This window comes from Pararge aegeria, chromosome 4 (assembly GCF_905163445.1).
Source record: "Pararge aegeria chromosome 4, ilParAegt1.1, whole genome shotgun sequence".
NCBI lineage: Eukaryota > Metazoa > Arthropoda > Insecta > Lepidoptera > Nymphalidae > Pararge > Pararge aegeria.
In genome coordinates, this window is record NC_053183.1 from 16,742,817 (window position 1) to 16,814,905 (window position 72,089).

Consider the following 72,089-nt stretch of genomic DNA (forward strand, 5'->3'; position numbering starts at 1 on the left):
TATGTAAAACTCTCTGGTATGCCGGTTTTCTCACGATGTTTTCCTTCACCGCTGAATCCAGTGATATTTTAACGCACTTAACTTTGAAAAGTTAGCGGTGCGTGCTGGGATTCGAACTCGGCCCCCCAAAGTGAAGTCGAGCTCCTACCGAATGCGCTATCACCGCTTCGCTCTGTGCTGAGCTCTGATTAGTGATCAGGTTTTATTATTAAATTGAAAACAATGGCATATTACTTTAAATTACACTATTTTCTGTTACAGATGCTTGAAAACGGAGCGAAGAATTGAAAATGTACAACAAGATGGACCCACCTAACAGAATCTACCATATTTACGAAATAAGATGAAATGCGCACGAAAACAAAATGAAAACAGGGGAACATTCTGAAACTTCCAACAATGAATGAGCAGGAGTTCGGAACTTTATTCAGTGAAATCGATTATAACTGGGATGGGAATAATAACACAAACGATATAGGTGAACTGATTAATGGGATAGATGGGAATAGGACTGGGGAGGTGCAAACAGAGTTGGTTCATAACTGGTGGGCACTTATAGCCATAGTGCTGGTGGTTTGTACAGCAGCTGGTAATGTGTTGGTTTGCCTCGCGATATACTTGGAAAGGAGACTCCAGAATGTGACAAACTATTTTCTTATGTCGCTGGCGATAACTGACCTGCTTGTCGCAATATTGGTGATGCCAGTCGGTATACTGACTCTAGTGAGAGGTAAGTCATTATTTTTAATCCATTCTCAACTAGAAAAGTTTTGATAAAAGAAGTTAATTTATAATGGCTAGTGGCAATAGCATCAGTCATTTGTTCTGCTATTGGAAACATATAATATCTAAATTATATAATATAATAATCTCTTTATTTCAGGCAAAGCCCATATTAATATTTAAAACAACTAATTGTTGTTTTAAATATTAATATTATTAGTTTATTTACAAAATCGAATTAAAAATTAAAATTACAGTATAAATTGATTCAAATGGCACATCATAAATAAAAAATTAAAAAGACAAAATAAAAAATAAAAATAAAATAAAAAATTACAATGAATAATGATAATTATTAAATTAAAAAAAAAAAAAAAAAATCTAATACTTTTTGCTCCGTGTATGTAAACCCACCCAGTGCCTCTAGAACGGGTTATTTACATTCTGAACGTACATTTCCCGCTGAATATTCATAGTCCTAGTAAGAAAGAGGTGGCAAAATTTACGTTATAAGATTCATGTATGAAGTTCCACTGACATACAAAATAAAACCATAGAGGATCTTGATTTACTTCGTTATATATTACGCAATATATTACGGAACATCACAGAATGTTACGAATTATTTCTGGATGTACTAATACATAATGATCCTGACAGCGATTTCATTGATGCATTTGCTTTTTTTTAAATTAAAAGACTTGAGCTTAAATGTAAATAACTAAATCTAGGGCACTACACCCTACACTTTATTCGCCCTTGTTTTCATAGAGCCCATATTATTGGTGACGAAAATGTACACTGGAAGTGAACGCCTTGATATATCAACAACGAAACCGGACTTTCTAATACCTCGTTTGATCGTTAATGCGAGATAAAAACTAAATAAAAAGTATAAAGTGAGTCGTCTCTATCTATAAAAAGTGACAGTGTGGAATTGATCAATAACAATTCATAGTATAGTAATCTCTTTATTATTTTATAAACGACTGGTGGGAAAGTACCGGTGTGCCCGCAATATAAGTTCTTAGAAAACTAACCGCAGAACGTAATGACCTACTTTTCTGGTGATCTCAAGTCTATTGAAAAGGAGAGCATTAGTGAATAAAAGTAGCACAAATATAAAGTTTTATCTGAATCGATAAAAAGTTATGGGATTTCTTGTTATATTATTGTCAGTATTACTTAAGTTGTAATACCTGTAGTATTATAATATTAAATCAATGAGTAATACATACATGTAATTATTAATCTTAAAATATAATTAAACTTAAACAATAACGACATTCGTAGCCTAGTGGTCCTATGGTCTTTTTTTAATTTTTTTTATTCCTCTACATAACTTGTAGAGGAATAAAAAAAAATAAAAGAAGACCCCTTGACTGCAATCGTACCTGGTGGTGAGAGATGATGCAATCTAAAATGGTAGCAGGATAACCTGTTAGGCAGTATGGTAGTCATATCCCTACTCGGTTTCTACGCGACATCGCACCGGAAAACTAAATCGCTTAACAGCACGTCTTTGTCGGCAGGGTGGTAACTAGCCACGGCCAAAGCCTCCCACTGGACCAAACCAGAGAAAATTCAGTAATTCCCAAATCGCCTCTGCCGGGAATCGATCCCAGGACCCCCTGCTTAAATTCACAGCGCTCACTGTTGCGCCAGGGAGGTCGTAAAATTGTCTCATAATAAGTGCTAAGTTTCAAGTTCGATCCCCACCAGTGGAGATTTGGGAATTCATAATTTCTCACCGACAATGACGTACCGCTAAGCAATTTAGCGTTCCGGTAAGATATCGTGTAGAAGCTGATAAGGAGTATAGGTTTAATATAACTGTCATACCGAATAAAAATAAGACTTCCAAGTGAAAGTCACTTGTTTCGTTGTTCGTTGTTTCGTGCGTTCCGGTAAAATGCCGCGTAGAAACCACCACCTTAAAGGTTAGCCTGCAGACATCTTAGACATCATAAATTTTCTACCACGTGAGATAGCAGTCATGTGCTAACTTCCAGTGTATTAAAGAACAATATAAAAAAAAACACTAAACACGATATTGGATCCGTTCCATGATAATAGTAAAATGTTAACGATATTTCTGTATAAACATCTAAACGAGCTCGGAAACTCGAAAATATAAAACTGAATGTACTGCATTTAACGAGGTGCTACGAGATCCTTCTGTTTGCTACGAGATGCTTCGGTTTGCTACGACTCTTTGACGCATGATACTGTATAAAAGTCTTGCGTGGGGAAAACAAATCGATTTAAGATAAATATTCTTTACTGAATGCTCTTTTATCGTTCTACTAGTTGTTGCTACTGAAAATAGCTGGTACTGAAAATTTAGGGATGGAAGAATTCAAATTAAAAATTAATTTATTTAAAGAAGGCATAATTTATACTTGGTCTACCCGATACCCGATAAGACCCGTCTACTTAGTTAGAGATTTGTGTACAGTATAATTTATTGGTACCATTATAAAATGAAATATTCAAGCAATTCACTTTTCAATATCACGATCGTATTTCCATATCCTTTGGCGTCACTCCGAATCCTTTGACGTGCAATGAGATGCTAAGTAAATAGGTACCACAAAGTGTTATCGAAACGTGCACAAACAAATATTATGAATACATAAATTTATGAATAGTTCTAGATATATTAGTTTCAAGTAGGTTCGCAATCATTGCGTAAGTACTTACGCAAATCAATTTGGTCAAAGATATAAAAATTATAGTAAAGTTTTGAAAAGAATTCGAAAGCCTTCTTAATGTATATTCCCATAGACAAATAATGGAACTAAGTCATGGTAAAATATTTCTTTATACTAATAGGTCCGTAGATGGGATTTTTTATTTGTCTATATTATAAACAAAATTGATAAATTGGGAGATGATAGCGCTGAATTGTCACAGATAAAATAACAATATTTTGTTGGATAGGTTAAGTACAGTTTTTTAACTAAAGAATTATTTGTTATTTCTTAATGTTTTTAAACGCACCCTGAAAACCTGTTCTTATAAAAAAATAAGCATTAAATTTTTAAAGCTTTAAAGCATTTGTTTGCAGAAAATAACAAATAATTCTTTAGTTAAAAAAAAATACTTAACCTATCCAACAAAATATTGTTATTTTATCTGTGACAAATTAGTTTTTGGTGCCACTGTAGGGTAGATGACTATGAAAAGATTTGTTGGACGACTCATTTAATTTTGTGTCACAGCTGGCTATTAGGGTGACTTGATAAATGAGTGTTTTTGTAATAATACCTTTCAGTTATTTCAAGGTCGTGAGAATATATTCTGGTATACTGACTACATATCTGATTATATACCTTCTAGATAACTTCTAGGGATACCTATTAAGGTATTCCTGAAAAGTAATTGTGGTTGATACGTCCTTGGTTCAATTCCCGCCTCAGCAAAAACAAAAATGAAATAAAAATTACTATGACTCGAAGGAAATGACACATCATAAAAGAGTGTTCATTCATTCATTTACTTGGTTGGTCAATTTTTACCAAGGAAAAGAAACAAGCCGTATTGCGACTAAACTGAAAAGTTTTTACAATTTTGCGAGACTTAGGGGCAGATAGGACTTGAAAATGTCGCCCCATAAGCTATTCTATTATTACTGAAGTACTGGAACCATCTGGAGGGAGTGAAGCCTGGTAATTCGAATTAATGTCTTCTATGCCGAACGCGAACAGAAAGTCATTTAAATCAGCCGACCTATACAACGTTAGTCTAATGGCAAGAAAGTTTAGCTACGGATCACTGAGTCTTGGGTTCAAAAATAGTTACGTATTGGGGTTTTTCCTACTAGAAAAATGCCAGTACCAGCTTAGAGCTGCTTGCCAAAATAAGAAAAGTTGGCAGTATCAACCCCCGTTGTTCAGATAACATTTTGAACGTTCAGTAATTGTTATAACATAGTATTGATAACAGTTTTCAAACCCACTTCCTCGCATGGAGCAGCGTGGTGGGTCTATATCTAAAACTGTATATCCTAAGTCAGAGGAGGCCTTTGCCCAGCTGTGGAGCGGTAATTGGCTAAGAAGCCGAACCTGCATAAAAGGAATATTAATTAAGATATAATTTTAAATAGTTCTTTCTTTTTCATTCATTCACTGCTGAAACTTTCAGAAGAGTAGTTTGTAGGGTCAAGATCATCTCACCCCTTTATTCAAAGTTGTGTGGTGTGTTTTTTCGCGTTGTAAGATTTTTAAGGTGCTGTCAGATGAAGTTGTGACAAAACATTGTAAATGGGGCTATAGCTTCTCCACAAAGCGGGTAAGCGGCTTTTGACAATTATTAATTTATTAGTGTCGTTTATAGTTTTCTGCTATAGGCGAATATTAGACAAGGGGTTGTACTAAAAAAATGTTAATACTACTAAACAAACAGGATAGTTTAAATAAAATTTAACCACCAAATTAGTTACTGTAAACCAGAAATACGTAAATCATTTCTAAAAGCCGCCACTGTCTTGGCTAAAACTCGGGTATCCGGAAGTGGAACAGCTTCTCTTATCTTTGTTTTTTAATCTTTTGGATACCGGGAACTTCTTCAGAGCGGATTTTCTAATTTTCCGTTTATTTTAAAAGATGCTCTCTAGAATTCTTGCTATCACTATACAAATGTTTCGGAAAAGTAAACATTTTGTTCAATACGAGTATTGCACGTAAAAACTACTATTTTTCGTTATTCTATAGCCCTTGACTTCAATCTCACCTGGTGGTTACTTACGTGAGTTTACATTCCCGTTACCATTTTAGACTGCATCATTATGCAGTAGTAACATGCCTAACCTGTAATGACTATTGCAGAATGCAGTTATCTATACTTATAATAAAACTGTAACTGGAAGATTTCTGTACATTTAATAATTTTTGAAAATTTTGCTTTATAATCGATACTGAGTCCAAAACAGATTTTTATTTAATTTTCGTCTGTCTGGTATTAACGTTTATATTGCAACGCTCTTGGCACTATCCCGTTCTGTTGCTGCAAGTCCTATCTACAAAGGTTGCCTGTAGATTGCTTGCAGCAATAAGGCGGCCTTTGCATGTCTACATTGTTTTTTAAAGTAAACTTCTTACTGATTCTTTTTCTGTGTTTTTTACGTGCAATAAAGTGTTCCTTCTTCTTCTTTTTCCGGAGAAGAACTATCGACATGCTTATTCCTGCTGCTGAGCAGCTTTACTCATTAAATTACCAAACTTAACTTTCGCGTAACGTCCCTAACAGGTTAGACCGCTACCATCTTAGACTGCATCATCACTTACCACCAGATGAGTTTGCAGTTACAGTCTGTCTATTAGTGGAATTAAAAAAATATATAAATTTGAAACGTGTTCAGAGTTCTCAATGTGTTTCGAGTACCAATACTCCAGATAATTAATAGATAACGCAAAAGTGGATGTGACATTAGTGCTCATGAAAATTAACACTACTGAAGTAACCTACGGCTTTATCGTTGAACTGCTGAGTTCTATTACGCAGTATCCTTGAAAGCGACGTCATCGCATTACGTCACAGAATCCTCAGTAATTTATCACGTTCACCTCGGCAGGGTTTGGCGTTATATTAAATTAGTCCTACTACTTTTGCAAAGAGACATACAAAATAGCTGAGTATTCTCTAGGCCCTGATTATACTTATCACTGTGACATTGAAAATGTAAATTCCCCCGAATTAAATTATTTGTCACTATATTTTACCAGCAACAATACTACGTGTCAATGAAAACCGACATATTAGACATTATTTACTGTCTCTGAGACTTATCTGCGAAACCGAAACACTAATAGTTTTTGAGTAAACTACGGCCATAGATTTTACTGTAAGATCAAATACAGCCTAAAAATCATATGCAAAATAAAAATCAAGTGACTCCTGCCACTTTATTAGGTTCACTCTTTACGCACTTTATCACTATGCGCGATTCGGTATTTTATCTTTAATAGGGTTTGTCATCAGTAAACACTTAGAATGCTTTAATATATAACAAAGGCCACACAAGTCATACAATCGTGGAATTCAAACTACCGAGATTATTGTTGCAGTTTGTTAATTATAATTTTTCTCTTATATATATATATATTTTCATTATAACATAAATTATCCATTTGATAGCAGGCATTACTTTGCGGAATTCCATAATACAATATGAAATTGAGCTCAATTAGCTATACTCCGCGAAAAACAGGAGAATCTGCACGATGTAATTTATGATTTCTTAATTTTTTTTACTCCTCACCGAACAGATCTTTGGAAACGTACGCTCTAAGCTTCTTCAATTACCAATGTTATATGATATGGATATTTCGATCGTCTATATTCGTTTTTTCACGATGTTTCAACATGATTCGTTTGCAAATCAAAGCCACGGGCAAAAGGTAGTCTAGTGTAAAGCATTACAACAATATTAACTTGGTACATTTTTATTGGAACGATAAAAATCTTATGTAAAATTTATTCCACGCTTCAAGTTATGGCCCTAAAAGTAACGGCGCCCACAAAACTTCGCAAAAGGCTATTAAAAACTTCTTGATTACGAAATTGAAGTTAGCCAAAATTTTTATAACGTAAATTTCTGCCACACTTGGTTAAACTATTTCAAGCGATCACCCTGTATATTTAATTAAATTATTGGTAACCATTACTTAAAACAACTATCTACTTATACCGGAACATATGGGTGCAGTGTTGGTTCTTCAACATAAAAACACAGGAAGCCACTCGTATACTATAAAGAAATAAATAAATAAAATATGACAATACACACAAGCTGCTAAATTGTGGAATGCACTCCCATTGAACATAAGACAGTCGAAGTTATTGAGCATATTTAAAATTGCTGTTAAGGCTCATTATCACGCTAAGTAAAGACGACTATTATTATTTATTTATCTACTCAAACTCATATTTAAGTATTTATGGTATGTTAAAATATGTATTAGTATAGGTATTTATTTTTTATATTTATCAATAGTATTATTGTATTTGTGTAGTCTGGTTTATGTATTAGTATGTAGATATTTGTATGTATGTACTAAATAGTGTACCCCACCTATTCGTTTTTCTTTTTAATTTCCTAATCCTAAGGTTGCCTTGCAGAGGTCGCTACTTAGCGATAAGGCCGCCTTTTGTATCCTGCTTCATTCTTCATGTGTTTGTTTTTTTTTTGTCTCGTTTTTCTGAGTGGTGTACATTTAAAGAGTATAAATTAAATTAATTTAATCGTCATCTAGTAGTGTTTGTACAAAAACGCCACTATGTCAGTTCGTATACAGGATCAGACTACGAGACCAATCCAATTGCAGCGAGGCGTGCGACAGGGAGATGTTATCTCCCCGAAACTATTTACCGCTGCGTTGGAGGACGTCTTTAAGCTTCTGGAATGGAACGGACTTGGCATCAACATTAACGGCGAGTACATCACTCAACTTCGGTTTGCCGACGATGTAGTCATAATGGCAGAGACTCTGGGAGACCTAAATACGATGCTCGATGGCCTCAGCAGAGCTTCTCAACAGGTTGGCCTACGAATGAACATGAGCAAGACGAAGATTATGTCTAATGCTCATGTTCCGCTTCAACCAGTAATCGTTGAGAACACTGCACTCGAAATTGTTGACGAATACGTATACCTAGGACACACGATCCAGTTAGGTAGGTCCAATTTCGAGAAGGAGGTGAACCGCCGAATCCAACTCGGATGGGCAGCGTTCGGGAAACTCCGTGCCATCTTTTCGTCAGAAATCCCTCAGTGCCTGAAGACGAAAGTCTTCGAACAGTGCGTGTTGCCAGTGATGACCTATGGCTCTGAAACATGGTCGTTAACTATGGGCCTCATAAGAAGGCTTAGAGTCACTCAGCGGGCGATGGAGAGAGCTATGCTCGGAGTATCTCTACGCGATCGAATCAGAAATGTGGAGATTCGTAGAAGAACCAAAGTTACCGACATAGCTCAACGAGTCGCGAAGCTTAAGTGGCAATGGGCCGGGCACATAGTTCGGAGAAAGGATGGACGTTGGGGTCCCAAGGTGCTGGAATGGCAGCCCCGTACTGGTAAGCGCAGCGTTGGTCGACCCCCAACGAGGTGGACAGACGACATTAAGCGCGTCGCAGGTAGCCATTGGATCCAAGCGGCTCAGAATCGTGGAACTTGGAACTCCCTACAAAAGACCTATGTCCAGCAGTGGACGTCTATCGGTTAATGTGATGATGATGATAATGAGATGACTGATGAATATGTTTATGAATAATATACATATATACTTATAATATACAGCAAAATACCTAGAAACTGAAAAAGGTTCATGTTCATCACACAAACATTTTCCAGTAGTGGGAACCGACCCACAGACTTGACTCAGAAAGCAAGGTCGCTGCCCACAGCCGTCAAAGTGAGGGTCCTACGAGTATGTCCTGCAATGGACATACATTTTCCAAACGACACAATTTAATGATTATTTAATTCAATGATTCTTATAGGCTATCTAAACTTACAATAATTGAATCTGCGTATCTATATATATTATCTCTATGATATGTATATTCTATCTTCTATATTATTATATGTTTATTATTTAAATATACAATAATAAATTGCTTATCGTTAGTCTCTCTTAACTCATGAATGGCCTGACCGATTTGGCTAATTAAGGTCTTGAAATATTTATAGATGTCCAAGGAAGGTTTAAACGGTGACAAAGGAAAAATTGCAAGCGGAATACAATTTTATTAAATTATTTTATCATAATAATGTCGATCTGTCATTCTGACACCAAACAGCGGTAGTCAGCTTGTTAATATATAAAAATTAAAATTTTTAAGTTAATATATAAATCCTTTGTCATTCATATTATAATAGCAAGGAAGACAAAATTGTCCTCAGTGCATCTAAAAACAGGTAAAACCATATAAAATATAACGCATGTTGAAAATAATTAAAAAATTTACTATCATTCGAGTCATTGAATAATTCCAGGTATGGAAAAACTTTTAATTACAAAGCCATTTTCGAAAAAGTAACAAAGTGACCCATAAGTTGTGTCAATAAACCATCATAAATATCATATTATAAATGCTCTTACCCAAATAGGGTTTGAATATTTTTTAATTACTTACGGAATACGAGCAAAAATTAAAATGCTGCAGAAAAATTACTGCGACCGTAGCAACGGTGACATTTTCGGCTATTTTCGTAGCATAATATATTATTATACTTGCAAATAAACTGAACAAATAACTATACAGAAAACCTAGCTAGCACTAAAAAAATATAAACGCGAGCGTAGCTAAGTCAACATTTTTAGTTAACTTTTCAGATTATAATCTAACAAAATGTAGTAACGAGGGAGAAAATTATTACGTGTTTGTAGCCAGCTTTTTTTTTAGAATAGAATAGAATTTGTTCGATCAACGTGCCGTAATACTCCAATTAATGATTTGCGCAAAACTTTAATTTTTCTAAATTTTCCTACTGTGGCATGCATGCCAAAGGTTTGCCAGCCCTGAAATAGTCGATTCTTAAGAATTTAATTTCAAACCTTGCGATGAGATGCAATAAAGTAAAAAACTCATATCATTCTACTGATCTGTGTTTTATTTTACTTTGTTACAATTATTATATATAATGCTTATGCGTAATTGTAAAGTTTATTTATTTTTACTTTTAATATTTTTTTAATAATAAGGATTTTTTTAATAATAATGATGAGGAAGTAAGCTAAAAAGCTTCAACCAAAGTTTTTGATGAAGAAAGTAGATGGCTCACCTAATCTTAACTGGAAAGTTATAACTACTCACTATAATAATATAATTATATTATATTATATATATATTATATATATATATGATATATTATAATATAAATGTGAATGTAAGTTTGTTTGTTACGCTTTCACGCAAAAACTACTGAACCGATCCTCATGAAACTTTGTACACATATTCTTGGAAGTGTTAAAAGTAATATAGAATACTTTTTATCCCGACATTATGCTCGGTTCCTTTGGGAGAGGGGTTGAAAGTCTTTGACGATTTTACACCATAACTCCGATAAATTATAACTGATTTAAATAATTATGTTTGTACTATAGAGGTTATAATATGTGTTTAATTTTCCCCAAATTTGTGTAGATCTGAATGTGGTTGGAGATAGAGGACAGAACTTCTCATTTAAGGCTTAGCGATACTGAATACTACCTAGCCTACTTGAAATAAATGAATTTTGAATATGAATTTAATGTTTTTGTTGAAGCAAGTGATATTTTTATTACTTAAAATGCACATAGCTTAGAAAAGTTAGAGGTGCGTGCTGGGATGCAAAAGTGAAGTCATGCTCCTACCCAATCTGCTTCACCTGCTATGCTACGTTGCTAGCTCACAAACTTTTATCATTTTTCCCATTTTATGGTAAACGCTTAGAACATTAGGGGTAAAGAAATTACTGTCGACTGCTAAATATAATGAAGTGACTGCCGCCTGTTCGAGAAACACTACTAAAGTGGATTAGTTTTTGATGCTTCAATATTAATCGCGTACTTTCTGTACGTTCTTAATTCTGTGGCTGAGCGATAGAGGTCGTCAAATCCATTGCCACGGTTGACAGGAGGGGAAACTTAACAAATTATTCGACGAACTTTGTCGAATATAATTTGTATCTTTGTATCCAAAGACAGTATCAGTGATTAAGGTTTCGATCAAGTTGTAGTTTAACATTAGCGTGTTCGAAAGGTCACTGAGTTGTCATTTTTTGGACGATAAGAAAATTTAAAAAAGGGCGTTTGGGTGATGCTTCGCTCAAAAATCACAATAGCGTATTTCAAAACATGCTTTATTAGTCGAGAGTATTTTTGACTACTGACCACTAGGTCCTGGATTCGATTCCAATATAAATGAATCCTAGCTAGATCGATTTATCGCCCCCTGTTGAAACCCCCTGTATACTAATTTCATGAAAATCGTTGGAGCCGATTCCGAGATTCCAATTATGTATATTATGAAAATTAAGCTTAATTTTCTATACTCCGCGAACAGCAGGAGAACCTGCATTTATAACTTCTTCAGTCCGTATACTCCACACCAAACAGATCCCCAGCAATGTACCCTCTACGCACGTTTCGCTCCGAAAGCGGAGCATCCTCAGGAGATGTTGAGTTTACAATGAATAATTGTTGAGTGAAAAATTTGGCAAATTTTTCGCCTTTTATACCTTTCGTACCCCTACCTCCCTACCATTCCTTCTCTACTCGTATCTAAGCCCCTCCCATATATTTTTCGATAAAACACGAATAAAATGACATTTTCTAAAAATTAATCCTAGCTATCCTAGCTAGATCGATTTATCGCCCCGAAACCCCTTGTTTACTACATTTCATGAAAATTGTTGAAGCCGATTCCGAGATTCCAATTATATACATACAAGAGTTGCTCGTTTAAAGATATAAGACTAGCTGACCCGTGCAACTTCGTTGCACCAAATCGGTTATTACCGGAAAAGAATACACAAATAAAATGACATTTTCTAAAAATGAATCCTAGCTAGATCGATTTATCGCCCTCGAAACCCCTGTATAATAAATTTTATGAAAATCGTTGGAGCCGATTCCGAGATTCCAATTATATACAGGAATTGCTCAATTAAAGATATAAAATTATAATATTAATATTAGATTATTCTGTTGGCATAATGCTCCCTCACCAACTATCCTTTTATAAGGCTTAAAATTAAATCCACCTCTTTCATATGTTCATGTGTACGTCACACGAGTTATCCTCAATTTATGCCCAAAATAATCCGTCGATAAATAAACGAGCGTTAGTAAAAAATGAATTCGACCTATTTTCGGCGTTGGCGTAAAATTACACGGTCATTAGTTTCAGATTCCCGTATTCCCATTAACCTGTGATTAATAAGCTGCGGTGGGCGGTTTCCCAGAACTTTGGTTATATTTAGCTGATAAGCTAAGCTGTGATAATATTAACGCCTACACACCAATCCCAATTCGAGGATTATTATAATCTTACCAATTAGTTTTCAACAATCTTATACAGTTACCAGCAGCTGTTAGTTACTTATTTATTAAGTAGCAAAATAATATATTTTATATCAAAAAATATTTGACGGCCGATTGGCGCAGAACCCTGCTCTCTTAGCCAAGGCCGTGGGTTCGATTCGACAATGTTTGTGTGATGAACATGAATGTTTTTCAGTGTCGGGGTGTTTATCTATATATTAAAAGTATTTATGTATATTATTCATATAATTATTCATCAGTCATCTTAGTACCCATAACACAAGCTATGCTTACTTTGGGGCTTGAGGGCGATGTGTGTATTGTCGTAGTATATTTATTTATTTATATCATAATTTGCCATGTGGTGAAGGCAGAGCAGTATATAATTATACCAACCCGTCCTCTTTCAGTGGGAGATGTACGAGGCGACTAAGAGAACGGAGGACGGGTAGCAGCGTCCTCTATACTACTACTACTAACTACTGCGATCACGAACCCTTCCGCCCAGCGTTGTGATTATGGGCAAATATTCTCGCTGGGTGATGCCTTTAATCCAGTCGTGAACTGTTATTGGCTATTCATTGATGTAATTATTTTAAACAAACAAAAATACGTATTAAAACTCAGGACGTGTACTAGGATATCATATATCTAAAGAGATTCATTCTAGATGTACAGATTTAGACCCGTTAAAGTTTACGCAAGATAATCTATACTTATAATAATAAGTATAGATTATCTTGCGTAAGTATTTGACATAAACAAAATGTGCTTATAATTACATCAGCTACCTCGCCCGTTTCACCGGATGGGTAATTAGAATTACATATTATCTTACAACAGGTTTGCGACAGGCGTAAACATTGCGATAATTGCTGTCGAAAGTCACTTTTCCATACGAAACAATGACGTTAGACAGCAAATATTGCAAGATTTACACCTGTCGCAAGCGTGTCGTGTGATACGTAATCACCCTGCGGAAGTCAGCAATGCTGTTTGATGGCAGAAATAAGCAATCAATAAATCAATTTTTATTATGCTGGAATATGGTACATACAACATATTCCAGCAACATTAAATAGGTGTTAATTAATTTTTATAAGTGCATATCCTTGGAAGAGTTGCGTGCTTAAATTTGTCGTTAGTCATTTAACAAATTTTAATATTAAATCATAATATTAAATTAATAATATTATCGTCCCATTATCGGCCCACTACGGAGCACAGGGCTCCTCCCACAATAAAAAGGGGTTAAGGCCGTAGTCCACCACGCTGGCCCAGAGCGGATTGGTGGACTGCACATACCTTTGAGAACATTTTGTAGAACTCTCAGGTATGCAGGCTCCTCGCGGTCTATTCCTTCACCGTCGTATCGAGTGATATTTTTTATTACTTAAAATACATTATAAATAACAATAGTTAGTAAAAAAATATCGTAACTGTAGTACGAAGAAGCGATAGAACGGAAGGCGAGCTATGTCACAAAAGCTCTCCGGCAACAAAAAGATATTTGAGGATATATACCTAGAGTACAACTATTACAGCAAATGGTTATGCTATGGCACCAATAGACCGATCGAGTAGGTAGCATAGATGGAAATCGATATAAAATCGTTGCAGGCATCGCTACCTGAACGTACGGTATTACGTTGAGTTTTCACTATGAACACGCTACTCAATTTTGTATTGTATTCATTTTGTATTGCTCACTTGGAATCGATAGTAATTTATATTTTAATGGAAATAACAATTTGTAGTGGGAAATTAGATCACCTATGGAAACTTCAACAGCAATCATATTTTGGTTTTATATAGTTTAAATTTTATACGATTATTAGACAACAACTGATTTGTTTTACAAAATTGGAGAATGATGTTCTCAATTCCATTTATAATTTTTTGTTTTTGTTATTTTTTTTTTTTTTTTATAAATAAATAATTAAATATACTACGACAATACATACATCGCCATCTAGCCTCACAGTAAGCGTAGCTTGTGTTATGGGTACTAAAATGATATGACTATGACTGATGAATATATATATATTTTTTTATGAATAACATACATAAATGCTTAAACTAATGAAATCCAAGAAGCTTGATGGGTACTAGCATAAAATATAAGACAAGACAAATTACGAGTACAACTCAGTTGGTCTAGAGTTTAGTATTCTTATAAATGATGATTTTGTTGATGACCGAGTTTATTTTTATATGTATTATCTATATATTCTTAAGTATTAATGTATGATTGAGTATTTATTACTTTAAATTTATTTATTATATTTTTCTTACTAGTGCAATTTTGTTTATGTATTTATAAATAAAAAATAAAAATAAAATCATTTTATTTCAGGTCGGGGACCCATATACAAAATTTAACACAAAATAAATATACATATAAGACAGATTTTAAAAATAAACACAAAATAACTATAAGACCGATTTTAAAAATAAATAAATAAAGAGAAAAAAAAAACAATAATTAATTAAAATCTACAATTAAAAATTACAATAAATTAAATTTCAATTAAAAAATAAATTAAATTTCAATTAAAATTAAAATCCAACTATTTTATATCATTTCGTGTTTGGAATCTGGTGCACTTTTCGCCAATGTTTAATAAATACGCTGTCAGGGGATGCCTGAGCGACGACTCTAAGGAGCTTATTGTTGGAATTTACAACGACTTCCCAGAAACTCGCAATTCTCTTACGGAGCACAGCGTAGAAGTCGGGGACTCCGGCATCGGCAAACATGCCCGACCCACTGCAGTACCTCGCCTTTTTTAACAAAACGCGGAGCGCGTCGTTGTACTGGACTCTGAGGGTGTTAAAGGATCTTTTGGTGTAGTTGATCCATAACTGCGAAGTATAAAAACTTAAACAATAAGCTTTAAACAGAGTTATTTTAACATCCTCAGAGCACCGAGCGAATCTACGAGCGAGCATGTTACACCGAATGGCCAGCGACCTCCGCTCCCGTTCTATATCCAGATCGTCGCTCAAGGATCCCGACAGCATATGACCTAGATACTTAAACTGCTCTACAACCTGAACTGGTGTTCCATCCAAAAGTACGGGTGGAATCCTCTCCGGACCCTTACCAGCTCGAAAAACTACCATTTCCGATTTTCGAACATTATATTTTAAACCGTGGTTCCTCGCATACTCCTCACAGATGTGCAACAATTTTCGAATACCATTTATTGAGGGACTAAGTAACACCATATCATCAGCGTAACTTAAGTTGTTAAAACAGACTCCACCAAAATGGCATCCGATGCCAGTGCCACTTAGCCCCTCGATCAGGTTATTGACGTAGAGATTAAATAGATCCGGAGAGGTCAACCCACCTTGACGCACACCGCACGCCAATCTAAACTCACAAGATACTGAGTCACCCCAAAGTACCATGTTCTTTTGGTTTTCTTACCAGTATCTCATTAGCTGAACAATACTGCTATGTACGTTCGAGTCGCACATTTTTCTCCACAGTATTTTATAATTAACGAGATCAAACGCACGACTAAGATCTAAGAAACATGCGTATACGGAAGTATCGCGCTTCTTGTAATAATTCACAGCATGTTTAAGAGTCAAGATAGCAGAGTCTGTAGAAAGACCTGGACGAAAACCAAACTGAGCGTCATTTAACCTAAAATTACTCACCAGTTCAGGCTGCAGGAGCCGTTCAAACACCTTACCTGCAATTGTGCCCAACGAAATTGGTCTATAATTAGAAAGACTTGACATGTCCCCCGTTTTGTTTTTCGGTACAGGAGTTTATTAAGCTATTTAAATTTAGGCTTATAATAATTTTACACCACCTGTCCGCTCTCACTCATCTCAATATGTAGGGCCTGCAACGAGGACGTCGAGTCCATGGAGCATTTGCTTTGTGAATGCGACGGATACGCTAGAAAGCGGTTGGACCTCTCGGGAGTGGCCTATCCACAACCAGAGGATTACTGTGCCTCCAACCTAAAAGCTTCAATCAAACTCTTAGAGTGGATATTTAAAGCTATTTAGGGTGAGGGGATTCAAGGACGGAGCGAGCACAAAAGATCCTGGAGGGTCGAAGTGCATCCGCTGAAGCGGGCCTCATTACAAGATAGATAGATAGAAGCCGTAGTCTACGTCACTGGTCAAGTGTGGATTGGTTGACTTCACACGACCTTGAGGACATTATGAAGAACTCTCAGGTTGCAGGTTTCCTCAAACTGTTTTTCCTTCACCTTTTAAGGCAAGAGAAATTTAATTTGCTTGAAAAAAAAACGCACATATTCGAATAGTGCTGCGTGCCGGGGATCGAACTCGTTCTCCACGAAAGGAAAGTGGAAGCCTTACCCACAACGCTATCACCGCTTTTTACCACTTCACTAAAAGCTCTACCGCTACTAAAAGGTATCTTTATTTATTTATTTTATTTAGCTCTTTATTTGTACAAGAAGAATAGAAATAGAAAAACGGAAGTAAATTACAAAAGCTGGCCTTATCGCTCAGTAGCGACTCCACTACCTGGCAACCTTAGGATTAGGACAAGATGAGTGAGAGCGGACAGGTGGTGTAAAATTATTATAAAACTAAATTTAAATAGCTTAATATAAATACATAAACAAAATTGCACTAATAAGAAAAATATAATAAATAAATTTAAACTAATAAATACTCAATCATACATTAATACTTAAGAATATATAGATAATACATATTAAAATAAACTCGGTCATCAACAAAATCATCATTTATAAGAATACTAAACTCTAGACCAACTGAGTTATAATTTGTCTTGTCTTATATTTTATGCTAGTACCTATCAAGCTTCTTGGATTTCATTGGAAAATTACTAACAGAGATCAAAAGCGTCGAACTACTGTAATCTCTTCTTTATACTTTGCTATTTTTACAGAGTTATCTGTTGATAACAATTTTCCAATGAAATCCAATAAGTACCTAATTGTTACCGTAACGTTAAATTGGGACGGGCGCGGAGGCGAATGCGACCCTTAATCGAAATGGACTTCATTCAAAATTGAAATGAATTGAAAAATCCCTCCCGGGTCGTTACTTGGTCTATATTTAAAGAAAGGTCGCCTATAGGCAGAGGGGCTCTCCGATTTTTGATAGAAAGCAAAGAAAATTGAGCTTTACAATTTCACGAATGAAAAGCAATACAAATTACGAAAGGTCAAAGATAATAATACCTATTGATTACATAATATGTACTTAAGATTGGTGTAGGCAAATTAGGCGATCTAAGTCTTTTTTTAATATATAGACCATTTGACTGTATCTATCCGTATCTAGCCGGATGGTACCTAAATGGTGATGCGCGTTGTCTACCACACTGGCCAAGTACGGATTGGTAGACTTCACAAGCCGTTGAGAACATTATACAAACCTTTTTTTAATTAAACTGTTTATTTGTACACCACTAGACAGTTAGGAAAATAAAGGACGAATAGAGAGAAACACAAAGCCTAGAGTAGAATACAAAAAGCGGCCTTATCGCTTAAAAGCGATCTCTGCCAGGCAACCTTAGGATGGTCGGGAGGTTGGGAGGTTGGTCAACTGAGGGTGCAGTACAATAACGGGTTTACGATGCTGGGTTTTGCCGCGTGTTTGTTCAGAGTCAGGCATGTTTGCTCAAGAGCAAACTGACGATTTCTACGCCATTATCAGAAAAAAAGACGGCATCCTTGCTAACAATGCTGCGTCAAAACGCAGTTGGCTCTGACAATATAAATATGTGCTAAATAAATAAATATTTTAGCGGGTAAAGTGGATTAAATTATGTTTAACATCATTTAATCCACACTGTCCGCATTGTACAGAGATTTTAGTGTAACGAAACGTGTGATACATAAACAGTTTAGTTCGTTTATTTGTAATAATATTTAGCTACTAACTTAGTATGTAAGTTGTATACTAAAAAATGAACCGTGGTCGCAAAAAAATCTTCTTTATTTAAGTAGGTCCATAAGTGGCACTTTTGATGAGGCAAGGAGGAGTACACGGTAACTAAAACTAAAGCTACGAGGGCTTGACGCGTCCTGATCTAAGAAGAAGCCCACAACAAACAGAGCCGGGTGTTTTTTTTTGTTATCACCATCTCACATTGTCATTTAAAATTATTAGAAGAGTAATAAGGTTAGAGCAAAGAGACTCGAGCTTACGTAGTCCTTTATACTATAATACGGCTTTTATATAAGCTTACCCGATCAATAATGCACTAGATTTGCAGTCCCACACAATTACATATAGTGAAGTTTCAATTGATAGGACCAATTTAATTCCAGGAAAATAATCATTTCCTGCACATTTTTTAATAACCAATAGTAGTCGCGAACAACGGCTACTAGTAGTTGACAAATAAAATAAAAAACCTACAAGAATGAAAAAATATTGAAGTCATATTTGAAGAAAGACTGAAGATATTTGTGTTTCTAGCGTACTTAAAGCAAAATTATGAAATAAAAACTAGCTTGTTGAAAACTATCCAATTATTTCTTGTTCTTAAGTGACCACTTAAATTAGACCTTGCAGACGAAGTAAGCCTGATAAATACTCTAACAGAAATCAAAGAAAACTTGAGTAAAAGATCTCAGAGTTACTTTGCTAAATTAGTTAAATGTCTCTCAGAAATCTTTAGTAAATTATGCAATGGTAGGTACATCAAGGGCTGTAACTGAGTGCTAAGATAAATTGAAACAACCTGGACATCACGTGAACAAACTTTTATTACTCCTAATTTAATTTCATAGAGTTGAAGAAACGACAGGAAACTTCTTCAGAAAGTTTCGCGTTTCATTGAGAAACGAGTTTCGTTAATTACGTTGGATTGGTTTCGGTCGAATATAATATGTTGAATGAATTTGAAAACATCACCTCCACTTTTAACTTATAGATGCTCTCAAAATGCAGTATATTTTTGAAGTTAAACCATTCAAACCATTTTAGATAGAACCTTTGTTTTAAAATCTCTCACTGTTTGCTCGTTTCTGTAAATTTCCTGTCAAATCAAGAAAGGCTGACTAATGAAATACAATTTATACTAGTTCAGTAGGCAATGATCAATTTGAAAAAAAAAACAAATTGTAGAGCACGAATGCGTGCACTAGTGCTGTGGGAGCCTAGTGGTTCGGACTTATAATATAATAATCATACCTATCCCTATCCCTACTAATATTATAAATGTGATTGTAAGTTTGTTTGTTACGCTTTCACGCAAAAACGACTTAACCGATCCTCATGAAACTTTGTACATATATTCTTGGAAGTGTTAGAAGTAATATAGAATACTTTTTATCCCGACATTAAGCTCGGTTCCTTTGGGAGAAGGGATGAGTGTTTGACGATTTTACACCATAACTCTAATTATAACCGATTTAATTTAATATGTGTTTAATTTTGCCCAAACTGTGGTTGGAGATAGAGGACAGAACTCCTCAGCGGACAGCAGCAAATCCCTCATTTTCACATTAAAATACAAAATCGAACGCAGACGAAGTCGCGGGCAACAGCTAGTAATTAATAAATGTAATTATAGAATTTAGCGTGTATTCACCACCAATGATTGTAACGGCGCAGTATGTAACGGTGAAACTCTTAAGAGTTTATGTTTTACACAGTTTAAATGTGATAATTTTTTTTGTATTTTTCGATGAAATAACAAAACCCTACCTAATGGTAAGTGAAAAAATATCGCCAATAAACAGAGCTACACTTCACAGGGCATGCATGGATCACGTCCTGCAACCAGTGGCGTGCATAGCCCTTGGACCCAGGGTATGCACAAGGTGTTACAAAACTTTATTAGTCCTATCTGAAAGCTCTGTATGACCCTGAGGGTAGGGTATGCACTGCTTATTTGCATATATGCAATACACGCCACTGCCTGCAACATGCCGCCATGTGTCCATCAATTTGAAACGTGGATATTGAGTCTCATGTGTCTGCAATTATTCCGGCAAACTGCTGCTTAGCGGGAGAAATAACTCTACTACTACTAAACTCCCAAGTTGATTCTCGACAAGCAACTCTAAGTTTTCGGAGTTATGTGCGTTTTGGGCATAAAAATATAATTTCCATTAACGGTGACCAAACCTGCATGCCTGAGTCGTGACTTGTGAATTCTACCAATACGCACTGGCCAACGTGGTGGACTACGGCTTTAAAGCTTCTTATATATCACTTTTAAAGGAGACCGTGCCCAGTAGTGGGGTCGGTAATCATGATTTTGATTTTAGCACGGAACCCTCAGTGCTTGAGCAGGGTTCACACTTGGCCGGTTTTATATTCATTCTCTTGTGAAATATAAAAATTAAAGAGAAATTTTAATCATTCTGAGTCAGACAAAAGCCTTGTCTGTAATGAAACGTCTAGAAGGTTCTTCATTATGCTGTCCGATTGGGATTTTGCGGTCGAATACGTTTATTAGGATTTATTTGTCGTATATTTCGACTTTTTTCTCCTCATTGTGCTCTTAGATACATAATATTTTGCAATCAAAATATTATTAGAAACTTGCTCAGGAATTGGTACTAAATGTGCCATTTGTAAAAATAATATTTGAATAACAATGGAAACGTTTTTATATGATTTAAGTGTTTTAGTTTTTGAGACTAAACTCATCGCTATTTTTTTATTAGTGCGGTTCGAGCTTTTTGAAATAACGCAAATCAATTGATTGCCATGGTTAAGCAATGTTCACTAAAATCGGTAACTGAGTGGGTGACCATTTCTTTGAGTTCAAATTAGGCTATTTACTTCTTGTCTTAGCCACAGGGTGAGCACCCTGATAATAATCGTGTGTTCAGTAATAGATCAAATAGGATCTCATAAAACGTCTAGAAGCATTTGAAATGTGAGCCTATCCACGCCTGCTTAAAATCAGCTGGACTCAAAAGGTTAACAAAGGAAGTTTTGCGACGAGTTGGTTGTCTTCGCGAATTTTGGAAGACCGTCAAAAAGAAACAAGTTGCTTATCTAGGAGATGTGCTTAGGCATGACAGATACATGCCACTGCAACTGATAATGATGGGCAAAGTTGCTGAAAAGAGGCAAATCGGTCGCAAGCTGAACTCTTGGTTGCGCAACATAAGAGAAAGGATTGGGGGATTGCGAGTGCTACCCAACTGTTTACTATACTAGTATTTTTTACCCTCGACTTCTCTACCATCGAACCGTAAGTAATCAAAAGTGTGCACCGGTTCATAGTGTTGATATCACATCGACACGTAAGCACTTTGCTTCCCCGTTGCAAAAACACACACGATAAATTTGCAATGTAAAATCTGTTAAAAATAAAATATCACTAAAAAAAAAGTTCAGAGTATTTTTCGAATTAAGAATTGTATGAATTCTCCGACATCTATTTCGCAGCGGTGATAGTACTTGTAATCTTTTCTTGTATTCGTGTCAACAGCAGCACTTGCGGAGACGGAGTATCGAATAATATTAAAATCAGACAAGCTTAGGATTTACCATCAAAATATAAATCTAAATTTTCCATAATAACTGGAAGAATATGGATGGGAATGACTCGTGGCCATTTAAAGTTTAATAATCAGAAGAATATAGAGAATTCAAAAACAGTCCCTTGATATTAAATTGTATTTCTAACAAGACAAGTCAGATACTTATAAACTTCATAAAAAAACCACTCTGTAGAACTAAACTCCTTTTGAAAAGGGAAATGTCCGCTGTTTTTGTCAAGCTTACTATGTTAATAATTTTGTCCGCAGGATATTTTCCACTACCAGCCGTGTACTGCCTCACTTGGATCTGTCTGGACGTTCTGCTCTGCACAGCGTCTATCATGCATCTGTGTACCATCAGTGTTGATAGGTATGATAAATAATTTAAGAATTCACTGATTAATATTATCAGAGAAAACACCACTCATCGGTGTTCCGTCGTAGCTACGCCTTGATTACGTTAAAACATGCGATCGCTTAGACGGAAAAAACCTTCAAATATATTTATTGTTTGTATTAAAATATTGTACTTACATTTAAAATCTGTTTTGGACTCATATCGATTATAAAGCATCCCCCGGTAAATCTTCAAGATATATTAAATGTACAGAAATCTTCCAGTTACAGTTTTATTATAAGTATAGATGTTACGCTATAGTCGTAGTTTATTACGCTGGCTAAATTTGTACTATCAGGTACCACACCCCTATGAGAATATTCTGGAGAATTCTCAGGCGTGCAGGTTTCCTCACGGTATATTTCTTTTACCTAAAGGTAACTTGACTTATATTCAGGGTTAAATAAAAAAAACCAGATCTGTCCCTGGAGTTGTTTACATTAAAACTAACAACTCCCAACTTCTTGTTTTGTTCTACGACATTTTAAAATTCAGTATTTATACTTTTCTGAGACAGTGTTTTTGTTTAAAAAGACGTGTATACTAATTTACATTTTTGAAAACTTATTGACAAGTATTCATTAAACAAAACCCTTTAATAACCATACACAGACAATCTAACTGGGTTAATATAGAATTAATTCTGTGCAAAGAGCTGGTCTCCCTAGGGAAATTTAATACTGTCTTGAAAACTGAAGCCAATTTAATAAGCGAGTGTGGAAATGCGATATCCTGGGCTCCTTTACTTTAAGTGGAGAATATAATCGGGGCATTTGTAATTTACGATGTTAGGTTTAGCCTCTTATAAGATTTTTTATATTGCCGGTAAATTACACCGGAATAATAATATATTAAAGGTAATATAGCTAATATTGTTAATTATCATTGAAGTTAATTATTACAAAGATGTTTGCTAATAATAGTATTATGTCATACAAAATTTGTAATTTGTAACATAACTAAAAATTATGAGAAAACTGTGCTTCACATTGTTTTATCAACTTTTCTTTATGAAATTGGATAAGTGCGAACTATTTTTCCATAATATTAAGTAACAGGCTAAAATTAATAAGGGCGTGGAGAAAAAGACCATTTAACAATACAATTTCATGTAATTACAAGTAACAATTTCGGCAGTATTATTGACGTAAAATATTTAGGGTATGGTTCACCTACACACAAAATGATCAGCGCTATTGTTAACCAACCTTAAAAAGGAGGACGTTCTCAAATCGCCGGAATCTTTTTTTTGTTTATGTATGTTACCCGATTACTCGAAGACGCCTGAACCAAGTTAAAATTCTTTTTTTGTTTTAAAAAAATGATATTTAAATTCCGATTGGCAGTTCCAGAACTTAGTGCGTTAAAAAAAACTGTCACTAGTTTTTTTTTTTGCTTTATTATTATCAAAGACATTACGTACGACAAGTACGACGTACTTTGTAGGTACGTAGCTAAACTTTTTGCCCTCTCCCCTGATCGAATCCTGGCCTAGCAATAGGCTGTATTATTAATATTAGTAATATTTTCAGGTATCTCTCACTGCGATATCCAATGAGGTTCGGGCGAAACAAAACAAGAAAACGGGTGACCATCAAGATCGTTTTTGTATGGATACTCTCCACAGCTATGAGCCTTCCTTTGAGTCTAATGTATTCGAAGGTAAACTTTAAACTATAACTTTTTTTGTATTTCACTACAAGTTAGCCCTTGACTGCAATCTCACCCTCTAGCGATGATATTTATACCCCTAACGGTTTTCAAGCAATATCGGTTGGCGGCAAGTTTTTGTCGGCAGGATGATAATCAGGCCAAGAAAATTCTGATATAATAAATAACCTAGTTCATGCATATCTTTATAAAGTTATGAAATAGAAACCATTGCTTGTTACATTTTACCGAACAGTTTTAGCAACCAATAATACGCTGTAGAGGCGCTTTAGAACCTCTAAAATGCTCGCAGATGCACATACAAATGACTTTCTAGCCATAATGCATAACAAATGTAACAAAAAAAAGTACATCTATAACGTATAAACGGCTGCACCGATTTGCATAAGATATATTGTGTCTACTTCAATATTATCCTCGATGGTTCGAAAACACACTACGGCCACACACACATCCCCATCTAGACCTAAAGTAAGCGTAGCTTATGCTATGGGTACTAAGATGACTGATAAATATTTTTATTCATACTCGTATTATAGATAAACACTTACAATATACAGATAAACACACAGACTCTGAAAAACATTCATGTTCCTAACACAAACATTTTCCAGTTATGGGAATCGAACCCTTGGACTCAGAAAGCAGGGTCACTGAGCCAATCAGCCTTCCCAATTAGACCTGGTGGGTTGCGCTGTGTGTTTATTACAGTATTGTATTAGTGTACACACGTAAGACGTGAAACTTCTTTATGCCATCTTTTTTATTTCATTATTACAATTAATTGATTACTAGATTACAGTCGTGTTAATTAATAATTGATAGTTTTATTACAATTACTTACATTATCATCATCGTCATCACATAAACCCATAACTGACCCACTACAGAGCACGGGTCTCCAATACGCTGGCCCAGTGCGGATTGGTGGACTCCACACACCTTTGAGAACAAAATGTTGAATTCTTACGATGTTTTCCTTCACCGTTGAAGCAAATGATATTTAAATTACTTAAAATGTACATAACTTAGAAAAATTAGAGGTGCGTGCTGGGATTCGAACTCGGCCCCCCGAACGTGGATTCGCGCTCTTACCTTTATTTACATCCTAAAATTATTTACATTCAGAGATATTCACAATCAAAAACTAAATTTAAAAAAAAACATACTCACACCAACGTTATCTCAATCACACAATATTTCTAATACATACATCAGAAATAAATATGGCGCCTAACGAAAAATGTAACTCAGAAATGAAGATAGCGACAGAAAAGATGGCGCGTAACTGAAAAAAGTGACGCATAACTGAAAATGTAACGGTAATTTTTTTCCAACGCCGAAAATTCACTTCAAAATTATTATAAGGCTATTCCAGTAAAGTTCCTATTGAAAACATAATAAGGAACTTTTGTTATTGTGGCGTAACCAAAGTTTAACAATTTCGACCAAGAACCATTATTTTGTTATTTGTCTTCCGTTTCCTATCATAAATCCTTTGTTGAGAATAATATTTGTGATTTATTGTTAGTAGCAAGATAGTGATGTAAAAGAAAAATGGCGGTGTGCTCTATTTGCGTCAGCTTGATAATATTGCTAAAAGCCTCCGTCTGACACTATTAAGAGTAACTTGGAAAAATAAAATGTATAAACCTTTTTCCTGCGGCTTTTTATTTACTACCAGTTACCCGTAGCTTTCGCCACGCAGAATAATTTAGTTTTCCCGTTTCCTGCAGTATAATAAAACAAAAAAACTCCTTTCAAGCTTCTTTATTTACTAAACTAAAAAGTTATGTCTAATTCAATTCGGTTTTCTAAGTGCTCCCAAAAAACAACCCATCAGTTATTTAAAAATTATAAAATACCTTTTTTATTTTATTTATAACTAGTGTACCCGCGCGACTTCGCGAAAGTAGTCGCATGTTGTCGCAGACTGTTTTATAGAACTTTAAAGAAACAATTCCGATATACTTACTATATACAAGTATATCTGTCGTTTAGCGTAACGATTACCGTTCACGCATCGCACGCATTGGAATCTCTCAAAATGGATATTTTTTGTCGTAGTCTTAATAGATACTACCAATCCAAATAAAATCGAAATCGAAACAGCATTTTCTGAGATTAGCGCGTTTAACCAAACAATCTCAAAAGCTTGATAATATTTCAACTATGCCTATCTAAAAAACAACGTCATCCACTGTCTGTCTGTCTGTCTGTATGTCTGCCTGTCCGGGCATTACGTGAAAACTACAGAACGGATTTAAAATTTGATATAGTGGTAGCTGATATTCCTTGTCAACATATAGGATACTTTTTATCCCTACTACGATGATTATGATGTTTGCACCAGATCTTTTCTAGCTTCTCGATTGACCCATACGCGGACGAAGTCGCGAGGGTCCGCTAGTTTTTATAAAATTATAAAGGAGATTGTTTTTAAAAGAACTTTGCATAATATAATAAAACGTCTGAAATGATAATTCCGTCCGGCATCATTATTCACTGTGTCATTAACAAACTGAATTAACGGAGCCAACTTTCAAAATCCTTAATGTAAATATGCAACGATTTGATCCTACAATTTCTCTCGACTCGTATGCAGATTTTATCTTATTTGAATAACGAACTTAGAATGTGAAGTTGGGTGCTTCGATTTATATGTAGTATTATCATCTACATCTTCAGATGATAAAAAATGAAAAAAAACTCCAGTACGAGTTGTGAATACTTAGGCTTTTTATAACTCTTACAATGTCCTTAAGTTTTTTATGACTCGTACTGGAGATTTTCTTCATTTTATATCTTCTGCATACCCTGTGCAGACCCTCTATGCACGCCACTGAGTATTATAGATCTCATCTAACGGGTAGAAACGGAGTATACGACGTGTACATGAAAACCGAAATGTTACTTCACAGGCTTTAGAATTATATTACTAAGACTGATCTGTGAAACCAAAACGCTAATAGTTTCTGATTAAACTACTGCCTTAGCTTTTACTGAAAGAAATCGGATAGTGCCCTAACATTACATCCAGAATTAAAATCAAGTGGCTCCTGTCACTTTATTAGGTACTTGTCGCTTAGTGTAGGTACTATGCGCGTGTCTGTCTTTATCTGCAATAGGGTTGTCATAAGTAAACACTTAAAATGTTTTGAATTAGTTTGTATGGAAAAATGTATAAGCTTCGATTCCCTATGAAATATCCTTTTGCACCATTAAACAGTGTTTCGTAATTCGGTTATACGTTGTTTATACAGTTTCACTGATCGATTTCATCGATCAGATCAGATCCTCCAGATATATTTTCAATTGACGCGGGGTATACTATTATAGTACACTAGCTGTTGCCCGCGACTTCGTCTGCGTTTGATTTTGTTTTTTAATGTGGCATGAAATTTAGTTGTAGATCTAAAAAAAATTAAAGTATGTAGTATCGCTAAACCTTAAATGAGGGGTTTGCTGCTGTCCACTGAGGAGTTCTGTCCTCTATTTCCAACCACAGTTTTGCAAAATTAAACACATATTATAACCTCTATAGTACAAAAATAATTATTTAAATCGGTAATAAAAAATTGATAACTTGTTAAGAGCAGGTCATTGAAAATTCTTCACCTAAGGAGACACAATAGGATGTTGAAAAAGCATAAAAGTCGATCGAAAATCGAATCTAACTTGAGTGAACCCGAGCAGAAGGTAGTCCATTAATAAATAAACTGTTTTTAGGGACATTTGTATAAAAACTGCCAAAAAATGGAATATCCAAGTTTAAATCATTATTTTCAGTATTTTATAAATCTAATACTACTTTAATATAATTGGTACAGAGTCTTTAAAATATAAGATGGATTTTCGACGTCCTTATTAATCTTCCATCAATTTTAATTGATGAAAGGTTATGCCTTAAAGGTTTTGCTTATGATTTTTTGTTATAAAGATTAAGTTTATTAATTAACTTAACAATTACGATTCGTGAGCGATAATCAGTTTATAGTTTCTATTCATTTTTCACAGACATTTTTACAACACATTATATTGTCTACTTGCGTGAAATGTAACAAAATTATCAAAAAATATGTGGGGAGAAACGAAATTTTCCATCATAGTTCAAGACCATTTCCATATAGTAGATAGATAGAGCTATTATCTATCTACTATATATATATTATTTATAATTAAATTGTCACGATGTTTGTCCGGGATGAACTCTGAAACTACTGAACCAGTTTTAACTCATTTTTATTTTAAATGTGTGTTTAGTTCCTACTTAAGAGTTGGGACTTTATAACTCAATTTATGATTGCAATATTTTGAACTTTTCATCATTCTTTACTAACCAATCACTTCCTTAATAACACCAATTGCACCGTATAATAATTTACCGAAATGTGTGGCCGGGTCTGCAAAAGTATTATAGTGTATGTAAAAGTATATAGTCAGATTCTGCCGTGACAACCAACTTGACATCTCGTACCTCCGCAGTCCCATCGTGACCACGATCCATGCAACTGGGTCGTAATATCGTACCCGTTGAACTATTTAAAAAAAACACAATGGACGTAAATGTTAAGTCATACCAAAATAACTGCATTAAAGATTTGTTATTTTCTCATAAAATCAATAAATTCATTGACGTCGCCCGTACAGGTAAATGGTGACGGTGGAAGGGGAACGTATTTTAATGCCTTGGTATCAAATGCAAACTGAATAAGTAAGCTGTCTTTAATGACGTCAGTAGACCGCGCCAATTACAGGCTTCCTGCATAGTTAATGCATGTTTGTAAGTGAAGCGGCTACGTGTATTAAATTGTATAGTGCTCCAAATATTTATGAATTCCCTTAAAATTGTGCCCTTATTGAAATTGATCGATTTGAGATTACTTATTCATATCTCTTATGGGACCTTGGTGATTAGGTCTAGTAATAAAGGTGGGAAGCAGTAATAGCCCACTTTCGGAGTGCCGAGTTCGAATCCCAGCACACACCTCTAATGTTTCATATTTACTTGTGTTTTAAATAATTAAAATATCACTTGTTCCAATTGTGAAGGAAAACGTCGCGGGGAAACCTGCATGCCTAAGTGTTCTCCATAATGTTCTTAAAGCTTGGCTGAGGCCATCAATCCACACTGGGCCAGCGTGGTGGATTACAGATCTGGAGTGGGCTGGTAATCAGTGGCGTGCATAGAGGGTATGCACAGGGTATGCAGATGATATAAAATGAAGAAAATCATCATTTTCAATAATCATTTTATATGAAGGCAGAATCTAACTACCCGCTTTCGTGTTCTTTTTGTCTGTTTCGCATTCATGAGTGTTTGGGTAGTCAGATTCTTCCCGTGACATCCAACTTGACATCTCATTCCTACGCAGTCCCGTCGTGACCACGATCCATGCAACTGGTTCGAAATATCGACAAATCCAAAATATTATCGTGGTATGTACCCGTTGAACTATATTTAAGAAAAGACCATTTACAAGTTTTTTTCCCTATACAAGATTTACGTAACTTTCTATCTATGGCAATCGCTAGGATATCACCACTTCTATATTCGTTGCAATTTACTTTGCATACATTATAATATGTATTACGCTAGCGACCTCAGGGAGTAGTAAAGATTTGGTGTAAAATTACATGTGTGCTTTTCTTTTTTAATAGCACCCTCTCCACTTATGGTTAGACGACGCTAAGACCCTTGAATACGTGACACTATACGTGTATGGTGATTGACCGGACGTTGGCCCGTGAGAAATACTTCAATATTTCTTGTAAATTTTTAAACTATAAAGGGTGTGTGAACTAAATTAAACAATGTCAAGATTTTTTTCTAATGTATGTTCGGGAATGACTGCACTTAGAAGGATATGCAAAGTTTTTTTTTTTGCTCGGTTTTGGGTTTATTCCGAAAAAGTCCCATTAAAATCTATATAATACTAGCTGTTGCCCGCGACTTCGTCTGCGTTTGATATTGTTTTAAAGTATTCAGTATCGCTAAGCCTTAAATGAGTATAGTAGTATATATATAACATGTGACTGTCAATTAATTATAGACAAATAATTTGCAATAAAATAAAATTGCGACTATAATTAAAGATCTAAGCTATCCTATCTCTTAAGTTGGACCAGACTGCTCACGGTGTGTCAATTTAATTTAAAATCGGTTAAGTAGTTTAGGAGTCCATCGCGGACAAACATCGTGACAGGAGATTTATATATATTAAGATGTATAAATGAAAGTTGTGTTAATATTTTTAACATAAAATTAATGTAAATGTAATTTTTAAATTAACTTTTATTTAACAAATCCGCGAGGTTATATCTAGTTGTAATGGTAAAGACACAGTAACCGCTTTTTATTATAATTTGTCAATCAACAAACGGGTACAATCGAAATATGGTGACATTCCTATTACGATATTAAACCTTAGGCAAATAAATAGTTTTTTTGTAAAACAATTTTCTATCTAAAATTTTCAATTTTCTATTTTATTTAAATAATAAAATCGATTCCCGCGTGAATCGGTGTTTTGAAGATTGTAATTTAGTTGGTCTATTTGATAACTTAGGGTATATATTTCCATAGTTAGGAAAATACCATCAAAAGCTTTCTTGTGCGAAGTGTACAAATTGTTAGCGGACGTACGAAGTTGCGGGCAAACGTTAGTGTTACACATTAAATTAAATTTGATTAACATTATAGTTCAAGTTTTAAAATGGTTAAGCCAGTTAGTTATCTAGTGGGAGGCTTCGGTCGTGGCTAGTTACCACCCTACCGAAAACACTGCCGATACAGCGTTTTAATACTATAACGCGTAGATACCGATTAGGTGTATAGGTTTTAATAAAACTGCCATACCCTAAAAGGTTATCCTGCTACCATATTAGACAGTAGACTGCATTATAATTCATGTCTTAGAAGCATCATAATTCTTTTTTTACGGTGTGCAATAAAAGTATATTCATTCATTTTTCATACATTCATTCATTCAATGCGTGACTTTTTTTGAATAAATAAATTAATATGCAAAAATAATAAGTAATCGAAGATCGGGTTATGGGTACTAAGATGACTGATGAATATCTTTGTGAATAATATTCGTAAATACTTGTTACATACAGATACACACCCAGACAATGAAAAACATGCATGTTTATCTCATAAACAGTTGTAGAATCGAATCCACAGTCTTGGACTAAGGAAGTACGCTACGTACTGCGCCAGTTGGCTATTAAACTGACTTCAGTCAAGGGCTAACTTAAAGAGACATAAAAAATACATAGAAATAGAGAAATATAAATTTGGAAATGTAATTGAGGTCATATTTCTATTCAAATAGCTTATCTGCTATCATAAAAGGATGAGAGAAATATAAATTTGGAAAAGTAATTGAGGTCATATTTCTATTCAAATAGCTTATCTGCTATCATAAAAGTATGACCGAAGGAAGATAATAATCACACCTAGGCAGTTAAAAAAGAGTAGAAATCAAAATATAGTTCGTTCGTTCGTTAGTGTTTCTAAACGAAATAACAAGTACTTTAATTAAACCAATTCTTTCGCAGAACGAAGAGTCAGTTCTTATCAACGGCAACTGTCAAATACCAGACCCGCTCTACAAGGCCATTGGGTCCGTCATCTCGTTCTACATACCTCTAGGGGTGATGCTGCTCACTTACGCACTGACTGTGCAGCTGTTGGCGCGGCAAAGGAAGGGGCTCGGACAAGGCTGGGCGGCGGGCTGGCTTGGTGCGATCCCTATCGGTATGGAATGTTTTTTTTTTAATTACCCGCCATCCCACTATAGAAGAGCGTGGTGGGTTGTAACTCCAAATTCCTCTTCTCAGTGTCTTAGTATCCACTGGACACTTCACTCATGTCGAAAGGCAAATGGGGAATTAACGGCCAGCGCACAGCGCGGACGGCAAGATCCATCTACATATGACAAATGACACAAATACAGATACCAATGTTCAGAGATCAAGTCGAAAAATGTCCTTTTATGTCTTGGTTAGGTATCTAAATATTAGAATCTGTATCTTGTTATAAATAGTTACATGAAAAAGATTAAATCTTGAAATGGCAGACAGTGCGTTTTAAGATATATATAAATAAAAAAGAAAATTTAATGTGTAATGATTGTATATATTTTTTAATTAAATGCTACGTCATTTAACTCCTTTAAATTATTACTCTTGCATCACAATGATACATTTTTCTCCTCTTGCGATCAGTATTTTTAACTACAGCTTATCGAAACTTCAATAGCTGATGATGATAAACGAACACAGATGATGAGATCGGCGGACACTTATAAATCTCGTATACCGCTAGTTACGTTTGAATATACGTTGGAGAACGCGAAAATGCTTTGCTCTACTGTCCCCGGTGTGCGCTGGCCTTATAGGTAAAGGCTAACGCTGATTATTCAAAAAACACTTGCGTTTGATTACAATCAAGCCTCATGGGTAAACTAATTAAGTCTACACTACACTTGCGTTGTTATTATTTCTTGCCTTAAAGGTCTCAAGATATCTGGCAAGAAACACAGGCGCTGGGTGTGTCTCTTGTTTCATTTTATGCCAGCTTATTGGGTGATCAGGGTCGTAAAATTTGTGGCAAGAAACACTAAAGCCGGAAGTGTTTCTTGCTTCATTATTGAATTTTCAGCGTTATGAGATATGTGTCATGAAACACAGACGCCGAACGTGTTACATGTTTTATTTCGCTCCGGCTAATTAAAGACATTTGGCAAGAAACATAGACGCCGGAAGTTTTTTTGACTTCATTTCGTACCGGTTTATTGGGTGTTACCCAGTCTTGAACTACTCCACAACTTAGCTGGGTAATATAATCAAATTATGCAGCAGAAAACCGATAACTATGGCGTCAATGCTGTAAAATAAGCATTTTAGCCCGATTCGAATTTGCACTTCGATGATTTTCTTGGCGAGGCGCTTTGGATTGTTTTTAATTGAAAAATGTTCAACCGATTGGTAATATTTTTATTGGACTCAGTAGCACGATCGCGATCGAAATTATCGCGGAGTATAGAAAATTAAGCTTAATTTTCATAATATAACGGCAGTGTACAAAAACCTCCAAGTAAATTAAATGCACTACAAAGTTCAGTACATAGTTTTCTTTTTAGATTTTCAATGACTAAAATTGTGACAATTTTTGTTCATTTGGGTTAACAAAAAACAACAAAGTATCATATTACAAAATACTACTGCTTAAATAGTAGAGTAGTAGATAGGTAGACTAATAGTAGAGTATAGCGCAAAGATTTTTTGTTTGTTTATTTATCCGATTTTAATCATTTGTTACCAAAATAAACGTGCTAAAAGCTAACGTGCGCTGAGTAAAATTTTTATATGATCACCGGTTGAACTACGTCTTGAAAAAATATTAATTCGGTTTTCTTAATATATTATATTTTTTATGGATGGATTTATCATAAAAATAATACAGATTGTGATAATATAAACACAAAGTACCACATCATTTTGCAAGAATCATAGACAAGTTAGTTTATACGAATTGCCTAGTGAAAGTCGATGGGTAAAAGGTCGTATTACTTGGACATTGCTTAGTTGGTCGTTAGTGAAAACGGGCGTTATGTCTATAGGCTATTTATAGTTTGTTATTAATTCAATTAAAACCGCACACAACACAAACTGAAATCGTAATAACATTGAGTCTATGCAAACCCAATCATGCATGTTGTCATTATTAACAAAATATATATTCGGTTTTCCAACGCGTGATTGTGGTTACTATGAAATCTACACATATTTTGATCATGAAACGTTATATAAGCGGTGCGGCGAGAAATATCATGATAATTAGACGAAATGTGAGTTATTGAATCCATTTCATTGTTACGTGGGAGGCACAAACAAACCGGGCTGTGTAATTACAGACGCATGATGACGCTTAATACCTACGGCTCAGGTTGATGGACACAGATCGACACAGGGGTGACAACTGTAAACCTCCTAATAAATAAGCACTCAAACACGAGGTATTCAGATTTTTTTTTAAGGTGGAAGCCTATTGGTTAACACAACAGATTCCTTCTCGGAAATAATGCCAATATGAACTTGGCAAGCCCGGTGGACAACTGCCTTAACCCTTTTCATTCTAAGAGGAGAGCCGTGTCCTGCAGTGGTCTGGTAATGGATTCATAATGAATGAATGAATGAATGAATACACTTTTATTGTAAACCAAAAAAAAAAAAAGTAGTTACAAAGATATAAATACATATAAAGAGAGTACAATTTGGTGGTATAATGATGATGATGAATCAAAGGTTAATGTAGAATCAAAAACATTCAGCGAGACACCGTGAGCGGTGGCATCCTTATGTGGTTGATATTCCATCAAAACGCACGAAACGTTTTTTATCCATCTTTCTGATACGTGCCGCTAAGATGCGGAACGCCGCCCCGGCAACTGTGTTTCCTGCCGCGTATAATTTGAGTACCTTCAAGGCTAGAGTGAATAGTCTTTTTCTAGGCAGGCGTGCTCTAACCTAGACCTCATCATTGCTTTCTAACGGGCATGATTGTCGTCAAGCACTGGCCTATTGTTAAGAATAAAAAAAAAACATCAAACTTATTTCAAATTAACTGTACGCACATCACGATTTGTATCAATTTCGTCTCTCGTTTCAGATATTTGAAGATAGTATGCCCAATTATCGAAGTTGGGGTATCGTGTATGTACTGTAATATATTCCTACATCAAGTATTTACTTGAGGTAGGAAACGAAACTTTCAACTTAATTAAACTCAAGGCAGTACTAAAGTACTTAAGTAGTTGAAGTTTAGTTGTTATATTGTTATTTTATTTACGGTTTCAATAATTTAAAGAATTGAAGCCTTATAAATAGAAGGTTCTTTGTTCAAGCTTTAATTTAACTTGCGTCGTTTGTATGTTTACCTTCCCTTTTTATCTTTGAGCATATATCTATTTTATATAGTTACATAGTATGTCAATTTGGTGCTAGCCAATATTAAGGTACCATGCAGTTTGACTGATGATGTGAAGTTTATCATTATGGTAACAGGATCTGTGTTTTATTGGCAAGGATCTACTAAATTTGGAATCGTTAAATTGGTCGAAATGAGTATTTCATTGACTGTTTGTGATCAGATTATGACAATAGAATAAGTTGTCTATGGAAAATGTTCTAAAATCTTAATTTATTTAATTGTTCTTTACGCTTTACTAAGTGATAATTTCACCGTAGTACCGTTTTAGGTTTAACACTCAGAAAAGATTGAGATATTTGATTACAGTTTCAGCTTTAATCGAATGTTTAGTCAAGATGGTTCACGCCCTTTTCAAACCATTACATCGCATATGTTAATTAGAACTGGAATGCTCGAAGATTAAAGCAAGAGCATTCTATATAAAACATGTCGAGGGTTCAGCAGTAACATTCAATGTCAAGTTCGATGTAGGTAAAGGTTAAGATAAAAATTGTTGAAAATCTATCGCTTCATAAATGTCATTCCGATTAAACAATACAATCAGATAAAGTAGATATCTGATTATTAACATTCGGTGCTAAAAAAGTTAAAACAATTATATGCGGAGATTTGTAGAAGAACTAGAGTTACTGACATAGCTCAACGACTCGCTAAGCTGAAGTGGCAATGGCAAAAAAGAAAGAGAAACCTAGGTGTAATCTATCTTAAAATATTAATGCTAAAAGTAATTGAACCGCCTCAGTTTTGGGTGAGAAAGCAGGGGAAAACGGAACGTCTATCTCCCCAATTTTTTATAGGTCAAATCGGTCTGAGCTATAGCTGTCTCTATTGCACTCTATGAAGGAAGCCACGCTCAGCGCGACGGCAATAGTTTTTTAAAATACCTATTCATCAAATTGGTCCCAAATAAACTGTTGTCCCTCCTTATGAAGTTAAGGAGATAATAAAAATAATAAAAGTAATGAATTTTATTTCAGGCGTAGCCCATATAATAGTTACCATTTTAAAAAATTAGCACGAAAAGAAACACAATCATAAAAATAATAAAATAAACTCGAAATAAGTGTTAAAAAAAATATAAAATAATGTTAGTAACAAAAAACGTATTTAAAATTACATTATTATTTCATTTTCCTCTTTCATCGCAATACTCAATGGCATATATTCCATGACGGGTGGACAGAATTGTTCCGTATATTGTTGAGATACTCTGAGAATATTAAATGACCTTTACTTCCATATTCGCAGAGTACCACTATAGTACACTATATCATGTCTTGTATAATGTTTAATGACATCTTTCATTCATTTGTGTTTTAGTTATCCATAAATTATGTAGTTTCATCAAGTTAGTGTAAGAGGCCCTGCCGTACTAACAAGATGTGGAAAAAAAAAGTCAAAGAGTTTCAATTGAAAATATGAAAACAATTTATACATTCCTAATGAAGACGTTCTTAGTTTCTAATAACCATTTTGCCGTTTCTTAAGTAAACTTTTAACCTCTAACAAGTTGTAAGTTCAACTGCCTTGGAGTTTGCCAGTAATTGGATGTTCTCTTTAATTAACTGTGTAGGTCCTATTTATTTAGTGGCAGACGGTTTTAGGACGTTGTAATTTTCTTGTTAACGTCACGTCCACGTAAGCGTAAATCTACCAACATACAAGCGAATTTTTGACGAGCTCCCTGACGCAGCGGTAAGTGCTGTGGTTTTAACTGAGACCTCCCAGATTTAACTTCAGTATATTCTCTGGTCTGGTCTGGTGGGAGCTAGCTAACTACCCAGACGCGCCGCTAAGCGATTAAGCGTTACGGTACGATGTCGCGTAGCAAACGAATAGGGGTGTGGGTTTTTAACTGCCATACCCCCCGGCACGGGTAGCATGGGCGGGAGACAATTATTTCCCCAGGGAAAGGATAAAAATGACGTTCACCTACAGCTTTATCAACTGACGGAGCACTGGCGCACAAGTGGAAATACTATCCAAATAATGTGTATTTTTTATATGCATTTTAAACTTGTAGTTGAAATAAATTTAAATTAAAATAAACTCAAGTTTGGTTCAAGGTCAGGTTGAGATAGGTCTTGTCAAGTCCGGTCAATTTAAGATCACTACCCTCTTTGTGGCGATCTTAAGCCGACTGCAGCCCGAAGGCACGTAAAGAAATTAAACATTGGCTGCGTATTTGTAAAGCCAGCGTAAGCCAACCGACTCATTTTTTAAACAAACGATACTTATTTCTTGCTCAACAAGAATGTAGCTAAAAATACATATCTAAAGTTATATTTAAGTCTGAGGACGACTGAGGCAATAGTATTTTTAACAAAGTTAATAGAAATACTTATATATATTAATAGCAGACCCGCGCGACTTCGTCCGCGAATGAGTCGACTTCAAAAAATAGTCATATGTTGTCGCGGACTGTTTTATTATTCAACTATGCCTATCCAAAAAACCGCGTCCATCTAAAAAGTATCCTATATGTTGACCCGGGATATCAGCTACAACTGTACCAAATTTTATTTCAATCCGTTCAGTAGTTTTCACGTGATGCCCGGACAGACAGACACACAGACAGACAGACAAAAATAAATAAAATCTGTTTTGGGCTCAGTATCGATTATAAAGCATACCCTGGTCAAAATTTTCAAAATATATTAAATGTACAGAAATCTTCCAGTTACAGTTTTATTATAAAGCATAGATTGTCAACTCAAATTTAACAAAAAAACTAGTTTAATTTGAATACCTATTACATAACTACGCCCAGTTAATAGTTAAATTTACTATGTATAGATCACATACTTTGTTATAACTGATAGAGTTTTGAGCTAACAAACATAAAAAAATTAAATAAAAAAAAAACGAATTGAGAACCTTTTAGGTTAAAAAGTAAACATTATTCAATGTACCTAAGTCTCTTTCCTTTTTACTTATGCATCAGAAATAAATATTATTCCGTCAGGTGAAAAGAGATAACGTAACCGCGTAATGAAACGTTCAAACGAGACCGCAAATAACGTTTTCTATATTGAAACGAACGTCCAGAGCCTCTGAACCTTTATAATCCGCTTGTACCTTTTAAATGTCAATTACAATCCCGCAGGTTTTGAATTACCGCTAAGGGTTTCTCCGATACTAATAGATTTTAAAACTTGATAAGGCAAAGAAATCAAGCTTTCTTACGTAATAATAATATAACAGTTATCTATGTCAGTTATTCGCTTAGTAAACTACATGTTAGTGCAAACAGTCGAAATCCACCGCCAGTTTCAGTTTTTTTTATTTTTGTTTTATATATCAATTCTATGACTTTTAAATTAAGAACAAAATAAAAATATATTTATTATTTTTGAAGCAAGAACTTTGTACCTCTTTTTACGAAAACTGCGCGGACGGAAGAGTATCAAATTTCCCGAAATTATCGTTTACTAGCGGACCCCAGCGCCATCTGTCGGGCTGATTTGTGAATCTAAACCATTCAGGGTGCCATCCAAACGCATACCAAAAAATTCATTCTAATCGGTCCAGCCGTTTAGGAGGAGTTCAGTGACATAAACACGCACACAAGAAATATATATATAAAGATATAAAGAAGGAGTGCAGAATGCAAATGTTTTATTTTCAGTTCCACATAAATAATCCATTAAATCAGTAAAAATACATTACACACACTACCATGTATTTATCACATACATTCAATACACATTCTCTTTTTAAATCACATTTTGGTTAATAATTTGTTTGAAAAAATGGTAAATTAAGTGTCAGTGCCTTTGAAAATGGAACTTCAATAATGTTCAAGCTTATATTAAAATTAATTTTGGTCGAATTTCGACTATTGGGCGACCACTAATATAACTGAAGACTCAAATAGCATCAAGCTATTTTTTAAGTCTTAACTAGTACACGATACTCGTAGTGAGTTATTAAATGACTACCCAACTCAAAGTAAATCGATAAAAGCTTTCATGTCATCCTATACAATATTTATAAAAAAATACTGTTAATAATTATATGATCTATTCAATCTGCATTGGAATTAGGATAGATTTTGTTTTTTTTATTATTATTATTAAAATGCATTGGATGTAGGATACATTTTTGTCAATTAAAAATGCTAAGATTATACATTAATCTAACCAATTAAAAATATATTGTGACACTAAGTTCACGAAACTGATATTGAATTTTAATAATGAATTAAAAAAGTGTGCATACCTATATATTTTACAAAATTTAGATTTTCCTATTTTATTAAAGTAAGAAAAATAACAGTTCTGCCTTGATGTTTACTATTTGTTTGTTTGCTGTGAACCTGAAAACTTACATGTATTCAGTCATTTCTGGCGCACCATATTTAAAAACAACTAAGCTTTATAGTCAGAAAATAAAGAAATAGTTGAAATCTACAATATTAATTATTTCTCCAAAACAAATATTATTAGCAGAATATATATGAATTTTACGTCATACGGTGTTTAGAAACATAAACGAATTAGTATTAAAATGGTTTCATGTCTAATCTTAAAATAAAATAATTTCCAAAAATTACTTACGCTACTTTTGTAACTACTACACTTAAATACTTGATTTTGAAACCCAAATAATAACTGACTTTCATTAACCAGAACGCCGTTGCACCTGGAGGAGATTTCTCAGTCCAAGAGGAGGTACACCGCAGCACTCAGCTGCGTCTACCGAAACGGAGCTACCACCAATAGATACCAGAGACCTTTGGCTTCAGGACTCTAGGTAAGCCATATAGGTATTAATAAATCTGTGTTGCCTAATGTACATGCCTCATTCATGATTCATGACGTATTTTGTCGTCTACAAGCACCATTCATGACTTATTTTTGCGGCCTCATGCATTATTCATTACGATTTGTGAAACCTAATATATTTGTACATTTAAGCGTGCAATTTGCACGGTGATTTAACAAACGATGCAAAAAACACCGTGTATACAATTTGATGATGCATTACGTGTTGGCTAAAATATTTTTTACGTTGCCTTATTATGTTTAAGGTACCGTAAGAGGTGAAACCGCAAACATGTAAAATGTTTGCGATTTCACTAGAGTAAAAGGAGGGTTGTTGAATGTTATTATAATGGTCTAAGCTTTCCTCAATGAACGGGCTATTTAATATCAAAAATTAAAAAACACTGGTAGTTTAAAGATCGTTGATCACAAAAAATATACCAAAATAAGTTTGAAGAAGACATGTTGGGCCGACCCCACATCATATGCGATATTGGGAAGATCAAGAAGTTTCTGAGATTTGCGTGTTTTGATGGACTGAAAAACTCATAAATTAACTCTTCATTCTAATTTTATCAGTATTAATGTATATGTAAGCTGAATAATTATGTAAGTGGTAATAAAAGACGTCGATATACCCATTAAGAAATATATAAAACCTATGAGTATTGTGTTCGAGAAGACGTGATTTTGCGGGATAATATCAATAAAATAATAACAAAAACAAATAATACGCCGCTGCTTTATTTACGATGACTCGCGAAAGGTAGAAAAAACTGTAAAATGTATTTCACCAATTTTATATTTTGATCCTCGAAAATACGCTTTCTGCGTACACGTATTTCTCCAATACCGAAGCATCCTCAGGCAATGTTGACATTTTTTTAAATTTTTTATTTTTGTTTGCTGTGTTGCGTTGCGTGTAAGAAATATAAAAAATATATAAAAACATTTGTTTTTTTTATGAATCCTGTGGGAACCGTACATTTGGTAATTTAAGGCATAATCGATCAAATTAGTTCAGTAGTTAGTAGTTGGTACAGTAACAAACATCGCTCCATCGATATCTATATAAACACGCATTTGTCCTGTGATCGTGGGTCATTACTAATTCCACAGTTCCTTCGAGCGTTTTGGTTCCGCCAGAATGAAATATTCTCTTCAGCTCCAAAAGCAAATTAAAATGTTATTAGATTACCTTGATAATAAGATAATACAAACATTCAAACATATATTGTTTGAATGTTTTGTTTGTATTATTATAGAATTTTTGGTTATTGTTTTTATTATTGTTTTTATTTATTTCTTAATTTTATATAGCTTATTTATATGTTTTAATTTCATTTTTTTTTTAATTATTACTGGTTGTTAAAATTCTTTTAATAGCCCCGGGGAGACGAATTGGGCAACTGTAAAGTCTTCACCTGGTGCGTTGCTAATTAAATCTATATTTATAATAAAACTGTAACTGGAAGATTTCGGTACATTTAATATAGTTTGAAAATTTAGACCGGGGGATGCTTAATCATCGATACTGACCCAAAAACTGTTTTTTATTTATTTTTTGTCCCTCTGTCTGTCTGGCTGTCTGTCTGTCCGGGCATCACGTGAAATCTACTGAATGGATTTTAATAAAATTTGGTATAGTGATAGCTGATATTCCGAGTCAACATATAGGCTACTTTTTATTCCGATAAACAATAAGCTTCTACCGGGAAATGGGATGCAAATTTTTATCAATTTTACTTGATACCTCCGTTAAATTTGAATCGATTTTGAAAATTCTTTTTTTATTTGAAAGTGTATTATATCAAACATGTGTTTTGTAATTTTAATGAAGATCTGATAAAAATTGTCGGAGATAAAAGACATAAATCTTCACTGATAACAGCGAGTGGCAAGGCATATGGGGAAACTACATAGTCTCCAGCACCGACGCAATGTTTGCCTGTTTATCGGTTTTTTACCGGATATACTTCGGTGAGTGTGCTCAGGAACTTCACAATCTTGTTCCCCCTTCTCCGTTCTACCACAGAACAGCGAGACACCGAGAGCGGTGGCATCCTTATGTGGTTGATATCCCATCAACACGCACGAAACGTTTTTTATCCACGTTTCGCCCTCCCGGAAACTGTGTTTCCTGCCACGTATAATTTAAGTACCTTCAAGAGTAGAGCTAGAGTGAATAGGCTTTTTCTAGGCAAGCGTGCTCCAACCTAGACCTCATCATTGCTTTCTAACGGGCATGATTGTCGTCAAACGCTGGCCTATCGTTAATAAAAAAAAAAAAACAAAAAAACAACGATCGAATGCATGCGTACATCTTACTTATATTATAAATGCGAAAGTTTGTGAGTATGGGGGTATGGATGGATGGTTTTATGTATGTATGGATCGATGGACATGTTTAAATTAATCATTATTAATTGAAAAAAAGGTCCGGGAGGCTAAATGTCTGACTGTTGAGGCACAATAACCGCTTTTTGTTATAATTTGTCAATCAAAACACGGGTACAATCTTAAGATGGTTACGTTCCTATCAAATCTTTATCCAAATAAATAGTTTTACAGTTAAAATTGATGATGTGCCTGCAAATTGCTCTTTAACTTATTCAAATTGGACCTATCGTTTAGACGTTACGACGGGTATAGAAATGCTAAAAAATGTTTTAATTATATTTGATGCGGACGAAGTTGCGCGGGTCAGCTAGTAAATAAATAAAAGACTCAGGTTTCTATTGGAAAAACATGCAGCACTAGTCACGACTTGAGGCAATATTGTTTCTATGGCTATAATAGATAGGTTTCATTGTATTTCTACCTATTTCCTTAGGAATTAATTACTAATATGTATTTGTTCGCTCGTTATGAAATTCAAATTAATATTCATTACTAGTTATCCCCGCGAATTTCATTTCTCCTTAATATACTTTACATCTCAATGTCTTTATAAAGTACAATACGTAAAACTCATCCTACTCCGGAACCTCTCTATAGGTCACATCAACAGTTTTAGGATAGACAACTCGACGTGCGCTGTCAGTTCTGTTTTGTTAATAATGAACGGCTAGATAATTGTTTTGATATTAAATTTAAAAAAAAAAATTGTATTTTAATACTTAGTATCCTATTCTGGATTAACAGGAAATCAAAAATAATGAAAATCGGTCCATCGCCTCTCAAGTTATAAATGGTGTTACTAACACGACTTTGTTTTATAGATATAGATTTATCTCATGAAGCTATTTAGATATTGTGAGTCTTCTATAATGGTAATAACAACTAACAGGCTAATTAATTCGGGAATAATCAGGGAACAATGTATGCGTGCGTGCAAAAGACAGTCCGCTAAAGAATGATTAATGTTTCAGTTACAGTTACACATTTAATGGTTAAATGCAAACCGTATATTTTCGGAGCTCATTGTGTGCGCTTCATTGTTTTCATTGGCTTTTGAAATTATATTTGAGTTTTTATTTTCATTTCGTCAAATAATTTAATGGACTCCAACTTTCAGTGTATTTAAGATGATGATTGTACATCAAACAAATATGTGTTATTTTGAATATATTTTTAATTAAATGGTTTTTCAATATAAATAAATAAGTAAAATTATCACGATAGAATAATAATCACAAATATTGGATGGAAGCAGGCGTTACTTTGCGGAAATCCATGATATATTATCAAAATTAAACTTAATTTGCTATACTCCGCGAAAAGCAGGAGAATCTGTGTGGTGTAATTTATAATTTCTTCAATCCTTATACTCCACACCAAACAGATCTTCGGCAATATACCCTCTAAGCACGTTTCGCTCCGAAACCTGAACATCCTCAGGAGATGTTGACTTTACAATGAATAATTGTTAAGACAATTGACTTAACAATTATTCATACAGATTCTCCTGCTTTTCGCGGAGTATAGCAAATTAAGCTTATTATTATATTTATAATAATAATCACAAAGTTATTTCTAATGGAAATTTGCATATTATAAATATTGCCCATTATTCTAAATTAAAAATAATTATCAAAAGTGGAAACGGAACGTTTCAACGTTCTGAAATCAAATACGATCGTGTCACACTTTTACATGATAATATTTCCTTGAGCATCGTATGCGTTGCTCGTACTAATATCATAGTTTGCGTTCGCTTGAGATCTTGTTGAGTTAAGACAAATTCTCCGTCTACGCCATCAGCCTATTAACTACCTAAACATTAACTGGGTACAGCGCCTGCAGCAAATACGCTAAAAGCGACGTTACCCAATTTATCGATTCATGAATCCATTAACATTGAAGGATAGCATACTACCATAGAGTAAGGAAGGCATACAGAAGACCATCAACGCTATCCAGACCGAAACATCGTGCGATAAGTGATAAGTGCCAGGGTAGTATAGAGCGAGTTAAGGATTCTTTCTAGTTCAGTAGTCAAATCTATACGCTGTCGTGACGCTTCTAAACTACGAGAGATCAAAAGCGTCGAATTAATGTATCTTTTCTTTATACTGTGAATTGTAATATTACAATACATTCTGAAAACTTAAAAGAAGCTACAGAATGTACTAGTATGATAAAAGTCCAACTCGATGCCGTCTGTCGGTGCAAAGACGTGTTCCGAAGCTCGGACTTTTAGTCTGTAGTCATCGTGAAAGGATGAACTCTACAGGGAAGCGAGTCGTCTAGAAGGTCCGTCAGTACTTTAAGGTTTTTTATGGTATGGTTTCTATTTCTTTATGTAACGTAGTTTTTTTTTGGTTTTCAAAATTGCCTCGTGGCGTAAACATGCCCCAATCTGTTGGAAATACAATATTTTCGGAAAGCAGTTCCTACCGCTGAGTATAACCTACATCAGGCAATAAAAAGAAAACATGCTTTATGTTTAGGTATCTTTTTTATTTAAAAACATTATTAACTTGCAGAATAATATTGCAAGTTTTTTTATATATTTTGTAAGAAAAATAAACTATAGCAATTAGAATCCGTATCATCTTCTCCACTCCAAAACTTCCTAATGTGATAAAAAACTATATCTTATAAAACCCCATCTGAAATTTCAGACAACAAACTCAATATAAACTCCATCTCACACTAAAATTATAGGAATTCAATTAACGGTTGCGATGGCTTTAAACATAGACTGAACTACATTTTATAGAGCATTTCAGTTAATATTTATATTAAAGGTATGTTTCGAGAGTAAAGCTTCGATAATCCGGCAGCTTTTGTTATTATAAACAATTTGTGTATTTTATACACCAAAAGATTTATTTAATTCCACGCATATATATATTTTTTATATCAAGCATTATATATATATATATATTTTTTATATATTTTTTATATCAAGCATTTTATATCTCAGTTTTATTGAATTTCACATTTCTTTTTAAAGTTTAAAAAAAATCTAACCAAAACTATCGATTATTATGTATTCGGCAATATTGGTCATTGTTACATTTAACGTAGGTACTTTAAGTGCCGCTATAACATCTTTTTTCTAAGAGTCGATAATGATTATTAAAATAATTTTATCATTTTTGTAAGTAAAACGAAAAATGTTGATGACTTTTTCAAATTGCAAGCTAGTATATAGTAAAGTATTCCTAATAACTGCAATATTATGATATTGTGGCAGACGGATAAAGCACCATTTTGGCAGAAAACTCTTAAAAAATGTCACTATGCCAAACTGAGAGCTTAGTTAACTCTGGATTTCTATATTTCTTAATTGACAATTGTGTTATGGACACATTCCATTCCCAGGCGTCATATCATATGACACTAGAAGCTTATATTGTCTGGGTCTGCGAAAGAATAAAGCACCTAAATTTGTACCTGTATACTCCTGTGTATAAATGTCGGGCCAGTAAAATACAACTTTAAGTACACACGCTACTGCAAGCTTAAACTTAATTTAAACGGCGTGTTCATTAAGCTGTAATATTGTTAGAAACAGAATAATATTCACGAAGGAACTACATCGAAAGCACGATGTAAGAGTAGAATATAATATTCTTGTTGCAATTTGATAGTAAACATATGAAAGAGTAATTAAATTTCACTCCTAAATACACTTCAAAAACTCAAGCTTTTCGCAACTTTACAGTAAAAATTGCAAGATATTAAATGTTAACATTCCCACTCTACTGCGTCCACTTACTTTTATTAGCCGGTGGTAACTCACCACACGCACAATATATCCTATGAAAATTAAGCTTATTCTGCTAAACTCCGCGAAAAGCAGGAGAATCTTTTTTTTTTTTTTATAATTAGGAAGGGAAAATCCTCATGGACATCCCTATGGATAGTGTCGGGCTCCTACCGACTAAAAACCCCTCCTGCCTTCTAAACGTTAGTGTACCTGCCATTTGGCCTACCAATAACGTCGTTGTCCTTTTACCTTCCTTCTCTTTCGTCTCTTTCCTTTACTTTTATTATCTCTTCCATGTATTTTTTATACATTGCCATTTCTCTGATGCCTCTAGCAATATGGAGGTAAGGTTTTCTGTCTTTATTTTACTTCCTATTTCCTTCTTTACATTCTCCCTTTCTTCTTCAAATCGTGGGCAGTGAAACAGGGTATGTTCTGCATCATCACATGGGTGTTCACAATACAGGAGAATCTGTATGGTGTAATTTATAATTTCTTCAATCCTTATAACAACCAACCCACATCAAACAGATCTTCGGCACTCTACGCACGGTTCGCTCCGAAACCGGAGTGTCTTCAGGGGATGATGATGAAGTGAAAACTCGCCAAATGTGTCGCCTTTTATACCTTTCTTACACAATATATCCTCTTTAACACACTCCATTAATCTGTTCTTTAGCCTTCCTCTACTTCTCTGTCCACATACATATTTTCACTGATCCTTTAGTAATTATCCCTCTGCTATTACGATTTTCTCCACTACGCATTTCATGACCGTACAATTCCAGCCCATAATTCTACTACTGTTTCTAAACGACTCCTCATAAATATCTTATAGTTATCTTATCCCTTTTGATAAATAAACGTTCTCATTACGTCTACGAAAATATATTATCGATCTTCTTTTTAGACTCTTATTAACTATGCCATTACAACACTCTTAAAACCAAATGTTAGTGCCAGTTGGTAAACAAGTTTGAATACGCTAATCTCAGAAAGACCTATTACGATTCGGAATTTTATACTCGCTATAGAAGCCCGTTTGTTGAGAAAGGCTAGGCATAAGTTTGTTAGTTTATATTTTATTTAACGTACTGGACACGGGACATTATTACCGCCAGTAGAAGTGGCTCGAGATTTTTGTGACTGAATAAAATTTATGGCGATCAGCATACATTTTACCCGTGATATCACGGGTAGTGGTATTACGAATCGAATGAGCTGTTACTCAACTTGTGGACTAGCCCTACGGTTTCGATATATAAATGCATCTCTATGATTGCAACCGTAGTAACGCTATATTGTGTAGCAATTTTAACAGAATCCAGTAGGGTTAAAAATACAAACCTTTCTGTTATGATGCATGCATACCGGGCCATAATCCAATATTCATTTACTCGTATTTCTAGTAGGCCTAGTTCATAAGCAAGTTGAAACGAACATGTTGAAATGAAGACTATATACCGTCAAGTCAAAGAAATGCAGATTCTACCGATAAAATGCCGGAATTAAACTCAACAGTTGCTCTTTTGAAACATTAATATTTTACAATTTAACAATTATTATTCTACGTAAACGACGTAGACTTATTGACGTGTGTCATATTACAGCAAATTATGTTATATTTTACTGTAGCAGCTTAATGTTAATTGTTTATTACTTACTGCGGAATGTCCCTATGCTTTGACAACTTTTATAGTTCCACGTTCTTCATCACAGACCGAGCATCAAATACAAGTAAGTTTGAATGGGGAAAAGTAATGTTTAAGTAAAAAGAGAAACATTATTTTCGAATTAGCTTACTCGTATGTCGCTCACTTAATATCTCTTTTTACTTATCCATATTATGTAAGATTTTATGTGGCTTTTGTTGATTGAGTCTCCGGAATGAATGCTTTTAATATACCACTTCCATTATATTAGACTGAAATAAATGTTTAAGTTGACTTAAATCTTAAGTCGCATTTTCCAACCTGGGCAAAGAGTTCTGAATAAAAGTTAGTTAACTATTCAGACTATTTACTGACTAGCAAATAACAAGCTTTAGAAGAGCGCTTTATAAGCTCTAATCTCTACGCTATGACGCTGTTAGCGTCGCAAAAGCTGCTAAAGCCTTCTTGTACAGCTTTTTCCCGTACTAGTATTGTTAGTATATGTAGTGGCGTGTACAGGGTAACTGCCAGGGTAAACATAAACAATGCAAATATTTTCTGCTTCATAAATAAAATTATTATTTCGCTGCAGTACCGGGCACATAATAAACATAAATTCAAATTATAAGTTCATTTATTTCATGTAAGCCCATTTTATAAGCACTTTTAACTTTTATTTAAAAGCTATCTATAACTCTACTTAAGGTGAAATAAATATTAAAGAAGCTGAAATAATCCATTTTTTCAAGAGTTGCTATCTAGTAGCTAATTTTCCTACCAATTTTTCTGTCTCGTGAAAGATAAAAGCCCAGCTGATCGCTTTCAAGCAAACTTGTCGTCAATAAATTCATCAAATAATAAATGACTTTATTTCTATAGTCATATTATTCATTGTAACATTCAACATTAAATGCACTGCTTAAGTTATTAATCAGTCGAAAAGAACTTTTTTTCAACAATATTTTTTATATCATCTGCTTACCTTGGCTGACACCATGATCACGCCATTTGCATTGGCCATTACTGTTAACTCTCATGCTAGTAGGGTTGTGTTCATATCGTGTTCTGTGTGCTCATAATGTATTGTGTGTGCTCATAATGTATTGTGTGTGCTCATAATGTATTGTGTGTGCTCATTTTGTGTTGTGTGTGCACAGCGAGCCCGCTCCGTCAGCCATGAGTGCACTGCATCATTTTGGAGCTGAGATGTTACGCCTTTCCCGCGGTTTGGAAGCTTCCGCTGCCGCTAAGCCATCGTACAGAGGGTATACAATTGGCATTTATTTGTTCGCATCAAAATTGACTGCCTCTACAGATCGTTTAGCTTAACTGTTCAATGTTGCGCTTTTATTATTTATCTCCCTTGATTTTCGTTTTTTTTAGCTCTACTCAATGTTGACGCCTTTATCTAATAATTTAAAACTTTACTGTTCTACCAATATTTAGTTATTCATTTTTTTCATCTAAAGCTTGAAACTTCTCTATTTAAATTGGTATATATATCACAGTTCATTTATATTTTTGAATTACTGTCGAATTACTGTGAGTGTTAATCTTTTTAAAATCTAAATTCAATATTTTTTTTTATTTTAATTATGCCTTTAACCGGCACATAGCGAGGTCTTTTAGATACTGTTCCTTTTTTTTAAATATTTTTTACATAATAATTATAGCTTTATCATCTTATCTGAATATTTAAATTAGTTAGATAATAATTTAAAATTAATTAATTCCCCAAATTTTCACTGTTTTCTTGGGATACGACTCCCCTGTGAATCACAATGCATTGCTTTTCAAAATAATTCTGATCGAACTGTCCATTTAAAAATATCGTCGTAAATTATTCTTGACAAAATTTTTGTTCATGTTCTTTTAACTTGTGTTCAATTCCAGTCGCCAACGTTATATCACGGACGATTCCCTAACAAGTCTTATTTGTGTTATTTAGATTACTCAATATTACCTTTCTTCCAGGACAAACGTATCAGAACGTGGAGGAATGCTTACTCCAGGGTCACTAAGCGTCTCCTCCAGTTCACCATCATCGATGCTTCAAGACAAACGTCGGTTGTCATCCGCAGGTGATTCAAACATACCTATAAATAGACCTAGGAGTGCATCAGATGACGAAAGTAATGATGGCCTATTAGCTCCTGTCACATTAACCACTAAGTCCAGAAGCTCAGAAGATGGGCTTTTGCTACCACCTCCTTGCACTTGTCCTTACTTTGGGACAGATTCTACCCCACCAAGACGACAAACTACGGAAGTAATCATTGTTCCTGGAGGTGACATCAATGGCTGTAATGGGTATCCTCGTAACGGTATGAAAGGAGATGAACCATCTACTCCTTTCTTTAGGAGATCAAGTCGAGGGGCGTCTTCTATGGTTACTTGGGAGGAAGCCCGAAGATTCAGACGTGGGTCAAGTTTTGGTGGAGCAAGAACTGCGCTATCAACTCCAGTGAGGACGATTCGTAACCAAAGGTCAATAAACAACCGGCCCCAACCGCAGCAACAAACTAATCCAGCCCCACAACGCCAGCTACCTAGAACTCATCATTCTAGGAACTCTAGCGTAATTTCACGGAACTCCTCGCGTCATGGAAGAATTTTGCGCCTGGAACAGAAGGCGACTAAAGTGCTCGGAGTTGTGTTCTTCACATTTGTTGTACTCTGGGCACCTTTCTTCATCCTTAACATGGTGCCAGCGGTTTGTCCGGAGTGTGAGAGGAGAATTTCCAGTTGGGTTTTTGACTTTGTGCTGTGGCTAGGGTACGCAAGTTCGATGGTCAACCCTATATTTTATACAATATTTAATAAGGTGTTCAGGCAAGCTTTCAAGAAGGTGCTGTTGTGTCAGTATTGTAAGTCGACAAGGTAGCCAGCACCCTGGGAGCGCGTCCGGCCCTCGTCTGACCCCGGCCTTGGTGCACTCTCAGTAAATAGAAATATTCGATCTCAATTCGTATGAACGTAATAATGAGCTTTAAATAAATACGCTTTTAGCTTAGAACGCGACTGTAGTCTAGATTGTGGCTTCAAAAGACATGTTATATATTTTTTTTAATCACAATATGTATATGTATGAAGCTTAATTTAATAACTTCACGTTCCACATAGCCGCTTATTTTATAATTTAAAACGAAATCTAGTCTTTTTTTAATTAATACAGGTTATAAATAGATTAAGATAAAAGAGTTAAAAGATAAAGGTCACTAGTGTAATGGCATCAAGAAATTATCACCTGTAGTAATTGTCTCACCTCTTTTGTCTAGTACATACTGAAAAGTACTGTAAATTTAATACGACCCGAACTGTTAAGAGTACTTTAATTTAAATCTATGTACAGAGTAGTTAAATATTTGTTTTGTTACTTACATTTTATTTATGCTATTTAAGTAGGTTACAAATGTTTGCTTTTACATTAAATGCAAAATCTTTTCTCTTTAACTTAAATCCGACGGTGATTTTCTTGCTTTAACTTTAGACTTATCTAATCCGCTAAAAGTTAAGAACTTACTAACTTGTGTAAATATTGCTTTAAAAGTAATTGCGGGATCCTGCAAACATTAAACAAAGTTGTATTAGTTACTTCAACTTTACATACTTTCTTGATGGTATCCTTCAGTTTACAGTTAAAATACTTAATAACCCTTTATTTTCAGTGTCAGGATTTGTATAAATAATTTATAACAATAATAGTGATGTGGTCTACCAGCAAAATTCAGTCATTTAAATTTTTAATCACAGTTTATTTTGTATGGAACATACAGTCTACAAAGTTCCATACAGTCTTTAACTGTATGGAACTTCGAGCCTTAAAGAGCACATTAAACTGTATATACTCATATGTCAATCATTATCACTTATGAAAAATAATAGTTTTTAACACGAATCAGAGTTCGGTACCTAAGCCCGATACCTCGAAATTAAGAAGCGTGGTTGGTGTATAGAACTCTAATCAAATTTGAGGCCCGTGGCTGAGATTTTATGTGGGAATTAGGCTGAGATATTTAAATATAAAAGGTTACCCCCTTACTTATAAATGTTGTATAGTTCTAATAAGGTGTCTTCTTCTTTCGAATGTCAAATTACTGTTGGCAGAAAGAGAGAGCAATAGGTGTTTATTCAACCGCTATAAAACCTTTAGTAGTAAGATCGGGTATAGACTTACATGTACATACTCGTCATATATAAATCCGATGAGTCGCGATAAATTATGAATACATTATTGTTAAAACAAGACATGTGTAAGTTATTACTTAAATAAATATAAGTGAAACTAATGTCAGCGAAATGGATACGTTCGGAAATACATCGGGATTAGCACTAACGTGGGATTTAAACGCCAATGTTTAAATCAAAAGTAGTGATAGCTTTGTGGTTAGGGCTCCAACCCCATTTCGGGATTGCCAAGTTCGATCCCTTCCTGAACCAACACAGCAATGCTGATAGGCGGCAGACATAGGCATGGAGATAGTATTTCCTTGGATGAGCTCTGTCACAAAAGCTCTACTACTAATTTAGAAGATGTAGAAGAAATACTTTCTTGCACACAAACATCAATGTATACATAAAATATAGAAAAAGCAAAAGAACAAGAATTGTAGACACGCTAAGGCGGCCGTATTTCTGCAGGCAATCTCTTACAGGCAACCTCTGGCAGAAGGAAAAGCTGCAAGAGAGCGGGATAGTGCAATTATATATACCTACATATATATTCGAAAATAGATAGACACATATAAACATACATATAAAATAAATATATATATAAATACACACACATATATATATATATATATATATATATATATATAATGAAATAAGAAAAATACAAATAATACAAATTAATTACGATATTTGGCCAAATTACTTCACTCAAAGACAGATAGTAGTCTTTAAGACGACACTTAAATATGGGAAGGGATTGACTTTTACGGATGTCAGCAGGCTAATTATTCCAAAGCACAGCAGCCTTAAAAGTGGAAGAGTTACCGAAGAACTTGGTGAAGAACTAATTTGGTGAGCATTTCGTTTTTAAAATTCCATTGCATCACACAGATCGATCGATAAGGCCGCCTTGTGCAGATGTATAGTATTACATTTGTTTTTGTAACTCCAATAAAGACTTTATTGTCTTGGATAAATGTTTAATTAAGCTTAAATGTTCGTCATATAAATTAAAATACAGATCTAAAAGTAGAGCTATATTTTTCTTAGAAATGTTCTGAGAAAAATTTATAGCTCTATTTTTAGATATTATATAAATTTAGTTCAGTGTAAGGATTTGTGTAAAGCGAAATTACCACAAAAGTCCAAGTAAACATTCTGTATTATCCAATACAATTTTATTTAGTTTTTAAATAGTTTATTTTAGGTTATATTTATATTTTAAAACTGTAAATACTATATTTTAAATTTATATACGAATAAACAGATACTGAAAAGTCATAGTTCAGGTAATCACAAAAATATAAAGGCAATCACCGCAACGCTACGCACAGAATATTTGCTCTTAATATATTATAATTTTGCTGCGTCGTTATCGCACAACAGTTCAATAGCTTGCTACATAAGATAACGTGGTCAAACGACATTCAATGGTGTAAATGCACGGCCTGCCCAGATATCAAGCTATTACGGCCAATTTAGTGAAACTAAAAAAAACAAATATGAAGAAGGTATTTTTTTTAAATATTTTTTATGAATAGGTGATTGTCTTATGACCAATCTGCAAGAAAAAAAAAAATCAAAACTTGTTTTGTCGGTAACCCTAAGTTACCGACAAAACAAGTAAGTAATATTTTGCCTCATTGTTTTGCCTTATACGTCCTTGTCTTAACGTCATCCTATACTTCAAGAATATGGGCATGTAGAGACTAAAATTATGTTGCTTAAGCACTCGCTTTCATGTGCATAATTTTCAATCAATAATCTTTGGCAATAAGCAACGGTAGAAAGAAAAATTACGTTACACACAACACGAGAAATAAGCCCACGTTGTTCAAATAAATATAACGTGTACGCAGCAAAGGATCATCGCCTTTATACAAGTGGTTATGAATAATTTTAAAAATTTTACTTTAAAGAGATCGATAAAAATGTATAAAAAATTATTTGTTACTAAAGAAGATTATAAAGTTACGTAGCACTAACGCCACATCCACGTTACTAATAATCTGTTATTTTATATGGGTAGCCATACACCAACATTTGACAACTCTCTACAAATTTGGCCGATTTACATTACTTGAAAATTAGGTTTGGTAACTTAATAAGTTACACTAAGCGCTCTGACACGCACTTTAGATCACTTCTTGTAGACTTTTTCAGTACAGGTCTGTGTGCAAAAACATCAATCCTTTAAATAATTTATGGATTTGAATTTCAAATGAGTGAGCTCACTCAAATGGTGGACATAACATTAATTTGCTTGGAATAAATTGTATGCGTAAACTCAGACCGGATAAGTATTATTTAATAAATTATAATAAATACTTACAAATGCAATTAACTTGTGAACAAAAAATAATTTATAGTGTAAGAACCTATATTTGTTTAGTCTAGTTTTTGTACTATGTCTAAAAATTTAACTAATGTAGGTACCTGTATATCTTTTAAATACAAATGTTATGATATATTATAATGAATGTGTAAAAATTACTAATTCATTAACATCAAGACATGATACATTATAATGAATATTCGATTGAATAAAGTTATTTGATCGTAGTAATGTCTGGTTTTATTTCCAAAAAAAAAACAAACAATCCAAGTCGAAAGTTAGTAATTAGTAACTTTATTTATGAATTTATAACAAATTAAATGTCAATGTCAAACCGTTTGGCAACACTGTGCCCTCCCTGTTGTTACCACTGAACTAATCAGTAATACCTCTAAGCTTAGCCGTAAGGTTGAAAAAATAAATACTGCACTCAATAATTTTAGTCAATATTATTTATGTAGTTCTAAGTAGTATTCCGTCATCTGTGTCATGAATAGGAAGTAACGCTTCATTAATATTTTCTGGTACCACTTTCGCAACTTTTCTTGGTTCCTTTACCAATTCAAAATTCATTTATTTCAAGTAGGCCTAATATAAGCACTTTTGAAACGTCAAGTCTGTCTGTGTGTAGTGAATCTACCACCGGTTCGGAAGGCAGATTCTACCGAGAAGAAGCCGGCAAGAAACTCAGCAGTTGCTCTTTTCCAACATTAACAATTTACATTTTACATTTCAAAATTCATTTTTCTATCTTGTGTGTAATGGTTTGGGGCATTGCATTTCTGACCAACTTATGGGTATCGTGTTCACACCTTGAGGAGATCCTACTGCAGTTGCTATGAAAGAAATGAAAAATATAATAGAAAAATTCTGTGCGCAGTAAAATATAAATGGTAGAAGAGTAACTTTCTAAAGAGACAAATTAAGAAAAAATAATATTAAAGTTTTATTGAAAATATATAATCTACAAAATGTCTATAATATCATCATTCAAGAAACATTAATTTTTGCATGGGAGATACCTCAGATAAACATAAGAGCCATTAGAAATAGCATTCTTCTATCTTGCCGCCAACTCCCAAAACTCCAAAATTCTATACAATTTTTTGTCCACAATTGTTGTTTTGTGTTCTTGTGTGTATTACTTATAGTTGACAATTTTATTGGAGTTTCGTTATTTCGTTTATTCATTTCAAAATTTTAATCGGTTTTGTAGACACTTTAAGATATCCATTTACATGTTTTCACATTACAGCAGATAGGTATATATGTATTGTTCTAATGTCAATAGGTTATTCCGCGACTATTGAACTGCTTCGCTGAAGCAGGAGTGTTCTGGAATGGTGGCGGTACTTCCGCAGACGAGTTCAGTCACAAAAAACAAATGATACTTAAACACCTTATATAAAATGTACTATATTGTTTATGTTATTTATTTATGACCATCTTAAAAATGCGATTTTATATAAGGGCTACCTATTACTTTCGATCAATACACAAAATGGATGATTACAAATTACGTAACATTACGAAATGTAAGGCCGAAGAAGAACATGTAATCCTTTACAGCGGACCCGGTTAAGCTTCGCCTTAATCAACTCTGTCCCTTCAAAGATTTCAATTATAAAGCAAAGGCAGATTTAGTCCTTAATCAAAATTAATATCGAGAGATGAAGTATTAAAATGTATTAAGGGTCCTATACACAGACGAGCTGTCGCTTACGATCCGTCTGTATACACAAAATACAAAAAAATAATAACTTATTTCAAATATATATAGTTATAGCGTCGAGTCAGTCTATTTATAGTGACTGTACCACCGGCTCGGAAGGCAAATTCTACCAAGATGAAGCCGCCAAGATACGCGGCAGATTGCTGTGCCAAGGACAATTGATCTCTTGAGATTTCTTCCAGAAGCCCTCGAATGCCTGAACACACTATCGAGAACATTATGGAGAACTCTTAAGCATGCAGGTTTACTCACGATGTTTTCCTTCACAGTTGAAGCAAGTGCTATTTTATTTGTAAAAAACGTACATAACTTAGAAAAGTTAGAAGTGCGTGCTGAGATGCAAAGTCGATCGATCACAGGGCTATCCCCGCTTCATAAAATAGCAGATATGAGAAAGAATATTTGTAAAATATTCAATTAAAAAAACTGTGGCACACTAGCTTTGTTTTTTTAGACGGTCATTATTGTCTTAAATATCAAAGCAGAGAGGACTAAGCCTTTAGCACTCTGAAATAAAAATGACCTGGCGTTGAAAGCGACTGCACTTTACAATATTAAAGGCTTGACTTTAAATATTATTCTACAAAGGCGTTTTAATTCTTTATTTCGCGAAACCTTTTACGCTCTTATCTCAGCACACCAGATAAGTTTTAATTCATTTCTATTTCTAATAGTAAGTTCTGACATAGAAATATATATATACGCTTACATAAAATCGTTAATATAAATTGCGTCATTATCACCAACACATTACTGACCCATTACAGTGCACGGATCTCCTCCCACAATGTGAAGAGTTTAGGCCGTGGCGCACTACGCTGGCCCAGTGTGGATTGGTTTACTCCACACATGTACTGAGGCTGGCCATAAGGTGGTGGGTAGAAATCCCACATAACCCAAATTCTCCCGTAGAGAACTGGGTATCTTTTAAAAGAAGATTTCCCCTCCGTCAATAAAAAAAAACATGTAGGTTTCCTCACGATGTTTTCCTACGCCGTTAAAGCAAGTGATATTGTATTTACTTAAAACGCACATAACTTATAAAAGTTAGAGGTGCAGGGATTCGAACTCGGCCCCCCGAAAGTGAAGCCTTAGTCCTAACCACTGGGCCATCACCACTCAACAGCAGCGGCATTAAACCGCGATACTCACTGAGCTTTCAATTAAAAGTGAAAATTTTCAACGCTTCTCCTGAAAATTTCCCGTTCATTTTAATGGAAACGATGCAAAACGACCGTTTCCCCGATCAGGTAATTGAATTACGGTCCTTATATCATTATTTTTTGCGTTGTCACCAATTTGTGAGACACGTTTTCGGGAGCAATGTGATGAAGATATTTTGTTGAATATATTTTACATGTCCTTTTCCAAAATGCCTTGTTGAGTTTTTCTGTAAAAATGTTCTCAGTAGCAGCATAGAGTTAGTAAATTGGTAGCTGCCAAACTCCGCGCCTTGGTTAAAAATAATAATAATAATAATATCTTTATAAAAGACTGTCTGTAAAGACATTACATTCATTTATAAAAGATACTATAAAATTTAAATTAAAATAATAAAAAATTACATAACATAATAGTTTAAGTAAAGTTAATGGTACTAACTGAAAATTATAATGCTGATATTAAAAAAAAAAGAAAATTGATTGTTTAGTAAGAAAATTTAAATGAAGAAAAACTAAAAAGATATGTGTTTGGACTCAAATTATTGGTCTCACCTCAGATCGTATATTAGATCCTTACATAGGAAATTGGCGTTTTGTAAGGGCCAAAAATTAACAATATTAATATGAAGTCGATTAATCAAGGTATGTACCTTTTGCCATCTCATGTAGTTCATCGATCCCTTGACTAATAAAAGACATCTGCTATAAACGTTTGGCCAGATTTAAGACAGCTGTAGTGAGAGACAGCTGTAATAGTTACATGAGAGCGTATACCAAACGCTCACATGTAATTATTTTTAGTAAATTTACGCTTGGTGTAGGATTTTGCTGGTTTGCCAGGGTTTCTTCAGGTTGAAATTTCCAGAATGTAAACGTTGGAACCAAAAATGCACAGTGTTTTTTTTTGTGACCCCGCAACATTAATCCTTCGAGCCCTTTTTGCAGCACTGGTGCTACAATGGAACTAGAACTGGTAAATAACGCGATATTTCAAGTTTTCCATTTTGCAAACATAGTGACGCGAAGAAAAAATCAATAGAGAAAACAACAAATTAATTAAGGTTTTTAAAACACAAAAGCATGAGTAAATAACTGCATAAATTTCGAATTGAGATTCCTTACCAAAGAGGGGATATTTGAGATCAAAGTGGCCAGTACGACAAAACGCCAATATATTATGAAAATTAAGCTTAATTTGCTATTGTGCGCGAAAAGCAGGAGCATGTATGAATAATTGTTAAGTCATTGTAATGTCAACATCCCCTGAGGATGCTCCGGTTTCAGAGCGAAAAGTGCGTAGAGGGTACATTGCCGAAGATCTGTTTGGTCAGGAGTATAAGTATTGAAGAAATTATAAATTACACCATACAGATTAGTAACGCCTGCTTCCCCAAAACGCCATCATATGTTAGGTCCTTATATATATTTGAAGTGGTTAAGATCAATAGATTTAGCGATTTTATTGTATATATGCCACAATAAATAATAGATAAAATTTTAACATAAACAACTATAAAGACTAATTAATGTATAGTGTCTTTTTCTTATTCTGCCTCTTATGCCTCGTACCTAATGAGGTCCTCTTCAAACGAGATAGACTTTTTGTTTAGTTACCAAAACGGTAATTTGCTAAACGTATTAATCAAATAAAGAAGATTCAAATTATAATTACATGGAGGATATAGCTAGATTCGAAATAACGCTTTTTTAATGCATGGTATAAAATATTTTTGACAAAAAAAAATTTACTTTGTTTAAAAAGAAAAAAAAAATATATATTCCACAACATTATAAGTCCAATAGTTCTTGACCCGATAAAAGGGGAGATACAAGGGTAGTAAACCACTTCAAATAAAAAAGAATTTTCCAAACCTTAATAAAGTTCTATAGTGTTGTAACAAAAAAATTACAAAAAAAATTCAACCAGAGTAAGAACTTCCTCTTTTTTTAAAGTTGATTAGAAAGTGAAAAGCCCTGCATAAGAGTAGCCAAGAGTTTAGAAATTACATAAATAAAATAAATATCGGACTATAGACACATCGTAATCTAGCCCCATTGTAAGCGTAGCTTGTGTTATCGGTGATAACTAAGGTGACCGCTGTATATTTATAAATAGTACACATAAATATGTTCTTCTATTAAACAGATAAATAAGTGTCTGGGACACTGAAAAAAAATCATGACCATCTCACAAATATTTTCCAGTTGAAGCCTTGGAATCATGAAGCAGAGTTACCGCCACTGCGCCAATCGGCCGTCAAATTGAGAATTAAATTGGTGGTGATCCGCCATTTGAAAGATCTAAGCATGTCGGTAGTAGCACCTTTCCCGAACAATCAAATAAAGATTTACTATACTACATTCCAATTATGTGGCCGCATCGCAGAGGTAAACAGCTGCAAACATCTTATCAATATAAAGCAATAGAAAAGTAATATACTGAAAAGTGTTTGTAAAGAGATTGTCTGCTTACTGGATAGTAGGAACCAATTTAGTTGCAATTCTCGGTAGGAATTCTTGTATTGTAGTTTAATGCCGGAAGGCTTGAATGCGGAGTATGATTGTATGAAGTTGTACTTGTTGGATATTCCCGCAGTTTTATTGGATTAAAAGCAATGCACAATTGCAATTACTGTATATTCCTTCTTCAAGATTAATAATTGTCTATTGTTATATAATATTTAGGCTGAGAGTGATGGTATACTCATTGTTCATTTCGTATGATTATGGAAACCACATCACTGAAGTCAACGAATGTTTTGAAAAAGGATACAGTACAATTAGTGAAAAAAGTAGACTTTATTTTACAAAATTTTATAGCATGTTTCAATAGCATATTAGGCCACCAACACGCATTAGAGCAGCGTGGTGGCTCTCTGCTCTGAAATCTTTACTATTTGAGGGGGTCTGGGCCCAGCGTTAAGACGTAAAGAGGCTGCGAAACTTTCTTAAATACATATAATAAATAAATAAATATACTACGACAATACACACATCGCCATCTAGCCCCAAAGTAAGCGTAGCTTGTGTTATGGATACTAAGATAACTAATGATTGTTTTTATGACAACCATAAATAATTAGAATATACAAACACCCAGACACTAAAAACATTCATGCTCATCACACAGACATTTTTCACAAATCGAACCCACGGCCTTGGGCTCAGAAAGCAGGGTCGCTGCAAACTGTGCCAATCAGCCAACTTTGATTCAATTATATTGAAATTATTATATCAATTCAGGGACGTACGATTACGATACGATATAAACTTCAGCCACTGGCTCCTTAACTATTAGCTACGTTGCAATATTGGTTGCAATCCATATCAAGTGGCTGGATACATCTCTGTCAAACTCTATACGAAGTAATTCCTCGAAGTTCCGCTTACATAAAACATGATCGATTTTAAAATGCATTGCTAATAAAAATTTAAATTGAAAACACTTCTCGTGGACGGTGAACGAATCGCACGTAATTTTATAAAATACTAGCTTCTGTCCGCGACTTCAGATTTGGGTCTAAAGCTTCGCTCGTTACCAACTTTAAATAATTCCACGCGAACTATTTGAGAGATCGTTATAGAAAGTACATGTCCTTTTTCCATAGCATAGGCGGCATGCATACGACATTTCAAAGCTGTCTGCTCGCGGCTTAGCTCGAAAACAACTTTGAATTTTCCCTCAGGAACTAGATAAGAAATCGGGAAAAAAGATAGCCTGTGTTCTTTTCCATATCAAATACTACATGCATGCCAAATTTCATCCAAATCTATTCCACCATTTTTGCGTCAATGAGTAACAAGCATCCACACTTTCACATCCCTACTAACCCTACTAATATTATAAATGTGAATTTAAGTTTGTTTGTTACGCTTTCACGCAAAAACTTCTAAACCGATCCTCATGAAACTTTGTACACATATTTATGGAAGTGTTAGAATTAATATAGGATACTTTTTATCCCGACATTAAGCTCGGTTCCCTTGGGAGAGGGGATGAAAGTGTTTGACGTTTTACACCATAACTCCGACAAATTATAACCGATTTAAATAATTTTTTCACTGTCAGGGATATAATATCATGGGATATCAGTTAAGGGCTAATTTGTAGTGGAAAACAAAAAAGGAAAAAAAAAAAAATACCCCTTATCTTTGTATCTTCTTCAGAATCAGAATCTGATAACCATTGACGAAATTTATCAACCACTGATACAAAATCAGTCAACAACTGGAGCCTATTGTCAACAAAGGGTACATTCTAAGTTTTATATTCTATGAGACAATTCTTTTTATTATATATTATTTTAATTATTCTATTCTATTGGGGTATATTCTATTGGAAATCACTAATAAACCAAAATAAATTAAACGATTTTTCTATTTTTATATAACATTAAATTAGACAACGAAAAATAAAAATAAAAAAAACAGCAATAAATCTCCTAACTATTTACTATCCCTAATTGGTTTGAAATGACATCCACCATATTTTATTATTTGAATTGTTAACCTGAGTACTAAAACTTGAAAACGGACTTTCATACAAAGCCTAGTGTATTGTTGTCCTGAAACTGGCGGTATTCATTCCCGCGTTTTGAATAGCACGTGAAACCATTATTACTGATAATATGGCCCTGGTGCTTCTGATATAGCCTGGACTGAAAGAATAAGGTGTTCTACGAGATACGGGGGTTACTGTCACTGACATTTCCAATCTTGGACTGATTTTCATCAAACATAGCTAAGAACACACCAGACTAATTCATCGTATGCGTGTTAAAAAAAACATACGTAGATACACACACTCATCCTTACTCACACCCACACAAAAACACCCACACACTCAGACAAACATACGCGCACACACACACTCACGCACACGCCCACACCCACACACACACACACACACACATACACAATCGTCGTTTTGAAGTTAGTACATTTAACCTCTAACCTAATGGAGTTTAGACGGCTAGTGATATTAGATTAGCTATTCATGTCGAGCGCCGTGAGCAAACATCGGCGTATATTCAGTGAAATTAATTAATGTTAGAATAACCAATGTCAATAATTGATTAATAGGAACAGGCGAAAATTTAGCGAGCATTAAATTATTGTAGACCTTAACGCGGATATGTTTTTACGACAGTTAACATCCTTTACGTGTTTTTCCTTCCTAGCTTAGTAACCCTCGACGTAAAAATGTCAAAGTGTTATAAGTTTGACGTGTCTGCGTGTGTGTGTGTTTGTTTGTGTGTGGTCCGAGATAGACGTGGCCACAAAATGGCGGATTACATATTTTATCACAACTAACTCAATATGATAAATAAATAAATAATTGATAAATAAATAAATATACTACCCACATCGCCATCTAGTCCCAAAGTAAGCGTAGCTTGTGTTATGGGTACTAAGATAGCTGATGACTATTTTTTTATGAATATTATTAGTACACATAAATCCTTATAATACACAGATAAACACCCAGGCACTGAAAAACATTCATGTTCATCACACAAACATTTTCCAGATGTGGGAATCGAACCCACGACCTTTTACACAGAAAGCAGGGTTGCTGCCCACTGCGCCACTCGTCAGGTGATAGGTTTACAAAACAAATGTTACACATACTGTACACGTGTATGTCAAAAAAATTGTTCATTAGTCCAAATTAATTATAAAGGAAACAACAAACGATAAACAAACAAAGATAAAAAATAAAATAAAGTAGGTATCAAAGAATCAAATGGTCATACATACATAAGTAGGTATTATTAGGGCAGTATTGTAATTATTGGTATTGATACCTCTCAAGTTAGGAAATGCGTCGTTAAACTGACTCTATTTTTTACTTAAACTTACTTTTGCATTCATATCATCAGCCGATTTTAACATATAAACTACTAACACAGCCTTATTTTACGCACTACCTACGTAGGTAACCTATCTAAGTACTTATTTCGAGCTAGATATTTCCGTTCTGGTCTGACAGCAAGCAACGCTAAGCCTCAAGCGGATTTATGTGCTACAATTTTGTTACATTTGAATTTCTCTAGTACGGTTACTTTTTCTTTTTCAGTGGTTACTTTTTAACATTTTCCAAACCTTCGTAATTTCAACGCAAAAGATTTCCATTGACGTTCATACGAACCAAAACTCGTATTTGTTTTGTTATCCACTTCTACTATCTTCTATATCAATTACAGCACCTGTTAACAAGACATTTTACGATACATTTCAATATCTAGTACACAATTCGGTTAGAATATTTGACGACTGTCGATTTTTATTTCGCCTCGCACCAGACTAGACCAGTGAAAATTCAGAAATTATGAATTCCCAAAATGCATCTGTGGGAATCGAACCCGGGGCCTCCAACTTAAAACCACAGCACAACCCTAAAACACAGATGCTTCAAAACACGAGATCGCATCGAAGTACCTAATTAACGTCACTTGTGCCTTATTGAGCTGTATCGCAGAAAACACATGTATGTCAGTTACGTGCGATCTGACAGAGCAATTTAAATTGATCCTCGTTTAAAAAAAAACAAGCGGTGATAGCCCCGTGGTTTAAACTTCGCCTTCACGTTCAGGCACGCACCACTAACTTTTCTAAGTTATGTGAGTTTTTAAGCATTAAAATATCAATTGCATCAACAGTGAAGGAAAACAGCGTTCAGAAACCAGCATACCTGAGAGTTCTCTATAATATTCTCAAAGGTGTGTGAAGTCCACCAATCCGCACTGGGCCAGCTGGAGACCGGTGCCCTGTAGTGAGCCGGTATATGGATTGATGTGATGATAAGGATGATTTTAAAAACCAAAAATAAAGTATAGGAAAATTTAAAAGTCTTTTAATTATTTAAAGTGGAATATATTTCCAACTACAAACGGCAGTCCATTTGAGTTCGACGGCTGCCATAAATAGAAATAGAACGCAGTACCCTGCCCTTGGACTTGAATAATATAATAGACTATTCAAAGTGGTTCAACCTCGCCCAGCAATTTAGACAGTTCCTTTAACGTTAAGAATAGTAATTAGATATTTATCTACTACCATCTGTACAAGATTATTTAATGAAAGTGATAACCTTTGTGGTTCTAAATATCTAAAAGTGGATCGAAACTTTTACAGAAATAACTGTATAAAGTAAGCGTAAAAAACATACAGTGACAACCCTAGAATCACCTGTGTTTCCGTTTAAGGTTAAATCGGGTAACAAATTACTTTGGCAACAGCAGTAAGATAATGATCCTAATAGTAAATACACACAATCGTGTGTACGCATATACATACACGTGTAAATATCCTTTCGAGTCATTAAACATCTTTTAGGGTTGTCAACTTTTTGAAAGGTTAATTAAATAACAAAAGCATCACATTTATTTTTCCATACAAATTAATTCAAAACATTCTTAGTATTTTATTATGACAACCCTAATGCAGATAAAAGACCGATATGCGCATAGTATCTACGCTACGCGACGCGTACCAAATAAAGTCATCACGATACACATGATTTTAATTTTGCATTTGATGGGCTGTACCCTATTTCTTTCATTAATAGCTATGGCAGTGGTTTACTCAAAAACTATTAGGTTTTCGGTTTTACACGTTAGTCTCAGAGATCATAATGTACTTCTAAAACCTTTAATTTTGGTTTTCATTTACACGTTGTATACTCATATAATATCATGGATCGCGGTTCAAATTATACTGGATTGCCGCTACATTTCAATCTTGCCTATATCTCGGTACTTATTGACAGAATGGCCCGGCCTATCCGAGTGCATTTACTTGAAAGCCTGAAAGCGTCATATTTCAATCGAGAGTGGATTCCGCTACGTACGCTTTTCAATGTTGAAAGCCTATTTGTATTGGAAATAAATCATTACCCTATTCCAGTTATTTTTATTGCGGTATGAGATCTCCACTTCCACAGGTGTATTCCTGGGATTGTTAATTTAATGCTTGACTATGCAACTATATATTTTTTTATAGTATTAACTAGCGAATCCAGCCCGCTTCGCCGGGCTAGATATTTGCTTTATTTTATTTAAACAATTAACATACATCATTAAATTTTTAATTTAAGTCTCATAATATATTAAATCATATATTTCTCTCCGTATTCATTCTCTTCTATTCTCTTCTCCAGCGGGTAAAGATCATTATCTACACCCATGTACACTCAACAATAGAATATCATCATAGTAAATAAAAGCTATATTTGACGGTTTGACAGTTCAAAAATAGAAGAGCTCCGATTGTAACCAAACTTTACAGAATTACTCGCCAGGTCAATCCGGAGATTCCCTGAAAGTTTCATTGAAATCGTTCCAGCCGTTTCGCAGCCTATAAGGTGCATACCTAAACAATTTCTCTTTTATATACATAGATTGTCGGACCAAACAGACTGCTCACCTGATGGCATGTGGAAAACCATCGTCTACAAACAGATTAACGCTTCGCAGGGAATGTCAGGAACACATCCTGCAACATGCTGCCCTGTGTACATAAACAAGAAACGTAGTTAATGCATAAGTTTAAAGAATGTGTACACATTTATTACAGCGAGGTTATTATACAATTGATGAGTTTCTTAATGACAAGGTTGCTTGGAAGCATCCGGCTCCGCTTTCATCTCTCACAAGATAGAAAAATGAATGTTAAAATGTAAATTTTTGATGTTGGAAAAGAGCAACTGCTGAGTTTCTTGCCGGCTTCTTCTCGGTAGAATCTGCCTTCTGAACCGGTGGTAGAGTCACTACATACGAACAGACTTGACGTTTCAAAAGTGCTTGCATTAGGCCTACTTGAAATAAATGAATTTTGAATTTTGAATTTTTTGAATTGTTTCTTCTTATTTCTGATGATGAAACTATACTGTATAGACAACGCATTGGTATATCGCCCTACGAATATACTTTGATGTTTCTATTTAGGCCACATAATTTTGAGCTAATCGTATTTTATTTCATGTACTTGTAAGTAACCAAAGCTTTTTTGCCTAACAAAACCACCGAAAATACTCGAACAAATATTTAGTACCAATTTTCTCACGCATCTATTTAATCAGAGTAGTTTTATATGTTATAACAGTTAGTTAATTATTTTAATTTTAATCCCATTGCCTACTTTCTTACTTATCATCATTAAAACCTATCAATTTTAGTTCGATGTTAAATTATTTGGTATTTTTAATCACAATTACAAAAATACATCTTGACTCGTAAATTTCAAGCCGTTAAGTTGCAAGAATGGGCAATAAAAGTTCTTTTATTCCGTAGTTTACGGTTATATCCGGATTTACGATGGCACCTATTAAATATCACTTCCCATTTCTGGACCCTAAAAATATTAATTTTTGGTAGCAGCATTCAGCGTATGATAGTCCAGTGGTTAGGACGTCGACTTCAATTTCGGGGGCCGAGTTCGAGTCCCAGCACCTCTAACTTTTCTAAGTGAGTTTCAAGCAATTAAAATATCACTTGCTTCAAGGGTAAAGGAAAACATCGTGAGGAAACCTGCATGCCTGAGGGTTCTACATAATGTTCTCAAAGGTGTGTGCAGTCAGCAATCCGCACTGGGCCAGTGTGGTGGACTACGACCTTAACCCCTTTTCATTGTATGAGGACCCGTGCATGATGATTTATTTATTTATTTATTTATACTCTTTATTTGTACACCACTCAAAAAAACAAGACAAAAAAAGAACAAACACATGAAGAATGAAGCAGGATACAAAAGGCGGCCTTATCGCTAAGTAGCGATCTCTGCCAGGCAACCTTAGGATTAGGAAACCTAAAAAGACTTACTTACTACAAAGACTTAGGATTAGGGAAACTAGAAAGATGATGATGACTTAACAAATATAACTTTCATAAGTGAACAGTACGTAATTGTTGAATATTATCTAAATTTTTTGGATATTATCTAAATTGTTATTATCGTAATGCTCCTACTGTTCTATGTATTAACACCATTATTCTGAAAGAAATAGCTTTTTAACTAGACCGCCGACCATTTCCTTGGAGAAAACGCAAAGGCGATTATAAACTTCTCTAATTAGCTCCGACCACAAGAACAAAAAAGTTTAGTAATTTATATACGATTTTGTAACTGCCTGGAAATTTAAAGAAAAGTTTTTAGGTCTGCGTAGTGGTGGTGTGGAAACACACATCGTATTGGGTTATATAAGGTGTGTGTGGGTTTTTTATTTTTTTTAACTAAATATAAATTAAATATATAGGTATATTATAATATACTAAATTCAACATTCAACTCGAAAACTATTTGTCTGATGAACATGAACGTTTTTCAGTGGCTGGGTATTTATATATATATTATATCTTAGTACCCATAACCCAGGGTACTAAGATAGAGCGACGCTTACTTTTGGGCTAGATGGCGGCGAATTGTGTATTGTCCTAGTATATTCATATTTTTATGTATATTTATTTGTTAGGTTACGATAACAGTCGCCTCATTGGCTTAGGCCTCTCCTAGCTATGAATTTCTTTCCTCTGTAATCAACTATGAACATAAATATGAATATAAAAAAGGAGGAATAGAAACGTGCACCAAAAACAATAGGGTCGCGTTTTAGTTTACTGTTTACTAGATCTCATAGAGAAATCGAGTAACCTCGTTAGCGACGGCCTCCCCTAGCTCTCGCCATAACTTTCTTTAATATAGACAGACAACTGTATATTTCTGCTAACATAGAAATAACGTAATAAAAAAATGTGAATTAAAAAAAAAGAAATCATATGAAATAAATAGTACATATTACAAGAAAATATCACGGATGTCAAACGGCTGCTTGCCTATGATTACCCACAAGTTTGACATGTGTGAGTGTGTTTGTTTTTGGCTTCGTAGTTTTCAAACGGATGAGCCCGTTTTTTTTTTTTTTATTTTATAGAAAGGTTAATAGGAAGTTTTCTTAGGTTTTTTTAATGAAAATTGCTCCAAGATGGCCGCCACGAAATATTTGCACGAACTGGCGGATTAAATATTTTTTTTTACAATATCAGGATGACTTTTAGTTTGTAATACAAGATGGCCGCCACCACGAAATGGCGAATTAAATTTTTTTAACAACTAATCAAAAAAATACAGTACCAAATGAAAGAGCTTGACTAGTAAAATAATGTTAGTATACATTATTGAATTTTTTATATTTATATATTATTATTTACGTTTACTATTATATATTATTATATATTATTATTTACGTTTACTATAGGAGTACTTCTGAAGCCATTATCAAGTATAACGTAGCGTTATAAGATCACTCCGAAATTCCGTGTCTTGGAAAACACCGCCGTATTTTGTATTTTCGGCGTTAAAACACGAGGAAATTGCACCAAGCTGTCCAAACCGAATCCGCATGATCGAATCTCGATTCAACTGGATTTTTATTTCCTTTTCCGCTTAATATTCAAATCGAAGAATACCCTCACCCCGAGAGGATTCCTCGTTACGTACAATACTGGATTACATTTTACTTGCATTCTTTTAGAAATACGTGAATTATCAAAAAATTGGCTTAGTTACAATAATAATAGGCTTTTTTGACCACACCAACGATTGCTGCAACAAACGAAGAAATATAAAAATAAGAGAAAAAAACCACATAAACAATTAACGTACCTGACGTGGCGTCATTGTGGTCAATGGGTCGGCTTTTGAGCTCTGTGTTGCAGCACCATGGCAGTAGGTACCTGCCAAGGAATACTGCAACGCTGATTTTTAGTAAGAACCCAAGGTTCAGCTACGGACAGGCTGCTACATTTTCTGACGTAGTGCTTGTATACTCTTTGGATAAGCTGACGGTAAATAATAAGAATAATACAAACTGTGGTGTGTGGTGACAACTATAGCCAGGTAAGAGAAGTTATACCTATCTACTTCTTTATTCATCATCATCATCGTAAGGAAAAAACTCGCCGATCACTTATCGGTGAGTTAAATTTTTCGTCAACTTTAGTTTTTATTAGTGCTCTTAAGAAATAAATAAATCATCATAACAACCCATTACCGGCCCACCACAGGGCACGGGCCTCTTCCCACGATGAGAAGGGGTTGAGGCCGTAGTCCACCACGCTGGCCCAGTGCGGATTGGTGGACATCACACACCTTTGAGAACGAATGACAGCAAAACACTTGACGAAAATTAAGATAAACATGAATTAGAGACGCGGCAGTTCAATGTGACCTCGAACATGAATACCTAAAGTATTATATAATATACATCACTATGACATAAAAAAAAAGAAACACTGGCAGTAAGAAGAAATGCTGATAGAATAACTCGACACCATGGAAAAATGTAATGGAATTTTCCAAAAAAAAGTCAAAACAAAGTATATTCAGTCTTTCTTAGAAACAAAAGGCAGTCTGTTGACGGCCGAGTGGCGCAGTGGGCAGCGACCCTGCTTTCTGAGTCCAAGGTCGTTGGTTCAATTACCACAACTGGAAAATGTTCGTGCGATGAACATGAATGTTTTTCAGCGCCTGGATGTTCATCTGTATATTATGAGTATTTATGTGTATTATATTCATAAAAAAATATTCATCAGCTTTCTACAGTCCCCATGAAACAAGCTACGCTTAATTAATTAGTATTTATTTTTTATTTATTAAAATTCAAACACGCATTTATAGTCAAGTTTATGCAATCTATTTATATACATATGCGTGTTAATGTACCCTAGCTGCTATATTGCGCGTAGCTAGTTCGGCGCAATACGGTTGCAATACCATGTTTATTGTGTCTGTACCCTTATCATTATTCTGAATAAATAAATAAATAAAATAAATACATGAGCGTGCCGAAGACATCGGTGACGGTAACCCATAAGTGCTGCTTCTACCAAAAATCGCTCAAAGCGACTACGGTTAAGTTTTCACTTCGAAAACTTAACCGAAGGCGGGATTATTTTTTCCATCTTCTTAAAGAGACTGCAAACTATGTCCTAAGGCCAAAAGTCCGAACCGAGCAACACGTCAGACCGGAACTGTAAGCACGTAGGTTTAACTTTATTTGTACATTCAAATACAAAGGAATAGGTTGTTAAAATAATGTATTCTATACATGAAAGTAAGGTACCTGCATTTTTGCTTAGGACGTGTACGCTTCACCTTATTTATATTCTTGGGGGGAAAGCCCATTTGCATGGAACTTACATAACAGCATCTCTCGTACTCTGTTGATTCGTTTCGTTTTAAAGGATACGCATTTTTTTAGGACCATATTTACAGTGAAAAAAAATTTTTTTTAAAAGCAATCTAAACCTACTATAGGGACTCTCTCTCTTTAGTCGGTCCCTCATGACTGAGGATCGTGATCACTGGTATGGCGAGTAATCTTGTCATATAAGATCTCTCTCCATCGGGTCCTGTCTTTGGCCATTCTTATTGCGTTATAGAAGGTACGGGCACCAGTTTCTCTTAGTTGATCTGACCACCGGGTTGGAGATCTGCCACGGGGACGTTTGCCTTCTACATTTCCAACCACTATCAACTTTTCAATGCTCTCGTTTCCGCGGCGTGTGATATGTCCAAAATAACTAAGGATGCGCTGAAGGCAGATGGTAGAAAGACGTGTTTACTATAGGGACTATTATAGTTAAAAGAATTATAACTTTTCTGGAATATATACTTCTTTTAGAAAAATAGTTCACTGGCAAACTTGTAAAATGAGCAATACGTTCGCGTGGATTAATGTTTTTTATTCCCACGGGAACTCTCTACCCAGGATAAAAGGTATGTTCTTTTCTATATCAAAAGCTACATGCATGTCAAATTTCATCGAAATCCGTTCAGACGTTATAGGGTGATTGAGTAAAATCTCCACACTTTTACTGTGTACTGCTACATAGTCTACACCTTTAGTCATATATGAGATTTTGAGATTTTTTCACAAACATTATTTTATCTTACGTAATTTTTTTTCAATGAAAACTATACTATATTATTTTTAATACCTCTAAGAGTATGTATAAAAAGTTTCATGAAGTTCGGTTTAGTAGTTTTCGCGTGAAAGCGTAACAAACAAACTTACATTCACATTTATAATATTAGTAGGGATATATAAATAGATATGTATATATATTTATTATATAGTAGGATTGTCCTACTTAAACTTGATCACGAGGCTTATAGTGGATTCTATTTTTATTTTAAGGAATGAGAACGAGTAGGCAGTGCTTGCTTTTCAATTACCCCAAGATATTATTCCATGTTTTTTAAGGATGCTTAAGCTCCTAATGTCTATAAAGTCGTGGTTGAACCAACCACGAAGAACCATGGATTAAAAAGTTACGCATTCATAATATTAAGTAAGTGTAGATGGATACGGACGGAACGGAAGTACCGAAATTACTCTGTACATTCAAATAAAAAATGCTATTTGTCTTCCGCCAAGTGGGTGATATCAAATCTCGGAGAAATTCGCAAGACCCGCGCAAACCGGCTGAGAAGACCGAAATAATGTCCGCAATAAATTCATATCAAGAGGAAAGTTGTTCGGAATTTCCATTCAGAGTGACTATGTTAAATGTTAAGTTAAAAAGTATAAAAGCTCGGTCAATTTATGCCAAGCTGTTAAAGCCAAGTAACAGAAAGCTTAATGGCTCTCAAGTCTGAATAGCACGTTTTAGGGAGTTTCATTTTTATAGAACGTTGTTGACTCTACTCAATGAAAAAACGGCAAAACTACGTTGGTTAAATTCGACCTGACGCCTTAGAGTCACAGGTCAATTTCCCAAAAAAACGTATTTCTAGCTAATTAG

General features: G+C 34.5%; 1 protein-coding gene across 1 annotated transcript; it reads left to right on the forward strand.

Moving 5' to 3' along the window:
* The first annotated feature begins 399 nt into the window (after positions 1-399).
* On the forward strand, positions 400-50,766 carry LOC120637944 (5-hydroxytryptamine receptor 2C). The gene is made up of 7 exons (XM_039910017.1): positions 400-730; positions 22,502-22,604; positions 24,164-24,293; positions 31,869-32,067; positions 39,936-40,059; positions 49,040-49,147; positions 49,857-50,766. Exons 1-7 carry the CDS (start codon positions 400-402, stop codon positions 50,764-50,766), a joined length of 1,905 nt encoding a protein of 634 aa, XP_039765951.1.
* The last annotated feature ends 21,323 nt before the right edge of the window (positions 50,767-72,089 follow it).

Coding starts and splice junctions, on each gene's coding strand:
- LOC120637944 (XM_039910017.1), top strand. CDS start 400: ATGAATGAGCAGGAGTTCGGAACTTTATTCAGTGAAATCGATTATAAC. Junction 731..22,501: donor TATACTGACTCTAGTGAGAG/GTAAGTCATTAT, acceptor TTTTGTCCGCAG/GATATTTTCCACTACCAGCC. Junction 40,060..49,039: donor CTTTGGCTTCAGGACTCTAG/GTAAGCCATATA, acceptor GTGTGTGCACAG/CGAGCCCGCTCCGTCAGCCA.